The sequence below is a fragment of the Ochotona princeps genome, unplaced genomic scaffold (genome assembly GCF_030435755.1).
Source record: "Ochotona princeps isolate mOchPri1 unplaced genomic scaffold, mOchPri1.hap1 HAP1_SCAFFOLD_104, whole genome shotgun sequence".
Taxonomy (NCBI): Eukaryota; Metazoa; Chordata; class Mammalia; order Lagomorpha; family Ochotonidae; genus Ochotona; species Ochotona princeps.
Window position 1 is genome coordinate 479032 of NW_026700974.1, and position 71739 is coordinate 550770.

Below are 71739 nucleotides of genomic sequence, written 5' to 3' on the forward strand. Positions count from 1 at the left end.
ATTCGTTTGTGTGGGATGCTCTACCAGGTTCATTCCTAGATAATGCACTCAAAGGGCACTAAGCATAGAGTGTGAAAACTGAGTTTCCTTGAGAGCTGCTTGGAAGCCTGATGGTGTGTGAAGTTAGTGAGCCAAATGCTGTTGCTCTCCCACAAAAATCACTCGACTGATCCTTCTTCAATATGCCCTTCACCAACATGCAGTGTTTCCTTGATTGAATTAGCTCTCACACCAATATTTGCGTCTAGAGCCTTTGCATTGAGGGATATCTGAAAACGGCTGTGGCACTGAAGTTGCCTGTGAATGTGGAGTTGGTGGCATGTGAAAACCGCATGTGGAGCATTCGTTCGTGTGGGATGCTCACCAAGCTTCATTTCAGTCCTAGGCACTCAAAGGGCACTAAGCATAGAGTGTGAAAACTGAGTTTGCTTGAGAACTGCTTGGAAGCCTGATGGTGTGTGAAGTTAGTGAGCCAAATGGAGTTGTTCTCCCACAAGAACCACTCGACTGATCCTTCTTCAATAGGCCCTTCACCAACATGCAGTGTTTCCTTGATTGAATTAGCTCTCACACCAATATTTGCGTCTAGAGCCTTTGCATTGAGGGCTATATGAAAAAGGCTGTGGCGCTGAAGTTGTCTGTGAATGTGGAGTTGGTGGCATGTGAAACCCGCATGTGGAGCATTCGTTTGTGTGGGATGTTCTACCAGGTTCATTCCTAGATAATGCACTCAAAGGGCACTAAGCATAGAGTGTGAAAACTGAGTTTCCTTGAGAGCTGCTTGGAAGCCTGATGGTGTGTGAAGTTAGTGAGCCAAATGGAGTTGTTCTCCCACAAGAACCACTCGGCTGATCCTTCTTCAATATACCCTTCACCAACATGCAGTGTTTCCTTGATTGAATTAGCTCTCACACCAATATTTGCGTCTAGAGCCTTTGCATTGAGGGCTATGTGAAAACGGCTGTGGCGCTGAAGTTGCCTGAGAATGTGGAGTTGGTGGCATGTGAAACCCGCATGTGGAGCATTCGTTTGTGTGGGATGCTCTACCAGGTTCATTCCTAGATAATGCACTCAAAGGGCACTAAGCATAGAGTGTGAAAACTGAGTTTCCTTGAGAGCTGCTTGGAAGCCTGATGGTGTGTGAAGTTAGTGAGCCAAATGCTGTTGCTCTCCCACAAAAATCACTCGACTGATCCTTCTTCAATATGCCCTTCACCAACATGCAGTGTTTCCTTGATTGAATTAGCTCTCACACCAATATTTGCGTCTAGAGCCTTTGCATTGAGGGATATCTGAAAATGGCTTTGGCACTGAAGTTGCCTGTGAATGTGGAGTTGGTGGCATGTGAAAACCGCATGTGAAGCATTCGTTCGTGTGGGATGCTCACCAAGCTTCATTTCAGTCCTAGGCACTCAAAGGGCACTAAGCATAGAGTGTGAAAACTGAGTTTCCTTGAGAGCTGCTTGGAAGCCTGATGGTGTGTGAATTTAGTGAGCCAAATGGAGTTGTTCTCCCACAAGAACCACTCGACTGATCCTTCTTCAATAGGCCCTTCACCAACATGCAGTGTTTCCTTGATTGAATTAGCTCTCACAACAATATTTGTGTCTAGAGCCTTTGCATTGAGGGCTATGTGAAAACGGCTGTGGCGCTGAAGTTGCCTGAGAATGTGGAGTTGGTGGCATGTGAAACCCGCATGTGGAGCATTCGTTTGTGTGGGATGCTCTACCAGGTTCATTCCTAGAAAATGCACTCAAAGGGCACTAAGCATAGAGTGTGAAAACTGAGTTTCCTTGAGAGCTGCTTGGAAGCCTGATGGTGTGTGAAGTTAGTGAGCCAAATGGAGTTGTTCTCCCACAAGAACCACTCGGCTGATCCTTCTTCAATAGGCCCTTCACCAACATGCAGTGTTTCCTTGATTGAAGTAGCTCTCACACCAATATTTGCGTCTAGAGCCTTTGCATTGAGGGCTATCTGAAAATGGCTGTGGCGCTGAAGTTGCCTGTGAATGTGGAGTTGGTGGCATGTGAAACCCGCATGTGGAGCATTCGTTTGTGTGGGATGCTCTACCAGGTTCATTCCTAGATAATGCACTCAAAGGGCACTAAGCATAGAGTGTGAAAACTGAGTTTCCTTGAGAGCTGCTTGGAAGCCTGATGGTGTGTGAAGTTAGTGAGCCAAATGCTGTTGCTCTCCCACAAAAATCACTCGACTGATCCTTCTTCAATATGCCCTTCACCAACATGCAGTGTTTCCTTGATTGAATTAGCTCTCACACCAATATTTGCGTCTAGAGCCTTTGCATTGAGGGCTATCTGAAAATGGCTTTGGCACTGAAGTTGCCTGAGAATGTGGAGTTGGTGGCATGTGAAAACCGCATGTGAAGCATTCGTTCGTGTGGGATGCTCACCAAGCTTCATTTCAGTCCTAGGCACTCAAAGGGCACTAAGCATAGAGTGTGAAAACTGAGTTTCCTTGAGAGCTGCTTGGAAGCCTGATGGTGTGTGAAGTTAGTGAGCCAAATGGAATTGTTCTCCCACAAGAACCACTCGACTGATCCTTCTTCAATAGGCCCTTCACCAACATGCAGTGTTTCCTTGATTGAATTAGCTCTCACAACAATATTTGCGTCTAGAGCCTTTGCATTGAGGGCTATGTGAAAACGGCTGTGGCGCTGAAGTTGCCTGAGAATGTGGAGTTGGTGGCATGTGAAACCCGCATGTGGAGCATTCGTTTGTGTGGGATGCTCTACCAGGTTCATTCCTAGAAAATGCACTCAAAGGGCACTAAGCATAGAGTGTGAAAACTGAGTTTCCTTGAGAGCTGCTTGGAAGCCTGATGGTGTGTGAAGTTAGTGAGCCAAATGGAGTTGTTCTCCCACAAGAACCACTCGGCTGATCCTTCTTCAATAGGCCCTTCACCAACATGCAGTGTTTCCTTGATTGAAGTAGCTCTCACACCAATATTTGCGTCTAGAGCCTTTGCATTGAGGGCTATGTGAAAACGGCTGTGGCGCTGAAGTTGCCTGTGAATGTGGAGTTGGTGGCATGTGAAAACCGCATGTGGAGCATTCGTTTGTGTGGGATGCTCTACCAGGTTCATTCCTAGATAATGCACTCAAAGGGCACTAAGCATAGAGTGTGAAAACTGAGTTTCCTTGAGAGCTGCTTGGAAGCCTGATGGTGTGTGAAGTTAGTGAGCCAAATGGAGTTGTTCTCCCACAAGAACCACTCGGCTGATCCTTCTTCAATAGGCCCTTCACCAACATGCAGTGTTTCATTGATTGAATTAGCTCTCACACCAATATTTGCGTCTAGAGCCTTTGCATTGAGGGCTATCTGAAAATGGCTGTGGCGCTGAAGTTGCCTGTGAATGTGGAGTTGGTGGCATGTGAAACCCGCATGTGGAGCATTCGTTTGTGTGGGATGCTCTACCAGGTTCATTCCTAGATAATGCACTCAAAGGGCACTAAGCATAGAGTGTGAAAACTGAGTTTCCTTGAGAGCTGCTTGGAAGCCTGATGGTGTGTGAAGTTAGTGAGCCAAATGGAGTTGTTCTCCCACAAGAACCACTCGACTGATCCTTCTTCAATAGGCCCTTCACCAACATGCAGTGTTTCCTTGATTGAATTAGCTCTCACACCAATATTTGCGTCTAGAGCCTTTGCATTGAGGGCTATCTGAAAATGGCTTTGGCACTGAGGTTGCCTGTGAATGTGGAGTTGGTGGCATGTGAAAACCGCATGTGGAGCATTCGTTTGTGTGGGATGCTCACCAAGCTTCATTTCAGTCCTAGGCACTCAAAGGGCACTAAGCATAGAGTGTGAAAACTGAGTTTCCTTGAGAGCTGCTTGGAAGCCTGATGGTGTGTGAAGTTAGTGAGCCAAATGGAGTTGTTCTCCCACAAGAACCACTCAGCTGATCCTTCTTCAATAGGCCTTTCACCAACATGCAGTGTTTCCTTGATTGAATTAGCTCTCACACCAATATTTGCGTCTAGAGCCTTTGCATTGAGGGCTATCTGAAAACGGCTGTGGCGCTGAAGTTGCCTGACAATGTGGAGTTGGTGGCATGTGAAAACCGCATGTGGAGCATTCGTTTGTGTGGGATGCTCTACCAGGTTCATTCCTAGAAAATGCACTCAAAGGGCACTAAGCATAGAGTGTGAAAACTGAGTTTCCTTGAGAGCTGCTTGGAAGCCTGATGGTGTGTGAAGTTAGTGAGCCAAATGGAGTTGTTCTCCCACAAGAACCACTCGGCTGATCCTTCTTCAATAGGCCCTTCACCAACATGCAGTGTTTCCTTGATTGAAGTAGCTCTCACACCAATATTTGCGTCTAGAGCCTTTGCATTGAGGGCTATGTGAAAATGGCTGTGGCGCTGAAGTTGCCTGAGAATGTGGAGTTGGTGGCATGTGAAACCCGCATGTGGAGCATTCGTTTGTGTGGGATGCTCTACCAGGTTCATTCCTAGATAATGCACTCAAAGGGCACTAAGCATAGAGTGTGAAAACTGAGTTTCCTTGAGAGCTGCTTGGAAGCCTGATGGTGTGTGAAGTTAGTGAGCCAAATGGAGTTGTTCTCCCACAAGAACCACTCGGCTGATCCTTCTTCAATAGGCCCTTCACCAACATGCAGTGTTTCGTTGATTGAATTAGCTCTCACACCAATATTTGCGTCTAGAGCCTTTGCATTGAGGGCTATCTGAAAATGGCTGTGGCGCTGAAGTTGCCTGTGAATGTGGAGTTGGCGGCATGTGAAACCCGCATGTGGAGCATTCGTTTGTGTGGGATGCTCTACCAGGTTCATTCCTAGATAATGCACTCAAAGGGCACTAAGCATAGAGTGTGAAAACTGAGTTTCCTGGAGAGCTGCTTGGAAGCCTGATGGTGTGTGAAGTTAGTGAGCCAAACGCTGTTGCTCTCCCACAAAAATCACTCGACTGATCCTTCTTCAATATGCACTTCACCAACATGCAGTGTTTCCTTGATTGAATTAGCTCTCACACCAATATTTGCGTCTAGAGCCTTTGCATTGAGGGCTATCTGAAAATGGCTTTGGCACTGAAGTTGCCTGAGAATGTGGAGTTGGTGGCATGTGAAAACCGCATGTGAAGCATTCGTTCGTGTGGGATGCTCACCAAGCTTCATTTCAGTCCTAGGCACTCAAAGGGCACTAAGCATAGAGTGTGAAAACTGAGTTTCCTTGAGAGCTGCTTGGAAGCCTGATGGTGTGTGAAGTTAGTGAGCCAAATGGAGTTGTTCTCCCACAAGAACCACTCGGCTGGTCCTTCTTCAATAGGCCCTTCACCAACATGCAGTGTTTCCTTGATTGAATTAGCTCTCACACCAATATTTGCGTCTAGAGCCTTTGCATTGAGGGCTATCTGAAAACGGCTGTGGCGCTGAAGTTGCCTGTGAATGTGGAGTTGGTGGCATGTGAAAACCGCATGTGGAGCATTCGTTTGTGTGGGATGCTTTACTAGGTTCATTCCTAGATAATGCACTCAAAGGGCACTAAGCATAGAGTGTGAAAACTGAGTTTCCTTGAGAGCTGCTTGGAAGCCTGATGGTGTGTGAAGTTAGTGAGCCAAATGGAGTTGTTCTCCCACAACAACCACTCGGCTGATCCTTCTTCAATAGGCCCTTCACCAACATGCAGTGTTTCCTTGATTGAAGTAGCTCTCACACCAATATTTGCGTCTAGAGCCTTTGCATTGAGGGCTATGTGAAAACGGCTTTGGCGCTGAAGTTGCCTGAGAATGTGGAGTTGGTGGCATGTGAAACCCGCATGTGGAGCATTCGTTTGTGTGGGATGCTCTACCAGGTTCATTCCTAGATAATGCACTCAAAGGGCACTAAGCATAGAGTGTGAAAACTGAGTTTCCTTGAGAGCTGCTTGGAAGCCTGATGGTGTGTGAAGTTAGTGAGCCAAATGGAGTTGTTCTCCCACAAGAACCACTCGACTGATCCTTCTTCAATAGGCCCTTCACCAACATGCAGTGTTTCCTTGATTGAATTAGCTCTCACACCAATATTTGCGTCTAAACCTTTGCATTGAGGGCTATCTGAAAATGGCTGTGGCTCTGAAGTAGCCTGTGAATGTGGAGTTGGTGGCATGTGAAACCCGCATTTGGAGCATTTGTTTGTGTTCGATGCTCACCAAGCTTCATTTCAATCCTAGGCACTCAAAGGGCACTAAGCATAGAGTGTGAAAACTGAGTTTCCTTGAGAGCTGCTTGGAAGCCTGATGGTGTGTGAAATTAGTGAACCAAATGGAGTTGTTCTCCCACAAGAACCACTCAGCTGATCCTTCTTCAATAGGCCCTTCACCAACATGCAGTGTTTCCTTGATTGAATTAGCTCTCACACCAATATTTGCGTCTAGAGCCTTTGCATTGAGGGCTATCTGAAAACGGCTGTGGCGCTGAAGTTGCCTGAGAATGTGGAGTTGGTGGCATGTGAAAACCGCATGTGGAGCATTCGTTTGTGTGGGATGCTCTACCAGGTTCATTCCTAGATAATGCACTCAAAGGGCACTAAGCATAGAGTGTGAAAACTGAGTTTCCTTGAGAGCTGCTTGGAAGCCTGATGGTGTGTGAAGTTAGTGAGCCAAATGGAGTTTTTCTCCCACAAGAACCACTCGGCTGATCCTTCTTCAATAGGCCCTTCACCAACATGTAATGTTTCCTTGATTGAATTAGCTCTCACACCAATATTTGCGTCTAGAGCCTTTGCATTGAGGGCTATCTGAAAACGGCTGTGGCGCTGAAGTTGCCTGTGAATGTGGAGTTGGTGGCATGTGAAACCCGCATGTGGAGCATTCGTTTGTGTGGGATGCTCTACCAGGTTCATTCCTAGATAATGCACTCAAAGGGCACTAAGCATAGAGTGTGAAAACTGAGTTTCCTTGAGAGCTGCTTGGAAGCCTGATGGTGTGTGAAATTAGTGAACCAAATGGAGTTGTTCTCCCACAAGAACCACTCGGCTGATCCTTCTTCAATAGGCCCTTCACCAACATGCAGTGTTTCCTTGATTGAATTAACTCTCACACCAATATTTGCGTCTAAACCTTTGCATTGAGGGCTATCTGAAAATGGCTGTGGCTCTGAAGTAGCCTGTGAATGTGGAGTTGGTGGCATGTGAAACCCGCATGTGGAGCATTCGTTTGTGTTCGATGCTCACCAAGCTTCATTTCAATCCTAGGCACTCAAAGGGCACTAAGCATAGAGTGTGAAAACTGAGTTTCCTTGAGAGCTGCTTGGAAGCCTGATGGTGTGTGAAATTAGTGAACCAAATGGAGTTGTTCTCCCACAAGAACCACTCGGCTGATCCTTCTTCAATAGGCCCTTCACCAACATGCAGTGTTTCCTTGATTGAATTAGCTCTCACACCAATATTTGCGTCTAGAGCCTTTGCATTGAGGGCTATCTGAAAACGGCTGTGGCGCTGAAGTTGCCTGAGAATGTGGAGTTGGTGGCATGTGAAAACCGCATGTGGAGCATTCGTTTGTGTGGGATGCTCTACCAGGTTCATTCCTAGATAATGCACTCAAAGGGCACTAAGCATAGAGTGTGAAAACTGAGTTTGCTTGAGAGCTGCTTGGAAGCCTGATGGTGTGTGAAGTTAGTGAGCCAAATGGAGTTGTTCTCCCACAACAACAACTCGGCTGATTCTTCTTCAATAGGCCCTTCACCAACATGCAGTGCTTCCTTGATTGAATTAGCTCTCACACCAATATTTGCGTCTAGAGCCTTTGCATTGAGGGCTATCTGAAAACGGCTGTGGCGCTGAAGTTGCCTGTGAATGTGGAGTTGGTGGCATGTGAAACCGCATGTGGAGCATTCGTTTGTGTGGGATGCTCTACCAGGTTCATTCCTAGATAATGCACTCAAAGGGCACTAAGCATAGAGTGTGAAAACTGAGTTTCCTTGAGAGCTGCTTGGAAGCCTGATGGTGTGTGAAGTTAGTGAGCCAAATGGAGTTGTTCTCCCACAAGAACCACTCGGCTGATCCTTCTTCAATAGGCCCTTCACCAACATGCAGTGTTTCCTTGATTGAAGTAGCTCTCACACCAATATTTGCGTCTAGAGCCTTTGCATTGAGGGCTATGTGAAAACGGCTTTGGCGCTGAAGTTGCCTGAGAATGTGGAGTTGGTGGCATGTGAAACCCGCATGTGGAGCATTCGTTTGTGTGGGATGCTCTACCAGGTTCATTCCTAGATAATGCACTCAAAGGGCACTAAGCATAGAGTGTGAAAACTGAGTTTCCTTGAGAGCTGCTTGGAAGCCTGATGGTGTGTGAAGTTAGTGAGCCAAATGCTGTTGCTCTCCCACAAATATCACTCGACTGATCCTTCTTCAATATGCCCTTCACCAACATGCAGTGCTTCCTTGATTGAATTAGCTCTCACACCAATATTTGCGTCTAAACCTTTGCATTGAGGGCTATGTGAAAACGGCTGTGGCGCTGAATTTGCCTGTGAATGTGGAGTTGGTGGCATGTGAAAACCGCATGTGGAGCATTCGTTTGTGTGGGATGCTCTACCAGGTTCATTCCTAGATAATGCACTCAAAGGGCACTAAGCATAGAGTGTGAAAACTGAGTTTCCTTGAGAGCTGCTTGGAAGCCTGATGGTGTGTGAAGTTAGTGAGCCAAATGGAGTTGTTCTCCCACAAGAACCACTCGGCTGATCCTTCTTCAATAGGCCCTTCACCAACATGCAGTGTTTCCTTGATTGAACTAGCTCTCACACCAATATTTGCGTCTAGAGCCTTTGCATTGAGGGCTATGTGAAAACGGCTGTGGCGCTGAAGTTGCCTGAGAATGTGGAGTTGGTGGCATGTGAAAACCGCATGTGGAGCATTCGTTTGTGTGGGATGCTCTATCAGGTTCATTCCTAGATAATGCACTCAAAGGGCACTAAGCATAGAGTGTGAAAACTGAGTTTCCTTGAGAGCTGCTTGGAAGCCTGATGGTGTGTGAAGTTAGTGAGCCAAATGGAGTTGTTCTCCCACAAGAACCACTCGGCTGATCCTTCTTCAATAGGCCCTTCACCAACATGCAGTGTTTCCTTGATTGAACTAGCTCTCACACCAATATTTGCGTCTAGAGCCTTTGCATTGAGGGCTATGTGAAAACGGCTGTGGCGCTGAATTTGCCTGTGAATGTGGAGTTGGTGGCATGTGAAACCGCATGTGGAGCATTCGTTTGTGTGGGATGCTCTACCAGGTTCATTCCTAGATAATGCACTCAAAGGGCACTAAGCATAGAGTGTGAAAACTGAGTTTCCTTGAGAGCTGCTTGGAAGCCTGATGGTGTGTGAAGTTAGTGAGCCAAATGGAGTTGTTCTCCCACAAGAACCACTCGGCTGATCCTTCTTCAATAGGCCCTTCACCAACATGCAGTGTTTCCTTGATTGAAGTAGCTCTCACACCAATATTTGCGTCTAGAGCCTTTGCATTGAGGGCTATGTGAAAACGGCTGTGGCGCTGAAGTTGCCTGAGAATGTGGAGTTGGTGGCATGTGAAACCCGCATGTGGAGCATTCGTTTGTGTGGGATGCTCTACCAGGTTCATTCCTAGATAATGCACTCAAAGGGCACTAAGCATAGAGTGTGAAAACTGAGTTTCCTTGAGAGCTGCTTGGAAGCCTGATGGTGTGTGAAGTTAGTGAGCCAAATGCTGTTGCTCTCCCACAAATATCACTCGACTGATCCTTCTTCAATATGCCCTTCACCAACATGCAGTGTTTCCTTGATTGAATTAGCTCTCACACCAATATTTGCGTCTAAACCTTTGCATTGAGGGCTATGTGAAAACGGCTGTGGCGCTGAATTTGCCTGTGAATGTGGAGTTGGTGGCATGTGAAAACCGCATGTGGAGCATTCGTTTGTGTGGGATGCTCTACCAGGTTCATTCCTAGATAATGCACTCAAAGGGCACTAAGCATAGAGTGTGAAAACTGAGTTTCCTTGAGAGCTGCTTGGAAGCCTGATGGTGTGTGAAGTTAGTGAGCCAAATGGAGTTGTTCTCCCACAAGAACCACTCGGCTGATCCTTCTTCAATAGGCCCTTCACCAACATGCAGTGTTTCCTTGATTGAATTAGCTCTCACACCAATATTTGCGTCTAGAGCCTTTGCATTGAGGGCTATGTGAAAACGGCTGTGGCGCTGAAGTTGCCTGAGAATGTGGAGTTGGTTGCATGTGAAAACCGCATGTGGAGCATTCGTTTGTGTGGGATGCTCTACCAGGTTCATTCCTAGATAATGCACTCAAAGGGCACTAAGCATAGAGTGTGAAAACTGAGTTTCCTTGAGAGCTGCTTGGAAGCCTGATGGTGTGTGAAGTTAGTGAGCCAAATGGAGTTTTTCTCCCACAAGAACCACTCGGCTGATCCTTCTTCAATAGGCCCTTCACCAACATGTAATGTTTCCTTGATTGAATTAGCTCTCACACCAATATTTGCGTCTAGAGCCTTTGCATTGAGGGCTATCTGAAAACGGCTGTGGCGCTGAAGTTGCCTGTGAATGTGGAGTTGGTGGCATGTGAAACCCGCATGTGGAGCATTCGTTTGTGTGGGATGCTCTACCAGGTTCATTCCTAGATAATGCACTCAAAGGGCACTAAGCATAGAGTGTGAAAACTGAGTTTCCTTGAGAGCTGCTTGGAAGCCTGATGGTGTGTGAAATTAGTGAACCAAATGGAGTTGTTCTCCCACAAGAACCACTCGGCTGATCCTTCTTCAATAGGCCCTTCACCAACATGCAGTGTTTCCTTGATTGAATTAGCTCTCACACCAATATTTGCGTCTAAACCTTTGCATTGAGGGCTATCTGAAAATGGCTGTGGCTCTGAAGTAGCCTGTGAATGTGGAGTTGGTGGCATGTGAAACCCGCATGTGGAGCATTCGTTTGTGTTCGATGCTCACCAAGCTTCATTTCAATCCTAGGCACTCAAAGGGCACTAAGCATAGAGTGTGAAAACTGAGTTTCCTTGAGAGCTGCTTGGAAGCCTGATGGTGTGTGAAATTAGTGAACCAAATGGAGTTGTTCTCCCACAAGAACCACTCGGCTGATCCTTCTTCAATAGGCCCTTCACCAACATGCAGTGTTTCCTTGATTGAATTAGCTCTCACACCAATATTTGCGTCTAGAGCCTTTGCATTGAGGGCTATCTGAAAACGGCTGTGGCGCTGAAGTTGCCTGAGAATGTGGAGTTGGTGGCATGTGAAAACCGCATGTGGAGCATTCGTTTGTGTGGGATGCTCTACCAGGTTCATTCCTAGATAATGCACTCAAAGGGCACTAAGCATAGAGTGTGAAAACTGAGTTTGCTTGAGAGCTGCTTGGAAGCCTGATGGTGTGTGAAGTTAGTGAGCCAAATGGAGTTTTTCTCCCACAAGAACCACTCGGCTGATCCTTCTTCAATAGGCCCTTCACCAACATGCAGTGTTTCCTTGATTGAAGTAGATCTCACACCAATATTTGCGTCTAGAGCCTTTGCATTGAGGGCTATGTGAAAACGGCTGTGGTGCTGAAGTTGCCTGTGAATGTGGAGTTGGTTGCATGTGAAACCCGCATGGGGAGCATTGGTTTGTGTGGGATGCTCTACCAGGTTCATTCCTAGATAATGCACTCAAATGGCACTAAGCATAGAGTGTGAAAACTGAGTTTCCTGGAGAGCTGCTTGGAAGCCTGATGGTGTGTGAAGTTAGTGAGCCAAATGGAGTTGTTCTCCCACAAGAACCACTCGGCTGATCCTTCTTCAATAGGCCCTTCACCAACATGCAGTGTTTCCTTGATTGAAGTAGCTCTCACACCAATATTTGCGTCTAGAGCCTTTGCATTGAGGGCTATCTGAAAACGGCTGTGGCGCTGAAGTTGCCTGTGAATGTGGAGTTGGTGGCATGTGAAAACCGCATGTGAAGCATTCGTTTGTGTGGAATGCTCACCAAGCTTCATTTCAGTCCTAGACACTCAAAGGGCACTAAGCACAGAGTATGAAAACTGAGTTTCCTTGAGAGCTGCTTGGAAGCCTGATGGTGTGTGAAATTAGTGAGCCAAATGGAGTTGTTCTCCCACAAGAACCACTCGGCTGGTCCTTCTTCAATAGGCCCTTCACCAACATGCAGTGTTTCCTTGATTGAAGTAGCTCTCACACCAATATTTGCGTCTAGAGCCTTTGCATTGAGGGCTATGTGAAAACGGCTGTGGCGTTGAAGTTGCCTGAGTATGTGGAGTTGGTGGCATGTGAAACCCGCATGTGGAGCATTCGTTTGTGTGGGATGCTCTACCAGGTTCATTCCTAGATAATGCACTCAAAGGGCACTAAGCATAGAGTGTGAAAACTGAGTTTCCTTGAGAGCTGCTTGGAAGCCTGATGGTGTGTGAAGTTAGTGAGCCAAATGGAGTTGTTCTCCCACAAGAACCACTCGGCTGATCCTTCTTCAATAGGCCCTTCACCAACATGCAGTGTTTCCTTGATTGAAGTAGCTCTCACACCAATATTTGCGTCTAGAGCCTTTGCATTGAGGGCTATATGAAAAAGGCTGTGGCGCTGAAGTTGTCTGTGAATGTGGAGTTGGTGGCATGTGAAACCCGCATGTGGAGCATTCGTTTGTGTGGGATGCTCTACCAGGTTCATTCCTAGATAATGCACTCAAAGGGCACTAAGCATAGAGTGTGAAAACTGAGTTTGCTTGAGAGCTGCTTGGAAGCCTGATGGTGTGTGAAGTTAGTGAGCCAAATGGTGTTGTTCTCCCACAAGAACCACTCGGCTGATCCTTCTTCAATAGGCCCTTCACCAACATGTAATGTTTCCTTGATTGAATTAGCTCTCACACCAATATTTGCGTCTAGAGCCTTTGCATTGAGGGCTATCTGAAAACGGCTGTGGCGCTGAAGTTGCCTGTGAATGTGGAGTTGGTGGCATGTGAAACCCGCATGTGGAGCATTCGTTTGTGTGGGATGCTCTACCAGGTTCATTCCTAGATAATGCACTCAAAGGGCACTAAGCATAGAGTGTGAAAACTGAGTTTCCTTGAGAGCTGCTTGGAAGCCTGATGGTGTGTGAAGTTAGTGAGCCAAATGGAGTTGTTCTCCCACAAGAACCACTCGGCTGATCCTTCTTCAATATGCCCTTCACCAACATGCAGTGTTTCCTTGATTGAATTAGCTCTCACACCAATATTTGCGTCTAGAGCCTTTGCATTGAGGGCTATCTGAAAACGGCTGTGGCGCTGAAGTTGCCTGTGAATGTGGAGTTGGTGGCATGTGAAACTCGCATGTGGAGCATTCGTTTGTGTGGGATGCTCTACCAGGTTCATTCCTAGATAATGCACTCAAAGGGCACTAAGCATAGAGTGTGAAAACTGAGTTTCCTTGAGAGCTGCTTGGAAACCTGATGGTGTGTGAAGTTAGTGAGCCAAATGGAGTTGTTCTCCCACAAGAACCACTCGGCTGATCCTTCTTCAATAGGCCCTTCACCAACATGCAGTGTTTCCTTGATTGAATTAGCTCTCACACCAATATTTGCGTCTAGAGCCTTTGCATTGAGGGCTATGTGAAAACGGCTTTGGCGCTGAAGTTGCCTGTGAATGTGGAGTTGGTGGCATGTGAAAACCGCATGTGAAGCATTCGTTTGTGTGGGATGCTCACCAAGCTTCATTTCAGTCCTAGGCACTCAAAGGGCACTAAGCACAGAGTGTGAAAACTGAGTTTCCTTGAGAGCTGCTTGGAAGCCTGATGGTGTGCAAAATTAGTGAGCCAAATGGAGTTGTTCTCCCACAAGAACCACTCGGCTGATCCTTCTTCAATAGGCCCTTCACCAACATGCAGTGTTTCCTTGATTGAAGTAGCTCTCACACCAATATTTGCGTCTAGAGCCTTTGCATTGAGGGCTATCTGAAAACGGCTGTGGCGCTGAAGTTGCCTGAGAATGTGGAGTTGTTGGCATGTGAAACCCGCATGTGGATCATTCGTTTGTGTGGGATGCTCTACCAGGTTCATTCCTAGATAATGCACTCAAATGGCACTAAGCATCAAGTGTGAAAACTGAGTTTGCTTGAGAGCTGCTTGGAAGCCTGATGGTGTGTGAAGTTAGTGAGCCAAATGGAGTTGTTCTCCCACAAGAACCACTCGGCTGATCCTTCTTCAATAGGCCCTTCACCAACATGTAGTGTTTCCTTGATTGAATTAGCTCTCACACCAATATTTGCGTCTAGAGCCTTTGCATTGAGGGCTATGTGAAAACGGCTGTGGCGCTGAAGTTGCCTGAGAATGTGGAGTTGGTGGCATGTGAAACCCGCATGTGGAGCATTCATTTGTGTGGGATGCTCTACCAGGTTCATTCCTAGATAATGCACTCAAAGGGCACTAAGCATAGAGTGTGAAAACTGAGTTTCCTTGAGAGCTGCTTGGAAGCCTGATGGTGTGTGAAGTTAGTGAGCCAAATGGAGTTGTTCTCCCACAAGAACCACTCGGCTGATCCTTCTTCAAATTGCCCTTCACCAACATGCAGTGTTTCCTTGATTGAATTAGCTCTCCAACCAATATTTGCGTCTAGAGCCTTTGCATTGAGGGCTATCTGAAAACGGCTGTGGCGCTGAAGTTGCCTGTGAATGTGGAGTTGGTGGCATGTGAAAACCGCATGTGAAGCATTCGTTTGTGTGGGATGCTCACCAAGCTTCATTTCAGTCCTAGGCACTCAAAGGGCACAAAGCACAGAGTGTGAAAACTGAGTTTCCTTGAGAGCTGCTTGGAAGCCTGATGGTGTGTGAAGTTAGTGAGCCAAATGGAGTTGTTCTCCCACAAGAACCACTCGGCTGATCCTTCTTCAATATGCCCTTCACCAACATGCAGTGTTTCCTTGATTGAATTAGCTCTCACACCATTATTTGCTTCTAAAGCCTTTTCAATGGGGGCTAACTGAAAACGGCTGTGGCGCTGAAGCTGCCTGTGAATGTGGAGTTGGTTGCATGTGAAACCCGCATGTGGAGCATTCGTTTGTGTGGATGCTCTACCAGGTTCATTCCTAGATAATGCACTCAAAGGGCACTAAGCATAGAGTGTGAAAACTGAGTTTCCTTGAGAGCTGCTTGGAAGCCTGATGGTGTGTGAAGTTAGTGAGCCAAATGGAGTTGTTCTCCCACAAGAACCACTCGGCTGATCCTTCTTCAATAGGCCCTTCACCAACATGCAGTGTTTCCTTGATTGAATTAGCTCTCACACCAATATTTGTGTCTAGAGCCTTTGCATTGAGGGCTATGTGAAAACGGCTGTGGCGTTGAAGTTGCCTGAGAATGTGGAGTTGGTGGCATGTGAAACCCGCATGTGGAGCATTGGTTTGTGTGGGATGCTCTACCAGGTTCATTCCTAGATAATGCACTCAAATGGCACTAAGCATAGAGTGTGAAAACTGAGTTTCCTTGAGAGCTGCTTGGAAGCCTGATGGTGTGTGAAGTTAGTGAGCCAAATGGAGTTGTTCTCCCACAAGAACCACTCGGCTGATCCTTCTTCAAATTGCCCTTCACCAACATGCAGTGTTTCCTTGATTGAATTAGCTCTCACACCAATATTTGCGTCTAAACCTTTGCATTGAGGGCTATCTGAAAATGGCTGTGGCTCTGAAGTAGCCTGTGAATGTGGAGTTGGTGGCATGTGAAACCCGCATGTGGAGCATTCGTTTGTGTGGGATGCTCACCAAGCTTCATTTCAATCCTAGGCACTCAAAGGGCACTAAGCATAGAGTGTGAAAACTGAGTTTCCTTGAGAGCTGCTTGGAAGCCTGATGGTGTGTGAAATTAGTGAACCAAATGGAGTTGTTCTCCCACAAGAACCACTCGGCTGATCCTTCTTCAATAGGCCCTTCACCAACATGCAGTGTTTCCTTGATTGAATTAGCTCTCACACCAATATTTGCGTCTAGAGCCTTTGCATTGAGGGCTATCTGAAAACGGCTGTGGCGCTGAAGTTGCCTGAGAATGTGGAGTTGGTGGCATGTGAAAACCGCATGTGGAGCATTCGTTTGTGTGGGATGCTCTACCAGGTTCATTCCTAGATAATGCACTCAAAGGGCACTAAGCATAGAGTGTGAAAACTGAGTTTGCTTGAGAGCTGCTTGGAAGCCTGATGGTGTGTGAAGTTAGTGAGCCAAATGGAGTTGTTCTCCCACAACAACAACTCGGCTGATTCTTCTTCAATAGGCCCTTCACCAACATGCAGTGCTTCCTTGATTGAATTAGCTCTCACACCAATATTTGCGTCTAAACCTTTGCATTGAGGGCTATCTGAAAACGGCTGTGGCGCTGAAGTTGCCTGTGAATGTGGAGTTGGTGGCATGTGAAACCGCATGTGGAGCATTCGTTTGTGTGGGATGCTCTACCAGGTTCATTCCTAGATAATGCACTCAAAGGGCACTAAGCATAGAGTGTGAAAACTGAGTTTCCTTGAGAGCTGCTTGGAAGCCTGATGGTGTGTGAAGTTAGTGAGCCAAATGGAGTTGTTCTCCCACAAGAACCACTCGGCTGATCCTTCTTCAATAGGCCCTTCACCAACATGCAGTGTTTCCTTGATTGAAGTAGCTCTCACACCAATATTTGCGTCTAGAGCCTTTGCATTGAGGGCTATGTGAAAACGGCTTTGGCGCTGAAGTTGCCTGAGAATGTGGAGTTGGTGGCATGTGAAACCCGCATGTGGAGCATTCGTTTGTGTGGGATGCTCTACCAGGTTCATTCCTAGATAATGCACTCAAAGGGCACTAAGCATAGAGTGTGAAAACTGAGTTTCCTTGAGAGCTGCTTGGAAGCCTGATGGTGTGTGAAGTTAGTGAGCCAAATGCTGTTGCTCTCCCACAAATATCACTCGACTGATCCTTCTTCAATATGCCCTTCACCAACATGCAGTGCTTCCTTGATTGAATTAGCTCTCACACCAATATTTGCGTCTAAACCTTTGCATTGAGGGCTATGTGAAAACGGCTGTGGCGCTGAATTTGCCTGTGAATGTGGAGTTGGTGGCATGTGAAAACCGCATGTGGAGCATTCGTTTGTGTGGGATGCTCTACCAGGTTCATTCCTAGATAATGCACTCAAAGGGCACTAAGCATAGAGTGTGAAAACTGAGTTTCCTTGAGAGCTGCTTGGAAGCCTGATGGTGTGTGAAGTTAGTGAGCCAAATGGAGTTGTTCTCCCACAAGAACCACTCGGCTGATCCTTCTTCAATAGGCCCTTCACCAACATGCAGTGTTTCCTTGATTGAACTAGCTCTCACACCAATATTTGCGTCTAGAGCCTTTGCATTGAGGGCTATGTGAAAACGGCTGTGGCGCTGAAGTTGCCTGAGAATGTGGAGTTGGTGGCATGTGAAAACCGCATGTGGAGCATTCGTTTGTGTGGGATGCTCTATCAGGTTCATTCCTAGATAATGCACTCAAAGGGCACTAAGCATAGAGTGTGAAAACTGAGTTTCCTTGAGAGCTGCTTGGAAGCCTGATGGTGTGTGAAGTTAGTGAGCCAAATGGAGTTGTTCTCCCACAAGAACCACTCGGCTGATCCTTCTTCAATAGGCCCTTCACCAACATGCAGTGTTTCCTTGATTGAACTAGCTCTCACACCAATATTTGCGTCTAGAGCCTTTGCATTGAGGGCTATGTGAAAACGGCTGTGGCGCTGAATTTGCCTGTGAATGTGGAGTTGGTGGCATGTGAAACCGCATGTGGAGCATTCGTTTGTGTGGGATGCTCTACCAGGTTCATTCCTAGATAATGCACTCAAATGGCACTAAGCATAGAGTGTGAAAACTGAGTTTCCTTGAGAGCTGCTTGGAAGCCTGATGGTGTGTGAAGTTAGTGAGCCAAATGGAGTTGTTCTCCCACAAGAACCACTCGGCTGATCCTTCTTCAAATTGCCCTTCACCAACATGCAGTGTTTCCTTGATTGAATTAGCTCTCACACCAATATTTGCGTCTAAACCTTTGCATTGAGGGCTATCTGAAAATGGCTGTGGCTCTGAAGTAGCCTGTGAATGTGGAGTTGGTGGCATGTGAAACCCGCATGTGGAGCATTCGTTTGTGTGGGATGCTCACCAAGCTTCATTTCAATCCTAGGCACTCAAAGGGCACTAAGCATAGAGTGTGAAAACTGAGTTTCCTTGAGAGCTGCTTGGAAGCCTGATGGTGTGTGAAATTAGTGAACCAAATGGAGTTGTTCTCCCACAAGAACCACTCGGCTGATCCTTCTTCAATAGGCCCTTCACCAACATGCAGTGTTTCCTTGATTGAATTAGCTCTCACACCAATATTTGCGTCTAGAGCCTTTGCATTGAGGGCTATCTGAAAACGGCTGTGGCGCTGAAGTTGCCTGAGAATGTGGAGTTGGTGGCATGTGAAAACCGCATGTGGAGCATTCGTTTGTGTGGGATGCTCTACCAGGTTCATTCCTAGATAATGCACTCAAAGGGCACTAAGCATAGAGTGTGAAAACTGAGTTTGCTTGAGAGCTGCTTGGAAGCCTGATGGTGTGTGAAGTTAGTGAGCCAAATGGAGTTGTTCTCCCACAACAACAACTCGGCTGATTCTTCTTCAATAGGCCCTTCACCAACATGCAGTGCTTCCTTGATTGAATTAGCTCTCACACCAATATTTGCGTCTAAACCTTTGCATTGAGGGCTATCTGAAAACGGCTGTGGCGCTGAAGTTGCCTGTGAATGTGGAGTTGGTGGCATGTGAAACCGCATGTGGAGCATTCGTTTGTGTGGGATGCTCTACCAGGTTCATTCCTAGATAATGCACTCAAAGGGCACTAAGCATAGAGTGTGAAAACTGAGTTTCCTTGAGAGCTGCTTGGAAGCCTGATGGTGTGTGAAGTTAGTGAGCCAAATGGAGTTGTTCTCCCACAAGAACCACTCGGCTGATCCTTCTTCAATAGGCCCTTCACCAACATGCAGTGTTTCCTTGATTGAAGTAGCTCTCACACCAATATTTGCGTCTAGAGCCTTTGCATTGAGGGCTATGTGAAAACGGCTTTGGCGCTGAAGTTGCCTGAGAATGTGGAGTTGGTGGCATGTGAAACCCGCATGTGGAGCATTCGTTTGTGTGGGATGCTCTACCAGGTTCATTCCTAGATAATGCACTCAAAGGGCACTAAGCATAGAGTGTGAAAACTGAGTTTCCTTGAGAGCTGCTTGGAAGCCTGATGGTGTGTGAAGTTAGTGAGCCAAATGCTGTTGCTCTCCCACAAATATCACTCGACTGATCCTTCTTCAATATGCCCTTCACCAACATGCAGTGCTTCCTTGATTGAATTAGCTCTCACACCAATATTTGCGTCTAAACCTTTGCATTGAGGGCTATGTGAAAACGGCTGTGGCGCTGAATTTGCCTGTGAATGTGGAGTTGGTGGCATGTGAAAACCGCATGTGGAGCATTCGTTTGTGTGGGATGCTCTACCAGGTTCATTCCTAGATAATGCACTCAAAGGGCACTAAGCATAGAGTGTGAAAACTGAGTTTCCTTGAGAGCTGCTTGGAAGCCTGATGGTGTGTGAAGTTAGTGAGCCAAATGGAGTTGTTCTCCCACAAGAACCACTCGGCTGATCCTTCTTCAATAGGCCCTTCACCAACATGCAGTGTTTCCTTGATTGAACTAGCTCTCACACCAATATTTGCGTCTAGAGCCTTTGCATTGAGGGCTATGTGAAAACGGCTGTGGCGCTGAAGTTGCCTGAGAATGTGGAGTTGGTGGCATGTGAAAACCGCATGTGGAGCATTCGTTTGTGTGGGATGCTCTATCAGGTTCATTCCTAGATAATGCACTCAAAGGGCACTAAGCATAGAGTGTGAAAACTGAGTTTCCTTGAGAGCTGCTTGGAAGCCTGATGGTGTGTGAAGTTAGTGAGCCAAATGGAGTTGTTCTCCCACAAGAACCACTCGGCTGATCCTTCTTCAATAGGCCCTTCACCAACATGCAGTGTTTCCTTGATTGAACTAGCTCTCACACCAATATTTGCGTCTAGAGCCTTTGCATTGAGGGCTATGTGAAAACGGCTGTGGCGCTGAATTTGCCTGTGAATGTGGAGTTGGTGGCATGTGAAACCGCATGTGGAGCATTCGTTTGTGTGGGATGCTCTACCAGGTTCATTCCTAGATAATGCACTCAAAGGGCACTAAGCATAGAGTGTGAAAACTGAGTTTCCTTGAGAGCTGCTTGGAAGCCTGATGGTGTGTGAAGTTAGTGAGCCAAATGGAGTTGTTCTCCCACAAGAACCACTCGGCTGATCCTTCTTCAATAGGCCCTTCACCAACATGCAGTGTTTCCTTGATTGAAGTAGCTCTCACACCAATATTTGCGTCTAGAGCCTTTGCATTGAGGGCTATGTGAAAACGGCTGTGGCGCTGAAGTTGCCTGAGAATGTGGAGTTGGTGGCATGTGAAACCCGCATGTGGAGCATTCGTTTGTGTGGGATGCTCTACCAGGTTCATTCCTAGATAATGCACTCAAAGGGCACTAAGCATAGAGTGTGAAAACTGAGTTTCCTTGAGAGCTGCTTGGAAGCCTGATGGTGTGTGAAGTTAGTGAGCCAAATGCTGTTGCTCTCCCACAAATATCACTCGACTGATCCTTCTTCAATATGCCCTTCACCAACATGCAGTGCTTCCTTGATTGAATTAGCTCTCACACCAATATTTGCGTCTAAACCTTTGCATTGAGGGCTATGTGAAAACGGCTGTGGCGCTGAATTTGCCTGTGAATGTGGAGTTGGTGGCATGTGAAAACCGCATGTGGAGCATTCGTTTGTGTGGGATGCTCTACCAGGTTCATTCCTAGATAATGCACTCAAAGGGCACTAAGCATAGAGTGTGAAAACTGAGTTTCCTTGAGAGCTGCTTGGAAGCCTGATGGTGTGTGAAGTTAGTGAACCAAATGGAGTTGTTCTCCCACAAGAACCACTCGGCTGATCCTTCTTCAATAGGCCCTTCACCAACATGCAGTGTTTCCTTGATTGAATTAGCTCTCACACCAATATTTGCGTCTAGAGCCTTTGCATTGAGGGCTATGTGAAAACGGCTGTGGCGCTGAAGTTGCCTGAGAATGTGGAGTTGGTTGCATGTGAAAACCGCATGTGGAGCATTCGTTTGTGTGGGATGCTCTACCAGGTTCATTCCTAGATAATGCACTCAAAGGGCACTAAGCATAGAGTGTGAAAACTGAGTTTCCTTGAGAGCTGCTTGGAAGCCTGATGGTGTGTGAAGTTAGTGAGCCAAATGGAGTTGTTCTCCCACAAGAACCACTCGGCTGATCCTTCTTCAATAGGCCCTTCACCAACATGCAGTGTTTCCTTGATTGAAGTAGCTCTCACACCAATATTTGCGTCTAGAGCCTTTGCATTGAGGGCTATGTGAAAACGGCTGTGGCGCTGAAGTTGCCTGTGAATGTGGAGTTGGTGGCATGTGAAACCCGCATGTGGAGCATTCGTTTGTGTGGGATGCTCTACCAGGTTCATTCCTAGATAATGCACTCAAAGGGCACTAAGCATAGAGTGTGAAAACTGAGTTTCCTTGAGAGCTGCTTGGAAGCCTGATGGTGTGTGAAGTTAGTGAGCCAAATGGAGTTGTTCTCCCACAAGAACCACTCGACTGATCCTTCTTCAATAGGCCCTTCACCAACATGCAGTGTTTCCTTGATTGAATTAGCTCTCACACCAATATTTGCGTCTAAACCTTTGCATTGAGGGCTATCTGAAAATGGCTGTGGCTCTGAAGTAGCCTGTGAATGTGGAGTTGGTGGCATGTGAAACCCGCATGTGGAGCATTTGTTTGTGTTCGATGCTCACCAAGCTTCATTTCAATCCTAGGCACTCAAAGGGCACTAAGCATAGAGTGTGAAAACTGAGTTTCCTTGAGAGCTGCTTGGAAGCCTGATGGTGTGTGAAATTAGTGAACCAAATGGAGTTGTTCTCCCACAAGAACCACTCGGCTGATCCTTCTTCAATAGGCCCTTCACCAACATGCAGTGTTTCCTTGATTGAATTAGCTCTCACACCAATATTTGCGTCTAGAGCCTTTGCATTGAGGGCTATCTGAAAACGGCTGTGGCGCTGAAGTTGCCTGAGAATGTGGAGTTGGTGGCATGTGAAAACCGCATGTGGAGCATTCGTTTGTGTGGGATGCTCTACCAGGTTCATTCCTAGATAATGCACTCAAAGGGCACTAAGCATAGAGTGTGAAAACTGAGTTTCCTTGAGAGCTGCTTGGAAGCCTGATGGTGTGTGAAGTTAGTGAGCCAAATGGAGTTTTTCTCCCACAAGAACCACTCGGCTGATCCTTCTTCAATAGGCCCTTCACCAACATGTAATGTTTCCTTGATTGAATTAGCTCTCACACCAATATTTGCGTCTAGAGCCTTTGCATTGAGGGCTATCTGAAAACGGCTGTGGCGCTGAAGTTGCCTGTGAATGTGGAGTTGGTGGCATGTGAAACCCGCATGTGGAGCATTCGTTTGTGTGGGATGCTCTACCAGGTTCATTCCTAGATAATGCACTCAAAGGGCACTAAGCATAGAGTGTGAAAACTGAGTTTCCTTGAGAGCTGCTTGGAAGCCTGATGGTGTGTGAAATTAGTGAACCAAATGGAGTTGTTCTCCCACAAGAACCACTCGGCTGATCCTTCTTCAATAGGCCCTTCACCAACATGCAGTGTTTCCTTGATTGAATTAGCTCTCACACCAATATTTGCGTCTAAACCTTTGCATTGAGGGCTATCTGAAAATGGCTGTGGCTCTGAAGTAGCCTGTGAATGTGGAGTTGGTGGCATGTGAAACCCGCATGTGGAGCATTCGTTTGTGTTCGATGCTCACCAAGCTTCATTTCAATCCTAGGCACTCAAAGGGCACTAAGCATAGAGTGTGAAAACTGAGTTTCCTTGAGAGCTGCTTGGAAGCCTGATGGTGTGTGAAGTTAGTGAGCCAAATGGAGTTTTTCTCCCACAAGAACCACTCGGCTGATCCTTCTTCAATATGCCCTTCACCAACATGCAGTGTTTCCTTGATTGAAGTAGATCTCACACCAATATTTGCGTCTAGAGCCTTTGCATTGAGCGCTATGTGAAAACGGCTGTGGTGCTGAAGTTGCCTGTGAATGTGGAGTTGGTTGCATGTGAAACCCGCATGGGGAGCATTGGTTTGTGTGGGATGCTCTACCAGGTTCATTCCTAGATAATGCACTCAAATGGCACTAAGCATAGAGTGTGAAACTGAGTTTCCTGGAGAGCTGCTTGGAAGCCTGATGGTGTGTGAAGTTAGTGAGCCAAATGGAGTTGTTCTCCCACAAGAACCACTCGGCTGATCCTTCTTCAATAGGCCCTTCACCAACATGCAGTGGTTCCTTGATTGAAGTAGCTCTCACACCAATATTTGCGTCTAGAGCCTTTGCATTGAGGGCTATGTGAAAACGGCTGTGGCGCTGAAGTTGCCTGTGAATGTGGAGTTGGTGGCATGTGAAAACCGCATGTGAAGCATTCGTTTGTGTGGAATGCTCACCAAGCTTCATTTCAGTCCTAGGCACTCAAAGGGCACTAAGCACAGAGTGTGAAAACTGAGTTTCCTTGAGAGCTGCTTGGAAGCCTGATGGTGTGTGAAATTAGTGAGCCAAATGGAGTTGTTCTCCCACAAGAACCACTCGGCTGGTCCTTCTTCAATAGGCCCTTCACCAACATGCAGTGTTTCCTTGATTGAAGTAGCTCTCACACCAATATTTGCGTCTAGAGCCTTTGCATTGAGGGCTATGTGAAAACGGCTGTGGCGTTGAAGTTGCCTGAGTATGTGGAGTTGGTGGCATGTGAAACCCGCATGTGGAGCATTCGTTTGTGTGGGATGCTCTACCAGGTTCATTCCTAGATAATGCACTCAAAGGGCACTAAGCATAGAGTGTGAAAACTGAGTTTCCTTGAGAGCTGCTTGGAAGCCTGATGGTGTGTGAAGTTAGTGAGCCAAATGGAGTTGTTCTCCCACAAGAACCACTCGGCTGATCCTTCTTCAATAGGCCCTTCACCAACATGCAGTGTTTCCTTGATTGAAGTAGCTCTCACACCAATATTTGCGTCTAGAGCCTTTGCATTGAGGGCTATATGAAAAAGGCTGTGGCGCTGAAGTTGTCTGTGAATGTGGAGTTGGTGGCATGTGAAACCCGCATGTGGAGCATTCGTTTGTGTGGGATGCTCTACCAGGTTCATTCCTAGATAATGCACTCAAAGGGCACTAAGCATAGAGTGTGAAAACTGAGTTTGCTTGAGAGCTGCTTGGAAGCCTGATGGTGTGTGAAGTTAGTGAGCCAAATGGTGTTGTTCTCCCACAAGAACCACTCGGCTGATCCTTCTTCAATAGGCCCTTCACCAACATGTAATGTTTCCTTGATTGAATTAGCTCTCACACCAATATTTGCGTCTAGAGCCTTTGCATTGAGGGCTATCTGAAAACGGCTGTGGCGCTGAAGTTGCCTGTGAATGTGGAGTTGGTGGCATGTGAAACCCGCATGTGGAGCATTCGTTTGTGTGGGATGCTCTACCAGGTTCATTCCTAGATAATGCACTCAAAGGGCACTAAGCATAGAGTGTGAAAACTGAGTTTCCTTGAGAGCTGCTTGGAAGCCTGATGGTGTGTGAAGTTAGTGAGCCAAATGGAGTTGTTCTCCCACAAGAACCACTCGGCTGATCCTTCTTCAATATGCCCTTCACCAACATGCAGTGTTTCCTTGATTGAATTAGCTCTCACACCAATATTTGCGTCTAGAGCCTTTGCATTGAGGGCTATGTGAAAACGGCTTTGGCGCTGAAGTTGCCTGTGAATGTGGAGTTGGTGGCATGTGAAAACCGCATGTGAAGCATTCGTTTGTGTGGGATGCTCACCAAGCTTCATTTCAGTCCTAGGCACTCAAAGGGCACTAAGCACAAAGTGTGAAAACTGAGTTTCCTTGAGAGCTGCTTGGAAGCCTGATGGTGTGCAAAATTAGTGAGCCAAATGGAGTTGTTCTCCCACAAGAACAACTCGGCTGATCCTTCTTCAATAGGCCCTTCACCAACATGCAGTGTTTCCTTGATTGAAGTAGCTCTCACACCAATATTTGCGTCTAGAGCCTTTGCATTGAGGGCTATCTGAAAACGGCTGTGGCGCTGAAGTTGCCTGAGAATGTGGAGTTGTTGGCATGTGAAACCCGCATGTGGATCATTCGTTTGTGTGGGATGCTCTACCAGGTTCATTCCTAGATAATGCACTCAAATGGCACTAAGCATCAAGTGTGAAAACTGAGTTTGCTTGAGAGCTGCTTGGAAGCCTGATGGTGTGTGAAGTTAGTGAGCCAAATGGAGTTGTTCTCCCACAAGAACCACTCGGCTGATCCTTCTTCAATAGGCCCTTCACCAACATGTAGTGTTTCCTTGATTGAATTAGCTCTCACACCAATATTTGCGTCTAGAGCCTTTGCATTGAGGGCTATGTGAAAACGGCTGTGGCGCTGAAGTTGCCTGAGAATGTGGAGTTGGTGGCATGTGAAACCCGCATGTGGAGCATTCATTTGTGTGGGATGCTCTACCAGGTTCATTCCTAGATAATGCACTCAAAGGGCACTAAGCATAGAGTGTGAAAACTGAGTTTCCTTGAGAGCTGCTTGGAAGCCTGATGGTGTGTGAAGTTAGTGAGCCAAATGGAGTTGTTCTCCCACAAGAACCACTCGCTGATCCTTCTTCAAATTGCCCTTCACCAACATGCAGTGTTTCCTTGATTGAATTAGCTCTCCAACCAATATTTGCGTCTAGAGCCTTTGCATTGAGGGCTATCTGAAAACGGCTGTGGCGCTGAAGTTGCCTGTGAATGTGGAGTTGGTGGCATGTGAAAACCGCATGTGAAGCATTCGTTTGTGTGGGATGCTCACCAAGCTTCATTTCAGTCCTAGGCACTCAAAGGGCACAAAGCACAGAGTGTGAAAACTGAGTTTCCTTGAGAGCTGCTTGGAAGCCTGATGGTGTGTGAAGTTAGTGAGCCAAATGGAGTTGTTCTCCCACAAGAACCACTCGGCTGATCCTTCTTCAATAGGCCCTTCACCAACATGCAGTGTTTCCTTGATTGAATTAGCTCTCACACCATTATTTGCTTCTAAAGCCTTTTCAATGGGGCTAACTGAAAACGGCTGTGGCGCTGAAGCTGCCTGTGAATGTGGAGTTGGTTGCATGTGAAACCCGCATGTGGAGCATTCGTTTGTGTGGATGCTCTACCAGGTTCATTCCTAGATAATGCACTCAAAGGGCACTAAGCATAGAGTGTGAAACTGAGTTTCCTTGAGAGCTGCTTGGAAGCCTGATGGTGTGTGAAGTTAGTGAGCCAAATGGAGTTGTTCTCCCACAAGAACCACTCGGCTGATCCTTCTTCAATAGGCCCTTCACCAACATGCAGTGTTTCCTTGATTGAATTAGCTCTCACACCAATATTTGTGTCTAGAGCCTTTGCATTGAGGGCTATGTGAAAACGGCTGTGGCGTTGAAGTTGCCTGAGAATGTGGAGTTGGTGGCATGTGAAACCCGCATGTGGAGCATTCGTTTGTGTGGGATGCTCTACCAGGTTCATTCCTAGATAATGCACTCAAAGGGCACTAAGCATAGAGTGTGAAAACTGAGTTTCCTTGAGAGCTGCTTGGAAGCCTGATGGTGTGTGAAGTTAGTGAGCCAAATGGAGTTGTTCTCCCACAAGAACCACTCGGCTGATCCTTCTTCAATAGGCCCTTCACCAACATGCAGTGTTTCCTTGATTGAATTAGCTCTCACACCAATATTTGCGTCTAGAGCCTTTGCATTGAGGGCTATATGAAAAAGGCTGTGGCGCTGAAGTTGCCTGTGAATGTGGAGTTGGTGGCATGTGAAAACCGCATGTGAAGCATTCGTTTGTGTGGGATGCTCACCAGCTTCATTTTAGTCCTAGGCACTCAAAGGGCACTAAGCATAGAGTGTGAAAACTGAGTTTCCTTGAGAGCTGCTTGGAAGCCTGATGGTGTGTGAAGTTAGTGAGCCAAATGGAGTTGTTCTCCCACAAGAACCACTCAGCTCATCCTTCTTCAATATGCCCTTCACCAACATGCAGTGTTTCCTTGATTGAATTAGCTCTCACACCAATATTTGCGTCTAAAGCCTTTGCATTGAGGGCTATGTGAAAACGGCTTTGGCGCTGAAGTTGCTTGAGAATGTGGAGTTGGTGGCATGTGAAACCCGCATGTGGAGCATTCGTTTGTGTGGGATGCTCTACCAGGTTCATTCCTAGATAATGCACTCAAAGGGCACTAAGCATAGAGTGTGAAAACTGAGTTTCCTTGAGAGCTGCTTGGAAGCCTGATGGTGTGTGAAGTTAGTGAGCCAAATGGAGTTGTTCTCCCACAAGAACCACTCGGCTGATCCTTCTTCAATAGGCCCTTCACCAACATGCAGTGTTTCCTTGATTGAATTAGCTCTCACACCAATATTTGCGTCTAGAACCTTTGCATTGAGGTCTATGTGAAAACGACTGTGGCGCTGAAGTTGCCTGAGAATGTGGAGTTGGTGGCATGTGAAACCCGCATGTGGAGCATTCGTTTGTGTGGGATGCTCTACCAGGTTCATTCCTAGATAATGCACTCAAAGGGCACTAAGCATAGAGTGTGAAAACTGAGTTTCCTTGAGAGCTGCTTGGAAGCCTGATGGTGTGTGAAGTTAGTGAGCGAAATGCAGTTTTTCTCCCACAAGAACCACTCGGCTGATCCTTCTTCAAATTGCCCTTCACCAACATGCAGTGTTTCCTTGATTGAATTAGCTCTCACACCAATATTTGCGTCTAAAGCCTTTGCATTGAGAGCTATCTGAAAACGGCTGTGGCGCTGAAGTTGCCTGTGAATGTGGAGTTGGTGGCATGTGAAAACCGCATGTGGAGCATTCGTTTGTGTGGGATGCTCTACCAGGTTCATTCCTAGATAATGCACTCAAAGGGCACTAAGCATAGAGTGTGAAAACTGAGTTTGCTTGAGAGGTGCTTGGAAGCCTGATGGTGTGTGAAGTTAGTGAGCCAAATGGAGTTGTTCTCCCACAAGAACCACTCGGCTGGTCCTTCTTCAATAGGCCCTTCACCAACATGCAGTGTTTCCTTGATTGAATTAGCTCTCACACCAATATTTGCGTCTAGAGCCTTTGCATTGAGGGCTACTTGAAAACCGCTGTGGCGCTGAAGTTGCCTGTGAATGTAGAGTTGGTGGCATGTGAAAACCGCATGTGGAGCATTCGTTTGTGTGGGATGCTCTACCAGATTCATTCCTAGATAATGCACTCAAAGGGCACTAAGCATAGAGTGTGAAAACTGAGTTTCCTTGAGAGCTGCTTGGAAGCCTGATGGTGTGTGAAGTTAGTGAGCCAAATGGAGTTGTTCTCCCACAAGAACCACTCGGCTGATCCTTCTTCAATAGGCCCTTCACCAACATGCAGTGTTTCCTTGATTGAATTAGCTCTCACACCAATATTTGCGTCTAGAGCCTTTGCATTGAGGGCTATATGAAAAAGGCTGTGGCGCTGAAGTTGTCTGTGAATGTGGAGTTGGTGGCATGTGAAACTGCATGTGGAGCATTCGTTTGTGTGGGATGCTCTACCAGGTTCATTCCTAGATAATGCACTCAAAGGGCACTAAGCATAGAGTGTGAAAACTGAGTTTCCTTGAGAGCTGCTTGGAAGCCTGATGGTGTGTGAAGTTAGTGAGCCAAATGGAGTTGTTCTCCCACAAGAACCACTCGGCGGATCCTTCTTCAATATGCCCTTCACCAACATGCAGTGTTTCCTTGATTGAATTAGCTCTCACACCAATATTTGCGTCTAAAGCCTTTGCATTGAGGGCTATGTGAAAAAGGCTTTGGCGCTGAAGTTGCCTGAGAATGTGGAGTTGGTGGCATGTGAAACCCGCATGTGGAGCATTCGTTTGTGTGGGATGCTCTACCAGGTTCATTCCTAGATAATGCACTCAAAGGGCACTAAGCATAGAGTGTGAAAACTGAGTTTCCTTGAGAGCTGCTTGGAAGCCTGATGGTGTGTGAAGTTAGTGAGCCAAATGGAGTTGTTCTCCCACAAGAACCACTCGGCTGATCCTTCTTCAATAGGCCCTTCACCAACATGCAGTGTTTGCTTGATTGAATTAGCTCTCACACCAATATTTGCGTCTAGAACCTTTGCATTGAGGGCTATCTGAAAACGGCTGTGGCGCTGAAGTTGCCTGAGAATGTGGAGTTGGTGGCATGAGAAACCCGCATGTGTAGCATTCGTTTGTGTGGGATGCTCTACCAGGTTCATTCCTAGATAATGCACTCAAAGGGCACTAAGCATAGAGTGTGAAAACTGAGTTTGCTTGAGAGCTGCTTGGAAGCCTGATGGTGTGTGAAGTTAGTGAGCCAAATGGTGTTGTTCTCCCACAAGAACCACTCGGCTGATCCTTCTTCTAATTGCCCTTCACCAACATGCAGTGTTTCCTTGGTTGAATTAGCTCTCACACCAATATTTGCGTCTAGAGCCTTTGCATTGAGGGCTATCTGAAAACGGCTGTGGCGCTGAAGTTGCCTGTGAATGTGGAGTTGGTGGCATGTGAAACCCGCATGTGGAGCATTCGTTTGTGTGGGATGCTCTACCAGGTTCATTCCTAGATAATGCACTCAAAGGGCACTAAGCATAGAGTGTGAAAACTGAGTTTCCTTGAGAGCTGCTTGGAAGCCTGATGGTGTGTGAACTTAGTGAGCCAAATGGAGTTGTTCTCCCACAAGAACCACTCGGCTGATCCTTCTTCTAATTGCCCTTCACCAACATGCAGTATTTCCTTAATTGAATTAGCTCTCACACCAATATTTGCATCTAGAGACTTGCATTGAGGGCTATGTGAAAATGGCTGTGGCGCTGAAGTTGCCTGTGAATGTGGAGTTGGTGGCATGTGAAACACGCATGTGGAGCATTCGTTTGTGTGGGATGCTCTACCAGGTTCATTCCTAGATAATGCACTCAAAGGGCACTAAGCATAGAGTGTGAAAACTGAGTTTGCTTGAGAGCTGCTTGGAAGCCTGATGGTGTGTGAAGTTAGTGAGCCAAATGGAGTTGTTCTCCCTCAAGAACCACTCGGCTGATCCTTCTTCAATAGGCCCTTCACCAACATGCAGTGTTTCCTTGATTGAAGTAGCTCTCACACCAATATTTGCGTCTAGAGCCTTTGCATTGAGGGCTATGTGAAAACGGCTGTGGCGCTGAAGTTGCCTGTGAATGTGGAGTTGGTGGCATGTGAAAACCGCATGTGAAGCATTCGTTTGTGTGGGATGCTCACCAAGCTTCATTTCAGTCCTAGGCACTCAAAGGGCACTAAGCACAGAGTGTGAAAACTGAGTTTCCTTGAGAGCTGCTTGGAAGCCTGATGGTGTGTGAAATTAGTGAGCCAAATGGAGTTGTTCTCCCACAAGAACCACTCGGCTGATCCTTCTTCAATAGGCCCTTCACCAACATGCAGTGTTTCCTTGATTGAAGTAGCTCTCACACCAATATTTGCGTCTAGAGCCTTTGCATTGAGGGCTATCTGAAAACGGCTGTGGCGCTGAAGTTGCCTGTGAATGTGGAGTTGGTGGCATGTGAAAACCGCATGTGGAGCATTCGTTTGTGTGGGATGCTCTACCAGGTTCATTCCTAGATAATGCACTCAAATGGCACTAAGCATAGAGTGTGAAAACTGAGTTTCCTTGAGAGCTGCTTGGAAGCCTGATGGTGTGTGAAGTTAGTGAGCCAAATGGAGTTGTTCTCCCACAAGAACCACTCGGCTGATCCTTCTTCAATAGGCCCTTCACCAACATGCAGTGTTTCCTTGATTGAATTAGCTCTCACACCAATATTTGCGTCTAGAGCCTTTGCATTGAGGGCTATCTGAAAACGGCTGTGGCGTTGAAGTTGCCTGTGAATGTGGAGTTGGTGGCATGTGAAAGCCGCATGTGGAGCATTCGTTTGTGTGGAATCTCGCCAAGTTTCATTTCAGTCCTAGGCACACAAAGGGCACTAAGCATAGAGTGTGAAAACTGAGTTTCCTTGAGAGCTGCTTGGAAGCCTGATGGTGTGTGAAGTTAGTGAGCCAAATGGAGTTGTTCTCCCACAGGATCCACTCTGCTGATCCTTCTTCAATATGCCCTTCACCAACATGCAGTGTTTCCTTGATTGAATTAGCTCTCACACCAATATTTGCGTCTAGAGCCTTTGCATTGAGGGCTATATGAAAAAGGCTGTGGGATGGCCGACTGCAGAGAGCTGGTGTAGGGTGGAGTAAGGAAGGAGGGGAGCCGATCCAGCAGAGAAACAGGCCAGGAGGTGCGAAACTGTAGGGAGAAGAGCGAGAAGGTCACTGGAGTTCACTAAAGCAAGAAGATCTACACAGCGTGAAGGAACAGCCGCAAAAAGTAGGAAAGAAAATACAGCACGCCGCGAGAAACCTGGTGAGTCACGATCCCAGGCAGAGGGAAGGCGGCAGTGGCTCAATCGCCCCAGGGAAAACAGAGGCGGCTGGAAGGATAGGCGCCCACACCGACAGGGGCACCAGTCCCCTGGAAGGCAGGAGCCCCCAGAGGAGGCTCCTGGACTGATCATTGGGTGCATTATCCCTGCAGAAGTGGAGGAAAAGCTGGGGAGATTTCCCAGAGGCTTGCCTACCCGCTGCTCAGCGGCTCTGGGAGAGTGCAGAGGGAACAGGAGCAGCACTGTGGGACTGGGGCTCAGAGATCCCCATATCGGCTCCGAGCTGTGGACTGGCTGCGGGAGAGTCAGTGGATCCTGTTGCTGGACTCGCCCTGAGCCCCAGAGGCTGGGCAACGCTCGACAGGGCCTCACGTCCTGGGCAGAGGAGCGGACTAGTGGGGGCACGTCTCACCTAAAGGGCTCTGTGCCTCTCAGAGATCCGCTTCCCACCTTGAGAGAGTGCAGCTGAGGAAGTGGCTTCTTCAGGGCGGAGTCCCCAGCTGGGCTCAGCTAGAGAGGCCAGACCAGAGCGGGCTCAGCTGAACTGGCCGGACAGGTTTTCCCAGCAGGAGCCCGCTCGGAAAGACCTGCCTGTGGTGTTGCAGCCCTCGGAGGAGCAGCGCTTCCGAGTTTGGCACTGGGGCCGCGGAGATCTCCAGCCCAGCACAGGCCGGGGTTGGGGATTTTAGGCTCCGAGCAGCAGGAGCCCTTGCTGTGCTAACCTCAAGCCCTGAAGGAGAGTCTCGGCTCAGCACTGAGGCAGAGACCCCCGCTGTATTAGCCTTGTGACCCAAAGCCCAGGCGCGGCTCGGCAGAGTGAATCTGTAGGGAACTGCCTTTGAGAGGGAGCCACAGGGGAAGGGGCCTGGCACTAGGGCTGGCCCACAAAGCCTCCTGACCCAACTCGGGGCTGTGATCTACAGACCCTGAAAGCAGCTGGTGACTCAGGCAGTAAGCCCTGCTGGGCTCAGCCGGAGACCCCAAACCAGAGCCGGCTCAGCTGAATCACCGCTAAAATCTCAAAACAACAAGAAGTAAAAACACAATGAGGAGAAGTATCAGAAAAAGCAATGACCCAGAGGAAAGATCAAGCACTCCCTCCCAATACAACCAAAAACTAATCCCAATATCTGAGATGCAAGATGAAGACATAGAGGAACTATCAGATAAGGACTTTAAGAAGCTAATGATGAAATTCGTCAGAGAGAGTGAAAAGCGCTGGGAAGAGTCTAAGGCATTCGAAAACCATATCACTGCAGAAATAAATCAAGTAAAAAAGGGAATCCTTGATATAGAGAACAAAATTGAAAGCCTAACCAACAGAATGAACACAGCAGAAGACAGAATATCAGAATTGGAAGACAATCAGAATGAAAGGCAGCAGCTCATCAAACAGTTGGAGACAAATCTAGAGAAAGCCAATAGGTCCATACAGGAAATGAAAGACAACCTCAAAAAATCAAATATTAGAATAATAGGCCTTCCCGAAGGAGTGGAAAAGGAGACAGGCTTGCAACGAGTGCTCAATGAGATAATACAGGAGAACTTCCAGAATACTGGAAATATAAATCTAGCACAAATCCAGGAAGGACAAAGAACCCCCAGTAGATACGACCCAAACAAATCGTCTCCCAGACATGTGGTCCTCAAGCTACCTTCAAGTGAATACAAGGAAACCATCCTAAGACAAGTAAGAAAAAAGGATAAGATTACTTTCAGGGGAAGGGAAATTAGGATCACAGCCGACCTATCAGAAGAAACGCTCCAAGCAAGGAGAGAATGGGGTAAAACCTATCAAATCCTGAAACAAAACAACTGCCAACCAAGAATAATGTACCCAGCAAAGCTCTCATTTATATTTGAGAATGAAATCAAATACTTCAACAGTAAAGAGAAACTCGAAGAATACATCAACACGAAACCAGCTCTGGAAAATCTCCTCAGGAAGGTGCTAAACCCAGAAAGAAAAAATACAAACCAAAATCAAAGATGGCAAATGGGAAGACCTCCCCACTAAAATCCATACAAGAAAAGTCAACCAATCAAAAACTCTAATAGTCGCAAATACACACTTGCACACTTACACTCATGGCAGCCCAAAACCAATTCCTCTCAATATTATCTCTAAACACAAATGGCTTAAACTCACCAATCAAAAGGCATAGATTAACGGAATGGATCATCAAACAGCACCCAACTATATGTTGCCTACAAGAGACACATCTAACCAGAAAATCCTGTAAGAAATTTAAAGTGAAGGGATGGAAAAAGACATTTCATGCCAATGGACGAGAAAAAAAGGCTGGTGTAGCTGTTCTAATCTCAGATGACCTAGACTTCAAGCTGACAGACATAAAAAAGGACAGAGAAGGACATTATATATTGGTGAAGGGACTGATCCATCAAGAAGTAATTACAATCGTGAACATATATGCACCTAATTCCAATGCGCCTAGCTTCGTGAAGCAACTACTTACAGACTTAAGGGGAGACATAGATACACACACAATAATAGTGGGCGATCTTAACACCCCGCTAACAACTATAGACAGATCAACAAAACAAAAACTCAACAAAGAAACAACAGAGCTCGTACAAACATTAGAACAACTGGACTTGGTAGACATTTATAGAATTTTTTATCCTAAGACCACAGATTATACATTTTTTTCAGCAGTACATGGCACCTTCTCCAGGATCGACCACATGATAGGACACAAAGCAAATCTAAATAACTTCAAAAAGATAGAAATCATACCATGTACCCTCTCAGACCACCACGGAATGAAACTGGAAATCAGCAATTCAAAATGCCCAAGGAAATATAGAAACTCTTGGAGGTTGAACAATATGCTATTGAACGAACAATGGGTCAGGGAAGAAATTAAAGATGAGATCAAAAAATTTATGGAAACCAAAGAAAACTCTGATACAACATTCCAAAACTTGTGGGACACTGCCAAAGCAGTGCTACGGGGTAAACTCATCGCAATTGGAGCTCATGTCAAGGCCCAAGAGAGGCGCCAAATACAGGAACTAACCACACACCTCCAGGAATTGGAAAAGCAGCAGCAGATGAGCCCCACACACAACAGGAAACAAGAAATCATCAAAACAAGGGAGGAAATCAACCAGATAGAAATAAAAAAAACCATACACAAAATCAACAAATCAAAAAGCTGGTTTTTTGAAAAGATAAACAAAATAGACACCCCGCTGGCCCGACTGACAAAGAAAAAACAAGAGAAAGCAAGAATTAACAGCATCAAAGATGAAAAAGGCAACATAACAACAGACATTACAACCATTAAGAACATAATCAGAAATTACTACAAAGCACTGTACTCCAACAAATCAGAAGACCACCAAGAAATGGAAAAGTTCTTAGACTCACACAACCTGCCAAAACTTAGCCCAGAGGCAACAATCAACCTGAACAAACCCATAACTGAAGCAGAGATTGAATCAGTGATTAAAGACCTCCCAACAAAGAAAAGCCCAGGCCCAGACGGCTTCACTCCAGAATTCTACAAAACATTCCGAACAGAACTAACCCCAATCCTCTACAAACTCTTCAAAACAATAGAAAAGGAAGCAACCCTTCCAAACTCATTCTATGAAGCCAACATTACCTTAATCCCAAAACCGGGCAGAGATCCTACAGAGAAGGAAAACTACAGACCTATCTCTTTGATGAACATTGATGCTAAGATTCTCAACAAAATCCTAGCCAACAGAATTCAAAAACACATCAGACAGATCATTCATCCAGATCAAGTAGGATTCATCCCTGGAATGCAGGGATGGTTCAACATTCGCAAATCCATAAATGTGATACACCACATCCAAAAACTGAAAAACAAGAATCACATGATAGTATCAATAGATGCAGAAAAAGCTTTCGACAAAATCCAGCACAACTTCCTGCTAAAGACCCTAACCAAGGTAGGCATAGATGGAAAAATCCACAACATAATCAAAGCAATATATGAAAAACCCAATGCCAGCATCATACTGAATGGAGAAAAATTGGAACCCTTCCCACTGAGATCTGGAACAAGACAGGGATGTCCGCTTTCTCCGCTGCTATTCAACATAGTTCTAGAGGTACTCGCTGAGGCCATAAGACAAGAAAAAGAAATCAAAGGAATCCAAATGGGAAATGAAGAAGTCAAGCTTTCACTATATGCAGATGACATGATTCTTTATATGGAAGAGCCAAAAGGCTCAACACAGAGACTACTAGAACTTATACGAGAGTTCGGTAGAGTGGCAGGGTACAAAATTAATGAACAAAAATCAACAGCCATAGTGTATGCTAACAGCCCCAAGTTGGAAAAAGATCTAACCAGCAAGATACCATTCAAAGTAACAAAGGAAAGCATGAAGTATCTGGGAATTAACCTAACCAAAAATGTTGGAGACCTATTTGAGGAAAACTACAAACTACTTAAAAAAGAAATTGAACAAGATCTAGAAAGATGGAGTAACATCCCATGCTCCTGGATAGGTAAAATCAATATCATTAAAATGTCTGTACTGCCAAAGGCAATATATACATTCAACGCAATCCCAATCAAATTGCCCAAAACATTCTTCACAGATCTGGAAACAATGATTCAAAGGTTCATCTGGAAACACAAAAAACCACGAATAGCTAGAACCATTCTCAAGAACAGGAAGTTAGCAGGGGGAATCACAGTCCCAGACCTCTGGACATACTATAGGGCAGTGGTTATCAAAACAGCCTGGTACTGGCAAAAAAATAGAGAAGAAGATCAATGGAGCAGAATAGAAACACCAGATGGGAACCCACACAAATACAGCCAAATAATCTTTGACAAAAAGACAAACGACAACCCAGGCAAATGGGAAGGTCTGTTCAATAAATGCTGTTGGGACAACTGGTTGATAGCCTGCAGAAACAAAAAGATAGACCCACATCTCTCACCATATACTAAGATCAAATCCAAATGGATAAAAGATTTAAACCTACATCCAGAAACCTTCAAACTGTTGGAAGAAAATGTTGGAAACACACTGGAACACTTAGGGGTAGGCCCTCACTTCCTAAAAAAGACTCCAAATGCAGTAGAAATCAAGACCAAAATAAACAAGTGGGACCTCATCAAACTAAGAAGCTTCTGTACAGCTAGAGAAACAATCAACAAAGTAAAAAGGCAACCCACAGAATGGGAGAAGATCTTCGCACACGACTTAGGTGATAGAGGGCTGATCTCCAGAATATACAAAGAGCTACAAAACAACCAAAATGTCAAACAAACAAGCCACTCAAGAAATGGGTATGGGAAATGGGCAAACACTTCACAAAGGAACAAACCCAAATGGCAAATAAACATATGAAAAAATGCTCAAGTTCCCTGGCAATAAGGGAAATCCAAATTAAAACATCAATGAGGTACCACCTAACGCCAGTAAGACTGGCCCCACATGAATAAAAGCACCAACAACACTTGTTGGCCGAGGTTGCGGGGAAAAGGGAACCCTACTCCACTGCTGGTGGGGCTGCAGGCTGGTACAGCCTCTATGGAAATCAGTATGGAGAACATTCAAACAACTCAAATACAACATACCGTATGACCCAGCAATAGCACTCCTAGGAATATATCCAGAACACTTGTTTTATGAGAAACCAACATGCACTCCTATGTTCATAGCAGCACAATCAGTAATTGCAAAAACATGGAAGCAGCCAAAATGCCCATCAACAGAGGATTGGATAAGAAAGCTATGGTTCATCTACTCCATGGAATACTACTCAGCTATTAAAAAAAACAAAATGCAGTTCTTTGTGGCCAAATGGGCCAAACTGGAAACCATAATGCTAAGGGAAATGAGCCAATCCCAAAAGGTTAAATACCACATGTTTGCCTTAATTTGATATGATGTTATGTATAACAAGTTATGTTATGAATGTTATATGTTGTGTATAAACCAAAATTGAAATGTCAATGAGGTGGTCACAGAAGGTGGATAAGAAATCGCATTTACTTTTACCATATTGGTTACTCATTACTATGTCAATTAATTCCATAATGATGTAAATTTTTGCTGATGGTATGTTGGAGCTTTTAATTGATTGGGATGATACTCTGCTGGCTCTGTCTTCAGACCAGAGAGGGTATACCTAAGAAGCCGTTGAACTTGACTAGACAATAAGATGCTGGACTCTATGTTTGGTATATGCTTGCAATGGGGGAATCTCAACTGAACTTGAACTGTGGTTATGCAACAAGGTGGAGGAATCCACCATGGTGGGAGGGTTTGGGGAGGGGTGGGGAGAATCCCAGTACCTATGAAACTGTGTCACATAATACAATGTAATTAATGAATTTAAAATAAAATTAAAAAAAAAAAAAAAACACATGCAAGGAAAAAAAAAAAAAGAAAAAAAAAAAAAAAGGCTGTGGTGGCGCTGAAGTTGTCTGTGAATGTGGAGTTGGTGGCATGTGAAACCCGCATGTGGAGCATTCGTTTGTGTGGGATGCTCTACCAGGTTCATTCCTAGATAATGCACTCAAAGGGCACTAAGCATAGAGTGTGAAAACTGAGTTTGCTTGAGAGCTGCTTGGAAGCCTGATGGTGTGTGAAGTTAGTGAGCCAAATGAAGTTGTTCTCCCACAAGAACCACTCGGCTGATCCTTCTTCAATAGGCCCTTCACCAACATGCAGTGTTTCCTTGATTGAATTAGCTCTCACACCAATATTTGCGTCTAGAGCCTTTGCATTGAGGGCTATGTGAAAACGGCTGTGGCGCTGAAGTTGCCTGAGAATGTGGAGTTGGTGGCATGAGAAACCCGCATGTGTAGCATTCGTTTGTGTGGGATGCTCTACCAGGTTCATTCCTAGATAATGCACTCAAAGGGCACTAAGCATAGAGTGTGAAAACTGAGTTTCCTTGAGAGCTGCTTGGAAGCCTGATGGTGTGTGAAGTTAGTGAGCCAAATGGAGTTGTTCTCCCACAAGAACCACTCGGCTGATTTTCTTCAATAGGCCCTTCACCAACATGCAGTGTTTCCTTGATTGAATTAGCTCTCACACCAATATTTGCGTCTAAAGCCTTTGCATTCAGAGCTATCTGAAAACGGCTGTGGCGCTGAAGTTGCCTGTGAATGTGGAGTTGGTGGCATGTGAAAACCGCATGTGGAGCATTCGTTTGTGTGGGATGCTCTACCAGGTTCATTCCTAGATAATGCACTCAAAGGGCACTAAGCATAGAGTGTGAAAACTGAGTTTCCTTGAGAGCTGCTTGGAAGCCTGATGGTGTGTGAAGTTAGTGAGCCAAATGGAGTTGTTCTCCCACAAGAACCACTCGGCTGGTCCTTCTTCAATAGGCCCTTCACCAACATGCAGTGTTTCCTTGATTGAATTAGCTCTCACACAAATATTTGCGTCTAGAGCCTTTGCATTGAGGGCTACCTGAAAACGGCTGTGGCGCTGAAGTTGCCTGTGAATGTGGAGTTGGTGGCATGTGAAACCCGCATGTGGAGCATTCGTTTGTGTGGGAAGCTCACCAAGCTTCATTTCTGTCCTAGGCACTCAAAGGGCACTAAGCATAGAGTGTGAAAACTGAGTTTCCTTGAGAGCTGCTTGGAAGCATGATGGTGTGTGAAGTTAGTGAGCCAAATGGAGTTGTTCTCCCACAAGAACCACTCGGCTGATCCTTCTTCAATAGGCCCTTCACCAACATGCAGTGTTTCCTTGATTGAATTAGCTCTCACACCAATATTTGCGTCTAGAGCCTTTGCATTGAGGGCTATGTGAAAACGGCTGTGGCGTTGAAGTTGCCTGAGAATGTGGAGTTGGTGGCATGGGAAAACCGCATGTGGAGCATTCGTTTGTGTGGGATGCTCTACCAGGTTCATTCCTAGATAATGCACTCAAAGGGCACTAAGCATAGAGTGTGAAAACTGAGTTTCCTTGAGAGCTGCTTGGAAGCCTGATGGTGTGTGAAGTTAGTGAGCCAAATGGAGTTGTTCTCCCACAAGAACCACTCGGCTGATCCTTCTTCAATAGGCCCTTCACCAACATGCAGTGTTTCCTTGATTGAATTAGCTCTCACACCAATATTTGCGTCTAAAGCCTTTGCATTGAGGGCTATCTGACAACGGCTGTGGCGCTGAAGTTGTCTGTGAATGTGGAGTTGGTGGCATGTGAAACCCGCATGTGGAGCATTCGTTTGTGTGGGATGCTCTACCAGGTTCATTCCTAGATAATGCACTCAAAGGGCACTAAGCATAGAGTGTGAAAACTGAGTTTGCTTGAGAGCTGCTTGGAAGCCTGATGGTGTGTGAAGTTAGTGAGCCAAATGGTGTTGTTCTCCCACAAGAACCACTCGGCTGATCCTTCTTCAATAGGCCCTTCACCAACATGCAGTGTTTCCTTGATTGAATTAGCTCTCACACCAATATTTGTGTCTAGAGCCTTTGCATTGAGGGCTATCTGAAAACGGCTGTGGCGCTGAAGTTGCCTGTGAATGTGGAGTTGGTGGCATGTGAAACCCGCATGTGGAGCATTCGTTTGTGTGGGATGCTCTACCAGGTTCATTCCTAGATAATGCACTCAAAGGGCACTAAGCATAGAGTGTGAAAACTGAGTTTCCTTGAGAGCTGCTTGGAAGCCTGATGGTGTGTGAAGTTAGTGAGCCAAATGGAGTTGTTCTCCCACAAGAACCACTCGGCTGATCCTTCTTCAATAGGCCCTTCACCAACATGCAGTGTTTCCTTGATTGAAGTAGCTCTCACACCAATATTTGCGTCTAGAGCCTTTGCATTGAGGGCTATGTGAAAACGGCTGTGGCGCTGAAGTTGCCTGTGAATGTGGAGTTGGTGGCATGTGAAAACCGCATGTGAAGCATTCGTTTGTGTGGGATGCTCACCAAGCTTCATTTCAGTCCTAGGCACTCAAAGTGCACTAAGCACAGAGTGTGAAAACTGAGTTTCCTTGAGAGCTGCTTGGAAGCCTGATGGTGTGTGAAATTAGTGAGCCAAATGGAGTTGTTCTCCCACAAGAACCACTCGGCTGATCCTTCTTCAATAGGCCCTTCACCAACATGCAGTGTTTCCTTGATTGAAGTAGCTCTCACACCAATATTTGCGTCTAGAGCCTTTGCATTGAGGGCTATGTGAAGACGGCTGTGGCGTTGAAGTTGCCTGAGAATGTGGAGTTGGTGGCATGTGAAACCCGCATGTGGAGCATTCGTTTGTGTGGGATGCTCTACCAGGTTCATTCCTAGATAATGCACTCAAAGGGCACTAAGCATAGAGTGTGAAAACTGAGTTTCCTTGAGAGCTGCTTGGAAGCCTGATGGTGTGTGAAGTTAGTGAGCCAAATGGAGTTGTTCTCCCACAAGAACCACTCGGCTGATCCTTCTTCAATAGGCCCTTCACCAACATGCAGTGTTTCCTTGATTGAATTAGCTCTCACACCAATATTTGCGTCTAGAGCCTTTGCATTGAGGGCTATATGAAAAAGGCTGTGGCGCTGAAGTTGCCTGAGAATGTGGAGTTGGTGGCATGTGAAACCCGCATGTGGAGCATTCGTTTGTGTGGGATGCTCTACCAGGTTCATTCCTAGATAATGCACTCAAAGGGCACTAAGCATAGAGTGTGAAAACTGAGTTTCCTTGAGAGCTGCTTGGAAGCATGATGGTGTGTGAAGTTAGTGAGCCAAATGGAGTTTTTCTCCCACAAGAACCACTCGGCTGATCCTTCTTCTATATGCCCTTCACCAACATGCAGTGTTTCCTTGATTGAATTAGCTCTCACACCAATATTTGCGTCTAGAGCCTTTGCATTGAGGGCTCTCTGAAAACGGCTGTGGCGCTGAAGTTGTCTGTGAATGTGGAGTTGGTGGCATGTGAAACCCGCATGTGGAGCATTCGTTTGTGTGGGATGCTCTACCAGGTTCATTCCTAGATAATGCACTCAAAGGGCACTAAGCATAGAGTGTGAAAACTGAGTTTCCTTGAGAGCTGCTTGGAAGCCTGATGGTGTGTGAAGTTAGTGAGCCAAATGGAGTTGTTCTCCCACAAGAACCACTCGGCTGATCCTTCTTCAATAGGCCCTTCACCAACATGCAGTGTTTCCTTGATTGAAGTAGCTCTCACACCAATATTTGCGTCTAGAGCCTTTGCATTGAGGGCTATGTGAAAACGGCTGTGGCGCTGAAGTTGCCTGTGAATGTGGAGTTGGTGGCATGTGAAAACCGCATGTGAAGCATTCGTTTGTGTGGGATGCTCACCAAGCTTCATTTCAGTCCTAGGCACTCAAAGTGCACTAAGCACAGAGTGTGAAAACTGAGTTTCCTTGAGAGCTGCTTGGAAGCCTGATGGTGTGTGAAATTAGTGAGCCAAATGGAGTTGTTCTCCCACAAGAACCACTCGGCTGATCCTTCTTCAATAGGCCCTTCACCAACATGCAGTGTTTCCTTGATTGAAGTAGCTCTCACACCAATATTTGCATCTAGAGCCTTTGCATTGAGGGCTATGTGAAGACGGCTGTGGCGTTGAAGTTGCCTGAGAATGTGGAGTTGGTGGCATGTGAAACCCGCATGTGGAGCATTCGTTTGTGTGGGATGCTCTACCAGGTTCATTCCTAGATAATGCACTCAAAGGGCACTAAGCATAGAGTGTGAAAACTGAGTTTCCTTGAGAGCTGCTTGGAAGCCTGATGGTGTGTGAAGTTAGTGAGCCAAATGGAGTTGTTCTCCCACAAGAACCACTCGGCTGATCCTTCTTCAATATGCCCTTCACCAACATGCAGTGTTTCCTTGATTGAATTAGCTCTCACACCAATATTTGCGTCTAGAGCCTTTGCATTGAGGGCTATCTGAAAACGGCTTTGGCGCTGAAGTTGCCTGAGAATGTGGAGTTGGTGGCATGTGAAACCCGCATGTGGAGCATTCGTTTGTGTGGGATGCTCTACCAGGTTCATTCCTAGATAATGCACTCAAAGGGCACTAAGCATAGAGTGTGAAAACTGAGTTTCCTTGAGAGCTGCTTGGAAGCCTGATGGTGTGTGAAGTTAGTGAGCCAAATGGTGTTGTTCTCCCACAAGAACCACTCGGCTGATCCTTCTTCAATAGGCCCTTCACCAACATGTAGTGTTTCCTTGATTGAATTAGCTCTCACACCAATATTTGCGTCTAGAGCCTTTGCATTGAGGGCTATCTGAAAACGGCTGTGGCGCTGAAGTTGCCTGTGAATGTGGAGTTGGTGGCATGTGAAACCCGCATGTGGAGCATTCGTTTGTATGGGATGCTCTACCAGGTTCATTCCTAGATAATGCACTCAAAGGGCACTAAGCATAGAGTGTGAAAACTGAGTTTCCTTGAGAGCTGCTTGGAAGCATGATGGTGTGTGAAGTTAGTGAGCCAAATGGAGTTTTTCTCCCACAAGAACCACTCGGCTGATCCTTCTTCAATATGCCCTTCACCAACATGCAGTGTTTCCTTGATTGAATTAGCTCTCACACCAATATTTGCGTCTAGAGCCTTTGCATTGAGGGCTCTCTGAAAACGGCTGTGGCGCTGAAGTTGTCTGTGAATGTGGAGTTGGTGGCATGTGAAACCCGCATGTGGAGCATTCGTTTGTGTGGGATGCTCTACCAGGTTCATTCCTAGATAATGCACTCAAAGGGCACTAAGCATAGAGTGTGAAAACTGAGTTTCCTTGAGAGCTGCTTGGAAGCCTGATGGTGTGTGAAGTTAGTGAGCCAAATGGAGTTGTTCTCCCACAAGAACCACTCGGCTGTTCCTTCTTCAATAGGCCCTTCACCAACATGCAGTGTTTCCTTGATTGAAGTAGCTCTCACACCAATATTTGCATCTAGAGCCTTTGCATTGAGGGCTATGTGAAAACGGCTGTGGCGCTGAAGTTGCCTGTGAATGTGGAGTTTGTGGCATGTGAAAACCGCATGTGAAGCATTCGTTTGTGTGGGATGCTCACCAAGCTTCATTTCAGTCCTAGGCACTCAAAGGGCACTAAGCACAGAGTGTGAAAACTGAGTTTCCTTGAGAGCTGCTTGGAAGCCTGATGGTGTGTGAAATTAGTGAGCCAAATGGAGTTGTTCCACAAGAACCACTCGGCTGATCCTTCTTCAATAGGCCCTTCACCAACATGCAGTGTTTCCTTGATTGAATTAGCTCTCACACCAATATTTGCGTCTAGAGCCTTTGCATTGAGCGCTATGTGAAAACGGCTGTGGCGTTGAAGTTGCCTGAGAATGTGGAGTTGGTGGCATGTGAAACCCGCATGTGGAGCATTCGTTTGTGTGGGATGCTCTACCAGGTTCATTTCCTAGATAATGCACTCAAAGGGCACTAAGCATAGAGTGTGAAAACTGAGTTTCCTTGAGAGCTGCTTGGAAGCCTGATGGTGTGTGAAATTAGTGAGCCAAATGGAGTTGTTCTCCCACAAGAACCACTCGGCTGATCCTTCTTCAATAGGCCCTTCACCAACATGCAGTGTTTCCTTGATTGAATTAGCTCTCACACCAATATTTGCGTCTAGAGCCTTTGCATTGAGGGCTATGTGAAAACGGCTGTGGCGCTGAAGTTGCCTGTGAATGTGGAGTTGGTGGCATGAGAAACCCGCATGTGGAGCATTCGTTTGTGTGGGAAGCTCACCAAGCTTCATTTCAGTCCTAGGCACTCAAAGGGCACTACGCATAGAGTGTGAAAACTGAGTTTCCTTGAGAGCTGCTTGGAAGCCTGATGGTGTGTGAAGTTAGTGAGCCAAATGGAGTTGTTCTCCCACAAGAACCACTCGGCTGATCCTTCTTCAATAGGCCCTTCACCAACATGCAGTGTTTCCTTGATTGAAGTAGCTCTCACACCAATATTTGCGTCTAGAGCCTTTGCATTGAGGGCTATGTGAAAACGGCTGTGGCGTTGAAGTTGCCTGAGAATGTGGAGTTGGTGGCATGTGAAACCCGCATGTGGAGCATTCGTTTGTGTGGGATGCTCTACCAGGTTCATTCCTAGATAATGCACTCAAAGGGCACTAAGCATAGAGTGTGAAAACTGAGTTTCCTTGAGAGCTGCTTGGAAGCCTGATGGTGTGTGGAGTTAGTGAGCCAAATGGTGTTGTTCTCCCACAAGGACCACTCGGCTGATCCTTCTTCAATAGGCCCTTCACCAACATGTAGTGTTTCCTTGATTGAATTAGCTCTCACACCAATATTTGCGTCTAGAGCCTTTGCATTGAGGGCTATGTGAAAACGGCTGTGGCGCTGAAATTGCCTGTGAATGTGGAGTTGGTGGCATGTGAAACCCGCATGTGGAGCATTCGTTTGTGTGGGATGCTCTACCAGGTTCATTCCTAGATAATGCACTCAAAGGGCACTAAGCATAGAGTGTGAAAACTGAGTTTCCTTGAGAGCTGCTTGGAAGCCTGATGGTGTGTGAAGTTAGTGAGATAAATGGAGTTGTTCTCCCACAAGGACCACTCGGCTGATCCTTCTTCAAATTGCCCTTCAAAAACATGCAGTGTTTCCTTGATTGAATTAGCTCTCACACCAATATTTGCGTCTAGAGCCTTTGCATTGAGGGCTATGTGAAAACGGCTGTGGCGCTGAAGTTGCCTGTGAATGTGGAGTTGGTGGCATGTGAAACCCGCATGTGGAGCATTCGTTTGTGTGGGATGCTCACCAAGCTTCATTTCAGTCCTAGGCACTCAAAGGGCACTAAGCATAGAGTGTGAAAACTGAGTTTCCTTGAGAGCTGCTTGGAAGCCTGATGGTGTGTGAAGTTAGTGAGCCAAATGGAGTTGTTCTCCCACAAGAACCACTCGGCTGATCTTTCTTCAATAGGCCCTTCACCAACATGCAGTGTTTCCTTGATTGAATTAGCTCTCACACCAATATTTGCGTCTAGAGCCTTTGCATTGAGGGCTATGTGAAAACGGCTGTGGCGCTGAAGTTGCCTGTGAATGTGGAGTTGGTGGCATGTGAAAACCGCATGTGGAGCATTCGTTTGTGTGGGATGCTCTACCAGGTTCATTCCTAGATAATGCACTCAAAGGGCACTAAGCATAGAGTGTGAAAACTGAGTTTCCTTGAGAGCTGCTTGGAAGCCTGATGGTGTGTGAAGTTAGTGAGCCAAATGGAGTTTTTCTCCCACAAGAACCACTCGGCTGATCCTTCTTCAATATGCCCTTCACCAACATGCAGTGTTTCCTTGATTGAATTAGCTTTCCAACCAATATTTGCGTCTAGAGCCTTTGCATTGAGGGCTATCTGAAAACGGCTGTGGCGCTGAAGTTGCCTGTGAATGTGGAGTTGGTGGCATGTGAAACCCGCATGTGGAGCATTCGTTTGTGTGGGATGCTCTACCAGGTTCATTCCTAGATAATGCACTCAAAGGGTACTAAGCATAGAGTGTGAAAACTGAGTTTCCTTGAGAGCTGCTTGGAAGCCTGATGGTGTGTGAAGTTAGTGAGCCAAATGGAGTTGTTCTCCCACAAGAACCACTCGGCTGATCCTTCTTCAATATGCCCTTCACCAACATGCAGTGTTTCCTTGATTGAATTAGCTCTCACACCAATATTTGCGTCTAGAGCCTTTGCATTGAGGGCTATGTGAAAACGGCTGTGGCGCTGAAGTTGCCTGTGAATGTGGAGTTGGTGGCATGTGAAACCCGCATGTGGAGCATTCGTTTGTGTGGGATGCTCTACCAGGTTCATTCCTAGATAATGCACTCAAAGGGCACTAAGCATAGAGTGTGAAAACTGAGTTTCCTTGAGAGCTGCTTGGAAGCCTGATGGTGTGTGAAGTTAGTGAGCCAAATGGAGTTGCTCTCCCACAAAAATCACTCGACTGATCCTTCTTCAATATGCCCTTCACCAACATGCAGTGTTTCCTTGATTGAATTAGCTCTCACACCAATATTTGCGTCTAGAGCCTTTGCATTGAGCGCTATGTGAAAACGGCTTTGGCGCTGAAGTTGCCTGTGAATGTGGAGTTGGTGGCATGTGAAACCCGCATGTGAAGCATTCGTTTGTGTGGGATGCTCACCAAGCTTCATTTCAGTCCTAGGCACTCAAAGGGCACTAAGCATAGAGTGTGAAAACTGAGTTTCCTTGAGAACTGCCTGGAAGCCTGATGGTGTGTGAAGTTAGTGAGCCAAATGGAGTTGTTCTCCCACAAGAACCACTCGGCTGATCCTTCTTCAATATGCCCTTCACCAACATGCAGTGTTTCCTTGATTGAAGTAGCTCTCACAAAAATATTTGCGTCTAGAGCCTTTGCATTGAGGGCTATCTGAAAACGGCTTTGGCGCTGAAGTTGCCTGAGAATGTGGAGTTGGTGGTATGTGAAAACCGCATGTGAAGCATTCGTTTGTGTGGGATGCTCACCAAGCTTCATTTCAGTCCTAGGCACTCAAAGGGCACTAAGCTCAGAGTGTGAAAACTGAGTTTGCTTGAGAGCTGCTTGGAAGCCTGATGGTGTGTGAAGTTAGTGAGCCAAATGGAGTTGTTCTCCCACAAGAACCACTCGGCTGATCCTTCTTCAATAGGCCCTTCACCAACATGCAGTGTTTCCTTGATTGAATTAGCTCTCACACCAATATTTGCGTCTAGAGCCTTTGCATTGAGGGCTATGTGAAAACGGCTGTGGCGCTGAAGTTGCCTAAGAATGTGGAGTTGGTGGCATGTGAAACCCGCATGTGGAGCATTCGTTTGTGTGGGATGCTCACCAAGCTTCATTTCAGTCCTAGGCACTCAAAGGGCACTAAGCATAGAGTGTGAAAACTGAGTTTCCTTGAGAGCTGCTTGGAAGCCTGATGGTGTGTGAAGTTAGTGAGCCAAATGGAGTTGTTCTCCCACAAGAACCACTCGGCTGATCTTTCTTCAATAGGCCCTTCACCAACATGCAGTGTTTCCTTGATTGAATTAGCTCTCACACCAATATTTGCGTCTAGAGCCTTTGCATTGAGGGCTATGTGAAAACGGCTGTGGCGCTGAAGTTGCCTGAGAATGTGGAGTTGGTGGCATGTGAAAACCGCATGTGGAGCATTCGTTTGTGTGGGATGCTCTACCAGGTTCATTCCTAGATAATGCACTCAAAGGGCACTAAGCATAGAGTGTGAAAACTGAGTTTCCTTGAGAGCTGCTTGGAAGCCTGATGGTGTGTGAAGTTAGTGAGCCAAATGGTTTTTTTCTCCCACAAGAACCACTCGGCTGATCCTTCTTCAATATGCCCTTCACCAACATGCAGTGTTTCCTTGATTGAATTAGCTTTCCAACCAATATTTGCGTCTAGAGCCTTTGCATTGAGGGCTATCTGAAAACGGCTGTGGCGCTGAAGTTGCCTGTGAATGTGGAGTTGGTGGCATGTGAAACCCGCATGTGGAGCATTCGTTTGTGTGGGATGCTCTACCAGGTTCATTCCTAGATAATGCACTCAAAGGGTACTAAGCATAGAGTGTGAAAACTGAGTTTCCTTGAGAGCTGCTTGGAAGCCTGATGGTGTGTGAAGTTAGTGAGCCAAATGGAGTTGTTCTCCCACAAGAACCACTCGGCTGATCCTTCTTCAATATGCCCTTCACCAACATGCAGTGTTTCCTTGATTGAATTAGCTCTCACACCAATATTTGCGTCTAGAGCCTTTGCATTGAGGGCTATGTGAAAACGGCTGCGGCGCTGAAGTTGCCTGTGAATGTGGAGTTGGTGGCATGTGAAACCCGCATGTGGAGCATTCGTTTGTGTGGGATGCTCTACCAGGTTCATTCCTAGATAATGCACTCAAAGGGCACTAAGCATAGAGTGTGAAAACTGAGTTTCCTTGAGAGCTGCTTGGAAGCCTGATGGTGTGTGAAGTTAGTGAGCCAAATGGAGTTGTTCTCCCACAAGAACCACTCGGCTGATCCTTCTTCAATAGGCCCTTCACCAACATGCAGTGTTTCCTTGATTGAAGTAGCTCTCACACCAATATTTGCGTCTAGAGCCTTTGCATTGAGGGCTATGTGAAAACGGCTGTGGCGCTGAAGTTGCCTGAGAATGTGGAGTTGGTGGCATGTGAAACCCGCATGTGGAGCATTCGTTTGTGTGGGATGCTCTACCAGGTTCATTCCTAGATAATGCACTCAAAGGGCACTAAGCATAGAGTGTGAAAACTGAGTTTCCTTGAGAGCTGCTTGGAAGCCTGATGGTGTGTGAAGTTAGTGAGCCAAATGGAGTTGTTCTCCCACAAGAACCACTCGGCTGATCCTTCTTCAATAGGCCCTTCACCAACATGCAGTGTTTCCTTGATTGAATTAGCTCTCACACCAATATTTGCGTCTAGAGCCTTTGCATTGAGCGCTATGTGAAAACGGCTTTGGCGCTGAAGTTGCCTGTGAATGTGGAGTTGGTGGCATGTGAAACCCGCATGTGGAGCATTCGTTTGTGTGGGATGCTCACCAAGCTTCATTTCAGTCCTAGGCACTCAAAGGGCACTAAGCATAGAGTGTGAAAACTGAGTTTCCTTGAGAACTGCTTGGAAGCCTGATGGTGTGTGAAGTTAGTGAGCCAAATGGAGTTGTTCTCCCACAAGAACCACTCGGCTGATCCTTCTTCAATATGCCCTTCACCAACATGCAGTGTTTCCTTGATTGAATTAGCTCTCACACCAATATTTGCGTCTAGAGCCTTTGCATTGAGGGCTATCTGAAAACGGCTGTGGCGCTGAAGTTGCCTGTGAATGTGGAGTTGGTGGCATGTGATACCCGCATGTGGAGCATTCGTTTGTGTGGGATGCTCTACCAGGTTCATTCCTAGATAATGCACTCAAAGGGCACTAAGCATAGAGTGTGAAAACTGAGTTTCCTTGAGAGCTGTTTGGAAGCCTGATGGTGTGTGAAGTTAGTGAGCCAAATGGAGTTGTTCTCCCACAAGAACCACTCGGCTGATCCTTCTTCAATAGGCCCTTCACCAACATGCAGTGTTTCCTTGATTGAATTAGCTCTCACACCAATATTTGCGTCTAGAGCCTTTGCATTGAGGGCTATCTGAAAACGGCTGTGGCGCTGAAGTTGCCTGAGAATGTGGAGTTGGTGGCATGTGAAACCCGCATGTGGAGCATTCGTTTGTGTGGGATGCTCTACCAGGTTCATTCCTAGATAATGCACTCAAAGGGCACTAAGCATAGAGTGTGAAAACTGAGTTTCCTTGAGAGCTGCTTGGAAGCCTGGTGGTGTGTGAAGTTAGTGAGCCAAATGGAGTTGTTCTCCCACAAGAACCACTCGGCTGATCCTTCTTCTATAGGCCCTTCACCAACATGCAGTGTCTCCTTGATTGAATTAGCTCTCACACCAATATTTGCGTCTAGAGCCTTTGCATTGAGGGCTATATGAAAACGGCTGTGGCGCTGAAGTTGCCTGAGAATGTGGAGTTGGTGGCATGTGAAAACCGCATGTGGAGCATTCGTTTGTGTGGGATGCTCTACCAGGTTCATTCCTAGATAATGCACTCAAAGGGCACGAAGCATAGAGTGTGAAAACTGAGTTTCCTTGAGAGCTGCTTGGAAGCCTGATGGTGTGTGAAGTTAATGAGCCAAATGGAGTTGCTCTCCCACAAAAATCACTCGACTGATCCTTCTTCAATATGCCCTTCACCAACATGCAGTGTTTCCTTGATTGAATTAGCTCTCACACCAATATTTGCGTCTAGAGCCTTTGCATTGAGCGCTATGTGAAAACGGCTTTGGCGCTGAAGTTGCCTGTGAATGTGGAGTTGGTGGCATGTGAAAACCGCATGTGAAGCATTCGTTTGTGTGGGATGCTCACCAAGCTTCATTTCAGTCCTAGGCACTCAAAGGGCACTAAGCACAGAGTGTGAAAACTGAGTTTCCTTGAGAGCTGCTTGGAAGCCTGATGGTGTGTGAAGTTAGTGAACCAAATGGAGTTGTTCTCCCACAAGAACCACTCGGCTGATCCTTCTTCAATAGGCCCTTCACCAACATGCAGTGTTTCCTTGATTGAATTAGCTCTCACACCAATATTTGCGTCTAGAGCCTTTGCATTGAGGGCTATCTGAAAACGGCTGTGGCGCTGAAGTTGCCTGAGAATGTGGAGTTGGTGGCATGTGAAACCCGCATGTGGAGCATTCGTTTGTGTGGGATGCTCTACCAGGTTCATTCCTAGATAATGCACTCAAAGGGCACTAAGCATAGAGTGTGAAAACTGAGTTTCCTTGAGAGCTGCTTGGAAGCCTGATGGTGTGTGAAGTTAGTGAGCCAAATGGAGTTGCTCTCCCACAAAAATCACTCGACTGATCCTTCTTCAATATGCCCTTCACCAACATGCAGTGTTTCCTTGATTGAATTAGCTCTCACACCAATATTTGCGTCTAGAGCCTTTGCATTGAGCGCTATGTGAAAACGGCCGTGGCGCTGAAGTTGCCTTTGAATGTGGAGTTGGTGGCATGTGAAACCCGCATGTGGAGCATTCGTTTGTGTGGGATGCTCACCAAGCTTCATTTCAGTCCTAGGCACTCAAAGGGCACTAAGCATAGAGTGTGAAAACTGAGTTTCCTTGAGAACTGCTTGGAAGCCTGATGTTGTGTGAAGTTAGTGAGCCAAATGGAGTTGTTCTCCCACAAGAACCACTCGGCTGATCCTTCTTCAATATGCCCTTCACCAACATGCAGTGTTTCCTTGATTGAAGTAGCTCTCACAAAAATATTTGCGTCTAGAGCCTTTGCATTGAGGGCTATGTGAAAACGGCTTTGGCGCTGAAGTTGCCTGAGAATGTGGAGTTGGTGGCATGTGAAAACCGCATGTGAAGCATTCGTTTGTGTGGGATGCTCACCAAGCTTTATTACAGTCCTACGCACTCAAAGGGCACTAAGCTCAGAGTGTGAAAACTGAGTTTGCTTGAGAGCTGCTTGGAAGCCTGATGGTGTGTGAAGTTAGTGAGCCAAATGGAGTTGTTCTCCCACAAGAACCACTCGGCTGATCCTTCTTCAATAGGCCCTTCACCAACATGCGGTGTTTCCTTGATTGAATTAGCTCTCACACCAATATTTGCGTCTAGAGCCTTTGCATTGAGGGCTATGTGAAAACGGCTGTGTCGCTGAAGTTGCCTGAGAATGTGGAGTTGGTGGCATGTGAAAACCGCATGTGGAGCATTCGTTTGTGTGGGATGCTCACCAAGCTTCATTTCATCCTAGGCACTCAAAGGGCACTAAGCATAGAGTGTGAAAACTGAGTTTCCTGGAGAGCTGCTTGGAAGCCTGATGGTGTGTGAAGTTAGTGAGCCAAATGGAGTTGCTCTCCCAGAAAAATCACTCGACTGATCCTTCTTCAATAAGCCCTTCACCAACATGCAGTGTTTCCTTGATTGAATTAGCTCTCACACCAATATTTGCGTCTAGAGCCTTTGCATTGAGGGCTATGTGAAAACGGCTGTGGCGCTGAAGTTGCCTGTGAATGTGGAGTTGGTGGCATGTGAAACCCGCATGTGGAGCATTCGTTTGTGTGGGATGCTCACCAAGCTTCATTTCAGTCCTAGGCACTCAAAGGGCACTAAGCATAGAGTGTGAAAACTGAGTTTCCTTGAGAGCTGCTTGGAAGCCTGATGGTGTGTGAAGTTAGTGAGCCAAATGGAGTTGTTCTCCCACAAGAACCACTCGGCTGATCTTTCTTCAATAGGCCCTTCACCAACATGCAGTGTTTCCTTGATTGAATTAGCTCTCACACCAATATTTGCGTCTAGAGCCTTTGCATTGAGGGCTATGTGAAAACGGCTGTGTCGCTGAAGTTGCCTGTGAATGTGGAGTTGGTGGCATGTGAAAACCGCATGTGGAGCATTCGTTTGTGTGGGATGCTCTACCAGGTTCATTCCTAGATAATGCACTCAAAGGGCACTAAGCATAGAGTGTGAAAACTGAGTTTCCTTGAGAGCTGCTTGGAAGCCTGATGGTGTGTGAAGTTAGTGAGCCAAATGGAGTTTTTCTCCCACAAGAACCACTCGGCTGATCCTTCTTCAATATGCCCTTCACCAACATGCAGTGTTTCCTTGATTGAATTAGCTTTCCAACCAATATTTGCGTCTAGAGCCTTTGCATTGAGGGCTATCTGAAAACGGCTGTGGCGCTGAAGTTGCCTGTGAATGTGGAGTTGGTGGCATGTGAAACCCGCATGTGGAGCATTCGTTTGTGTGGGATGCTCTACCAGGTTCATTCCTAGATAATGCACTCAAAGGGCACTAAGCATAGAGTGTGAAAACTGAGTTTCCTTGAGAGCTGCTTGGAAGCCTGATGGTGTGTGAAGTTAGTGAGCCAAATGGAGTTGCTCTCCCAGAAAAATCACTCGACTGATCCTTCTTCAATATGCCCTTCACCAACATGCAGTGTTTCCTTGATTGAATTAGCTCTCACACCAATATTTGCGTCTAGAGCCTTTGCATTGAGCGCTATGTGAAAACGGCTTTGGCGCTGAAGTTGCCTGTGAATGTGGAGTTGGTGGCATGTGAAACCCGCATGTGAAACATTCGTTTGTGTGGGATGCTCACCAAGCTTCATTTCAGTCCTAGGCACTCAAAGGGCACTAAGCATAGAGTGTGAAAACTGAGTTTCCTTGAGAACTGCCTGGAAGCCTGATGGTGTGTGAAGTTAGTGAGCCAAATGGAGTTGTTCTCCCACAAGAACCACTCGGCTGATCCTTCTTCAATATGCCCTTCACCAACATGCAGTGTTTCCTTGATTGAAGTAGCTCTCACAAAAATATTTGCGTCTAGAGCCTTTGCATTGAGGGCTATGTGAAAACGGCTTTGGCGCTGAAGTTGCCTGAGAATGTGGAGTTGGTGGTATGTGAAAACCGCATGTGAAGCATTCGTTTGTGTGGGATGCTCACCAAGCTTCATTTCAGTCCTACACACTCTAAGGGCACTAAGCTCAGAGTGTGAAAACTGAGTTTGCTTGAGAGCTGCTTGGAAGCCTGATGGTGTGTGAAGTTAGTGAGCCAAATGGAGTTGTTCTCCCACAAGAACCACTCGGCTGATCCTTCTTCAATAGGCCCTTCACCAACATGCAGTGTTTCCTTGATTGAATTAGCTCTCACACCAATATTTGCGTCTAGAGCCTTTGCATTGAGGGCTATGTGAAAACGGCTGTGGCGCTGAAGTTGCCTGAGAATGTGGAGTTGGTGGCATGTGAAACCCGCATGTGGAGCATTCGTTTGTGTGGGATGCTCACCAAGCTTCATTTCAGTCCTAGGCACTCAAAGGGCACTAAGCATAGAGTGTGAAAACTGAGTTTCCTTGAGAGCTGCTTGGAAGCCTGATGGTGTGTGAAGTTAGTGAGCCAAATGGAGTTGTTCTCCCACAAGAACCACTCGGCTGATCCTTCTTCAATATGCCCTTCACCAACATGCAGTGTTTCCTTGATTGAATTAGCTCTCACACCAATATTTGCGTCTAGAGCCTTTGCATTGAGGGCTATCTGAAAACGGCTGCGGCGCTGAAGTTGCCTGTGAATGTGGAGTTGGTGGCATGTGAAACCCGCATGTGGAGCATTCGTTTGTGTGGGATGCTCTACCAGGTTCATTCCTAGATAATGCACTCAAAGGGCACTAAGCATAGAGTGTGAAAACTGAGTTTCCTTGAGAGCTGCTTGGAAGCCTGATGGTGTGTGAAGTTAGTGAGCCAAATGGAGTTGTTCTCCCACAAGAACCACTCGGCTGATCCTTCTTCAATAGGCCCTTCACCAACATGCAGTGTTTCCTTGATTGAAGTAGCTCTCACACCAATATTTGCGTCTAGAGCCTTTGCATTGAGGGCTATGTGAAAACGGCTGTGGCGCTGAAGTTGCCTGAGAATGTGGAGTTGGTGGCATGTGAAACCCGCATGTGGAGCATTCGTTTGTGTGGGATGCTCTACCAGGTTCATTCCTAGATAATGCACTCAAAGGGCACTAAGCATAGAGTGTGAAAACTGAGTTTCCTTGAGAGCTGCTTGGAAGCCTGATGGTGTGTAAAGTTAGTGAGCCAAATGGAGTTGTTCTCCCACAAGAACCACTCGGCTGATCCTTCTTCAATAGGCCCTTCACCAACATGCAGTGTTTCCTTGATTGAATTAGCTCTCACACCAATATTTGCGTCTAGAGCCTTTGCATTGAGCGCTATGTGAAAACGGCTTTGGCGCTGAAGTTGCCTGTGAATGTGGAGTTGGTGGCATGTGAAACCCGCATGTGAAACATTCGTTTGTGTGGGATGCTCACCAAGCTTCATTTCAGTCCTAGGCACTCAAAGGGCACTAAGCATAGAGTGTGAAAACTGAGTTTCCTTGAGAACTGCCTGGAAGCCTGATGGTGTGTGAAGTTAGTGAGCCAAATGGAGTTGTTCTCCCACAAGAACCACTCGGCTGATCCTTCTTCAATATGCCCTTCACCAACATGCAGTGTTTCCTTGATTGAAGTAGCTCTCACAAAAATATTTGCGTCTAGAGCCTTTGCATTGAGGGCTATGTGAAAACGGCTTTGGCGCTGAAGTTGCCTGAGAATGTGGAGTTGGTGGTATGTGAAAACCGCATGTGAAGCATTCGTTTGTGTGGGATGCTCACCAAGCTTCATTTCAGTCCTACGCACTCTAAGGGCACTAAGCTCAGAGTGTGAAAACTGAGTTTGCTTGAGAGCTGCTTGGAAGCCTGATGGTGTGTGAAGTTAGTGAGCCAAATGGAGTTGTTCTCCCACAAGAACCACTCGGCTGATCCTTCTTCAATAGGCCCTTCACCAACATGCAGTGTTTCCTTGATTGAATTAGCTCTCACACCAATATTTGCGTCTAGAGCCTTTGCATTGAGGGCTATGTGAAAACGGCTGTGGCGCTGAAGTTGCCTGAGAATGTGGAGTTGGTGGCATGTGAAACCCGCATGTGGAGCATTCGTTTGTGTGGGATGCTCACCAAGCTTCATTTCAGTCCTAGGCACTCAAAGGGCACTAAGCATAGAGTGTGAAAACTGAGTTTCCTTGAGAGCTGCTTGGAAGCCTGATGGTGTGTGAAGTTAGTGAGCCAAATGGAGTTGTTCTCCCACAAGAACCACTCGGCTGATCCTTCTTCAATATGCCCTTCACCAACATGCAGTGTTTCCTTGATTGAATTAGCTCTCACACCAATATTTGCGTCTAGAGCCTTTGCATTGAGGGCTATCTGAAAACGGCTGCGGCGCTGAAGTTGCCTGTGAATGTGGAGTTGGTGGCATGTGAAACCCGCATGTGGAGCATTCGTTTGTGTGGGATGCTCTACCAGGTTCATTCCTAGATAATGCACTCAAAGGGCACTAAGCATAGAGTGTGAAAACTGAGTTTCCTTGAGAGCTGCTTGGAAGCCTGATGGTGTGTGAAGTTAGTGAGCCAAATGGAGTTGTTCTCCCACAAGAACCACTCGGCTGATCCTTCTTCAATAGGCCCTTCACCAACATGCAGTGTTTCCTTGATTGAAGTAGCTCTCACACCAATATTTGCGTCTAGAGCCTTTGCATTGAGGGCTATGTGAAAACGGCTGTGGCGCTGAAGTTGCCTGAGAATGTGGAGTTGGTGGCATGTGAAACCCGCATGTGGAGCATTCGTTTGTGTGGGATGCTCTACCAGGTTCATTCCTAGATAATGCACTCAAAGGGCACTAAGCATAGAGTGTGAAAACTGAGTTTCCTTGAGAGCTGCTTGGAAGCCTGATGGTGTGTAAAGTTAGTGAGCCAAATGGAGTTGTTCTCCCACAAGAACCACTCGGCTGATCCTTCTTCAATAGGCCCTTCACCAACATGCAGTGTTTCCTTGATTGAATTAGCTCTCACACCAATATTTGCGTCTAGAGCCTTTGCATTGAGCGCTATGTGAAAACGGCTTTGGCGCTGAAGTTGCCTGTGAATGTGGAGTTGGTGGCATGTGAAACCCGCATGTGGAGCATTCGTTTGTGTGGGATGCTCACCAAGCTTCATTTCAGTCCTAGGCACTCAAAGGGCACTAAGCATAGAGTGTGAAAACTGAGTTTCCTTGAGAACTGCTTGGAAGCCTGATGGTGTGTGAAGTTAGTGAGCCAAATGGAGTTGTTCTCCCACAAGAACCACTCGGCTGATCCTTCTTCAATATGCCCTTCACCAACATGCAGTGTTTCCTTGATTGAATTAGCTCTCACACCAATATTTGCGTCTAGAGCCTTTGCATTGAGGGCTATCTGAAAACGGCTGTGGCGCTGAAGTTGCCTGTGAATGTGGAGTTGGTGGCATGTGATACCCGCATGTGGAGCATTCGTTTGTGTGGGATGCTCTACCAGGTTCATTCCTAGATAATGCACTCAAAGGGCACTAAGCATAGAGTGTGAAAACTGAGTTTCCTTGAGAGCTGTTTGGAAGCCTGATGGTGTGTGAAGTTAGTGAGCCAAATGGAGTTGTTCTCCCACAAGAACCACTCGGCTGATCCTTCTTCAATAGGCCCTTCACCAACATGCAGTGTTTCCTTGATTGAATTAGCTCTCACACCAATATTTGCGTCTAGAGCCTTTGCATTGAGGGCTATCTGAAAACGGCTGTGGCGCTGAAGTTGCCTGTGAATGTGGAGTTGGTGGCATGTGAAACCCGCATGTGGAGCATTCGTTTGTGTGGGATGCTCTACCAGGTTCATTCCTAGATAATGCACTCAAAGGGCACTAAGCATAGAGTGTGAAAACTGAGTTTCCTTGAGAGCTGCTTGGAAGCCTGATGGTGTGTGAAGTTAGTGAGCCAAATGGAGTTGTTCTCCCACAAGAACCACTCGGCTGATCCTTCTTCAATAGGCCCTTCACCAACATGCAGTGTTTCCTTGATTGAAGTAGCTCTCACACCAATATTTGCGTCTAGAGCCTTTGCATTGAGGGCTATGTGAAAACGGCTGTGGCGCTGAAGTTGCCTGAGAATGTGGAGTTGGTGGCATGTGAAAACCGCATGTGGAGCATTCGTTTGTCTGGGATGCTCTACCAGGTTCATTCCTAGATAATGCACTCAAAGGGCACTAAGCATAGAGTGTGAAAACTGAGTTTCCTTGAGAGCTGCTTGGAAGCCTGATGGTGTGTGAAGTTAGTGAGCCAAATGGAGTTGTTCTCCCACAAGAACCACTCGGCTGATCCTTCTTCAATAGGCCCTTCACCAACATGCAGTGTCTCCTTGATTGAATTAGCTCTCACACCAATATTTGCGTCTAGAGCCTTTGCATTGAGCGCTATATGAAAACGGCTGTGGCGCTGAAGTAGCCTGAGAATGTGGAGTTGGTGGCATGTGAAAACCGCATGTGGAGCATTCGTTTGTGTGGGATGCTCTACCAGGTTCATTCCTAGATAATGCACTCAAAGGGCACTAAGCATAGAGTGTGAAAACTGAGTTTCCTTGAGAGCTGCTTGGAAGCCTGATGGTGTGTGAAGTTAATGAGCCAAATGGAGTTGCTCTCCCACAAAAATCACTCGACTGATCCTTCTTCAATATGCCCTTCACCAACATGCAGTGTTTCCTTGATTGAATTAGCTCTCACACCAATATTTGCGTCTAGAGCCTTTGCATTGAGGGCTATGTGAAAATGGCTGTGGCGCTGAAGTTGCCTGTGAATGTGGAGTTGGTGGCATGTGAAAACCGCATGTGAAGCATTCGTTTGTGTGGGATGCTCACCAAGCTTCATTTCAGTCCTAGGCACTCAAAGGGCACTAAGCACAGAGTGTGAAAACTGAGTTTCCTTGAGAGCTGCTTGGAAGCCTGATGGTGTGTGAAATTAGTGAGCCAAATGGAGTTGTTCTCCCACAAGAACCACTCGGCTGATCCTTCTTCAATAGGCCCTTCACCAACATGCAGTGTTTCCTTGATTGAAGTAGCTCTCACACCAATATTTGCGTCTAGATCCTTTGCATTGAGGGCTATGTGAAAACGGCTTTGGCGCTGAAGTTGCCTGAGAATGTGGAGTTGGTGGCATGTGAAAACCGCATGTGAAGCATTCGTTTGTGTGGGATGCTCACCAAGCTTCATTTCAGTCCTACGCACTCAAAGGGCACTAAGCTCAGAGTGTGAAAACTGAGTTTGCTTGAGAGCTGCTTGGAAGCCTGATGGTGTGTGAAGTTAGTGAGCCAAATGGAGTTGTTCTCCCACAAGAACCACTCGGCTGATCCTTCTTCAATATGCCCTTCACCAACATGCAGTGTTTCCTTGATTGAATTAGCTCTCACACCAATATTTGCGTCTAGAGCCTTTGCATTGAGGGCTATCTGAAAACGGCTGTGGCGCTGAAGTTGCCTGTGAATGTGGAGTTGGTGGCATGTGAAACCCGCATGTGGAGCATTCGTTTGTGTGGGATGCTCTACCAGGTTCATTCCTAGATAATGCACTCAAAGGGCACTAAGCATAGAGTGTGAAAACTGAGTTTCCTTGAGAGCTGCTTGGAAGCCTGATGGTGTGTGAAGTTAGTGAGCCAAATGGAGTTGTTCTCCCACAAGAACCACTCGGCTGATCCTTCTTCAATAGGCCCTTCACCAACATGCAGTGTTTCCTTGATTGAATTAGCTCTCACACCAATATTTGCGTCTAGAGCCTTTGCATTGAGGGCTATGTGAAAAAGGCTGTGGCGCTGAAGTTGCCTGAGAATGTGGAGTTGGTGGCATGTGAAACCCGCATGTGGAGCATTCGTTTGTGTGGGATGCTCTACCAGGTTCATTCCTAGATAATGCACTCAAAGGGCACTAAGCATAGAGTGTGAAAACTGAGTTTCCTTGAGAGCTGCTTGGAAGCCTGGTGGTGTGTGAAGTTAGTGAGCCAAATGGAGTTGTTCTCCCACAAGAACCACTCGGCTGATCCTTCTTCAATAGGCCCTTCACCAACATGCAGTGTCTCCTTGATTGAATTAGCTCTCACACCAATATTTGTGTCTAGAGCCTTTGCATTGAGGGCTATATGAAAACGGCTGTGGCGCTGAAGTTGCCTGAGAATGTGGAGTTGGTGGCATGTGAAAACCGCATGTGGAGCATTCGTTTGTGTGGGATGCTCTACCAGGTTCATTCCTAGATAATGCACTCAAAGGGCACGAAGCATAGAGTGTGAAAACTGAGTTTCCTTGAGAGCTGCTTGGAAGCCTGATGGTGTGTGAAGTTAATGAGCCAAATGGAGCTGCTCTCCCACAAAAATCACTCGACTGATCCTTCTTCAATATGCCCTTCACCAACATGCAGTGTTTCCTTGATTGAATTAGCTCTCACACCAATATTTGCATCTAGAGCCTTTGCATTGAGCGCTATGTGAAAACGGCTTTGGCGCTGAAGTTGCCTGTGAATGTGGAGTTGGTGGCATGTGAAAACCGCATGTGAAGCATTCGTTTGTGTGGGATGCTCTACCAGGTTCATTCCTTGATAATGCACTCAAAGGGCACTAAGCACAGAGTGTGAAAACTGAGTTTCCTTGAGAGCTGCTTGGAAGCCTGATGGTGTGTGAAATTAGTGAGCCAAATGGAGTTGTTCTCCCACAAGAACCACTCGGCCGATCCTTCTTCAATATGCCCTTCACCAACATGCAGTGTTTCCTTGATTGAATTAGCTCTCACACCAATATTTGCGTCTAGAGCCTTTGCATTGAGGGCTATCTGAAAACGGCTGTGGCGCTGAAGTTGCCTGTGAATGTGGAGTTGGTGGCATGTGAAACCCGCATGTGGAGCATTCGTTTGTGTGGGATGCTCTATCAGGTTCATTCCTAGATAATGCACTCAAAGGGCACTAAGCATAGAGTGTGAAAACTGAGTTTCCTTGAGAGCTGCTTGGAAGCCTGATGGTGTGTGAAGTTAGTGAGCCACATGGAGCTGGTCTCCCACAAGAACCACTCGGCTGATCCTTCTTCAATAGGCCCTTCACCAACATGCAGTGTTTCCTTGATTGAAGTAGCTCTCACACCAATATTTGCGTCTAGAGCCTTTGCATTGAGGGCTATGTGAAAATGGCTGTGGCGCTGAAGTTGCCTGTGAATGTGGAGTTGGTGGCATGTGAAACCCGCATGTGAAGCATTCGTTTGTGTGGGATGCTCTACCAGGTTCATTCCTGGATAATGCACTCAAAGGGCACTAAGCATAGAGTGTGAAAACTGAGTTTCCTTGAGAGCTGCTTGGAAGCCTGATGGTGTGTGAAGTTAGTGAGCCAAATGGAGTTGTTCTCCCACAAGAACCACTCGGCTGATCCTTCTTCAATAGGCCCTTCACCAACATGCAGTGTTTCCTTGATTGAATTACCTCTCACACCAATATTTGCGTCTAGAGCCTTTGCATTGAGGGCTATGTGAAAATGGCTGTGGCGCTGAAGTTGCCTGTGAATGTGGAGTTGGTGGCATGTGAAACCCGCATGTGGAGCATTCGTTTGTGTGGGATGCTCTACCAGGTTCATTCCTAGATAATGCACTCAAAGGGCACTAAGCATAGAGTGTGAAAACTGAGTTTCCTTGAGAGCTGCTTGGAAGCCTGATGGTGTGTGTAGTTAGTGAGCCAAATGGAGTTGTTCTCCCACAAGAACCACTCGGCTGATCCTTCTTCAATAGGCCCTTCACCAACATGCAGTGTTTCCTTGATTGAATTAGCTCTCACACCAATATTTGCGTCTAGAGCCTTTGCATTGAGGGCTATCAGAAAAAGGCTGTGGCGCTGAAGTTGCCTGAGAATGTGGAGTTGGTGGCATGTGAAACCCGCATGTGGAGCATTCGTTTGTGTGGGATGCTCTACCAGGTTCATTCCTAGATAATGCACTCAAAGGGCACTAAGCATAGAGTGTGAAAACTGAGTTTCCTTGAGAGCTGCTTGGAAGCCTGATGGTGTGTGAAGTTAGTGAGCCAAATGGAGTTGTTCTCCCACAAGAACCACTCGGCTGATCCTTCTTCAATAGGCCCTTCACCAACATGCAGTGTTTCCTTGATTGAAGTAGCTCTCACACCAATATTTGCGTCTAGAGCTTTTGCATTGAGCGCTATGTGAAAACGGCTTTGGCGCTGAAGTTGTCTGTGAATGTGGAGTTGGTGGCATGTGAAACCCGCATGTGGAGCATTCGTTTGTGTGGGATGCTCTACCAGGTTCATTCCTAGATAATGCACTCAAAGGGCACTAAGCATAGAGTGTGAAAACTGAATTTCCTTGAGACCTGCTTGGAAGCCTGATGGTGTGTGAAGTTAGTGAGCCAAATGGAGTTGTTCTCCCACAAGAACCACTCGGCTGATCCTTCTTCAATAGGCCCTTCACCAACATGCAGTGTTTCCTTGATTGAATTAGCTCTCACACCAATATTTGCGTCTAGAGCCTTTGCATTGAGGGCTATGTGAAAATGGCTTTGGCACTGAAGTTGCTTGAGAATGTGGAGTTGGTGGCATGTGAAACCCGCATGTGGAGCATTCGTTTGTGTGGGATGCTCTACCAGGTTCATTCCTAGATAATGCACTCAAAGGGCACTAAGCATAGAGTGTGAAAACTGAGTTTGCTTGAGAGCTGCTTGGAAGCCTGATGGTGGGTGAAGTTAGTGAGCCAAATGGAGTTGCTCTCCCACAAAAATCACTCGACTGATCCTTCTTCAATATGCCCTTCACCAACATGCAGTGTTTCCTTGATTGAATTAGCTCTCACACCAATATTTGCGTCTAGAGCCTTTGCATTGAGCGCTATGTGAAAACGGCTTTGGCGCTGAAGTTGCCTGTGAATGTGGAGTTGGTGGCATGTGAAACCCGCATGTGGAGCATTCGTTTGTGTGGGATGCTCACCAAGCTTCATTTCAGTCCTAGGCACTCAAAGGGCACTAAGCACAGAGTGTGAAAACTGAGTTTCCTTGAGAACTGCTTGGAAGCCTGATGGTGTGTGAAGTTAGTGAGCCAAATGGAGTTGTTCTCCCACAAGAACCACTCGGCTGATCCTTCTTCAATAGGCCCTTCACCAACATGCAGTGTTTCCTTGATTGAATTAGCTCTCACACCAATATTTGCGTCTAGAGCCTTTGCATTGAGGGCTATCTGAAAACGGCTGTGGCGCAGAAGTTGCCTGAGAATGTGGAGTTGTTGGCATGTGAAACCCGCATGTGGAGCATTCGTTTGTGTGGGATGCTCTACCAGGTTCATTCCTAGATAATGCACTCAAAGGGCACTAAGCATAGAGTGTGAAAACTGAGTTTCCTTGAGAGCTGCTTGGAAGCCTGATGGTGTTTGAAATTAGTGAACCAAATGGAGTTGTTCTCCCACAAGAACCACTCGGCTGATCCTTCTTCAATATGCCCTTCACCAACATGCAGTGTTTCCTTGATTGAATTAGCTCTCACACCAATATTTGCGTCTAGAGCCTTTGCATTGAGGGCTATGTGAAAACGGCTGTGGCGCTGAAGTTGCCTGTGAATGTGGAGTTGGTGGCATGTGAAAACCGCATGTGGAGCATTCGTTTGTGTGGGATGCTCTACCAGGTTCATTCCTAGATAATGCACTCAAAGGGCACTAAGCATAGAGTGTGAAAACTGAGTTTCCTTGAGAGCTGCTTGGAAGCCTGATGGTGTGTGAAGTTAGTGAGCCAAATGGAGTTGTTCTCCCACAAGAACCACTCGGCTGATCCTTCTTCAATAGGCCCTTCACCAACATGCAGTGTTTCCTTGATTGAAGTAGCTCTCACACCAATATTTGCGTCTAGAGCCTTTGCATTGAGGGCTATCTGAAAACGGCTGTGGCACTGAAGTTGCCTGTGAATGTGGAGTTGGTGGCATGTGAAACCCGCATGTGGAGCATTCGTTTGTGTGGGATGCTCTACCAGGTTCATTCCTAGATAATGCACTCAAAGGGCACTAAGCATAGAGTGTGAAAACTGAGTTTCCTTGAGAGCTGCTTGGAAGCCTGATGGTGTGTGAAGTTAGTGAGCCAAATGGAGTTGTTCTCCCACAAGAACCACTCGGCTGATCCTTCTTCAATATGCCCTTCACCAACATGCAGTGTTTCCTTGATTGAATTAGCTCTCACACCAATATTTGCGTCTAGAGCCTTTGCATTGAGCGCTATATGAAAACGGCTGTGGCGCTGAAGTTGCCTGTGAATGTGGAGTTGTTGGCATGTGAAACCCGCATGTGGAGCATTCGTTTGTGTGGGATGCTCTACCAGGTTCATTCCTAGATAATGCACTCAAAGGGCACTAAGCACAGAGTGTGAAAACTGAGTTTCCTTGAGAGCTGCTTGGAAGCCTGATGGTGTGTGAAGTTAGTGAGCCAAATGGAGTTTTTCTCCCACAAGAACGACTCAGCTGATCCTTCTTCAATAGGCCCTTCACCAACATGCAGTGTTTCCTTGATTGAATTAGCTCTCACACCAATATTTGGGTCTAGAGCCTTTGCATTGAGGGCTATGTGAAAACGGCCTTGGCGCTGAAGTTGCCTGAGAATGTGGAGTTGGTGGCATGTGAAAACCGCATGTGGAGCATTCGTTTGTGTGGGATGCTCTACCAGGTTTATTCCTAGATAATGCACTCAAAGGGCACTAAGCATAGAGTGTGAAAACTGAGTTTCCTTGAGAGCTGCTTGGAAGCCTGATGGTGTGTGAAGTTAGTGAGCCAAATGGAGTTGTTCTCCCACAAGAACCACTCGGCTGATCCTTCTTCAATATGCGCTTCACCAACATGCAGTGTTTCCTTGATTGAATTAGCTCTCACACCAATATTTGCGTCTAGAGCCTTTGCATTGAGGGCTATGTGAAAACGGCTGTGGAACTGAAGTTGCCTGTGAATGTGGAGTTGGTGGCATGTGAAAACCGCATGTGGAGCATTCGTTTGTGTGGGATGCTCACCAAGATTCATTTCAGTCCTAGGCACTCAAAGGGCACTAAGCACAGAGTGTGAAAACTGAGTTTCCTTGAGAGCTGCTTGGAAGCCTGATGGTGTGTGAAGTTAGTGACCCAAATGGAGTTGTTCTCCCACAAGAATCACTCGGCTGATCCTTCTTCAATAGGCCCTTCACCAACATGCAGTGTTTCCTTGATTGAAGTAGCTCTCACACCAATATTTGCGTCTAGAGCCTTTGCATTGAGGGTTATGTGAAAACGGCTGTGGCGCTGAAGTTGCCTGTGAATGTGGAGTTGGTGGCATGTGAAACCCGCATGTGGAGCATTCGTTTGTGTGGGATGCTCTACCAGGTTCATTCCTAGATAATGCACTCAAAGGGCACTAAGCATAGAGTATGAAAACTGAGTTTCCTTGAGAGCTGCTTGGAAGCCTGATGGTGTGTGAAGTTAGTGAGCCAAATGGAGTTGTTCTCTCACAAGAACCACTCGGCTGATCCTTCTTCAATAGGCCCTTCACCAACATGCAGTGTTTCCTTGATTGAAGTAGCTCTCACACAAATATTTGCGTCTAGAGCCTTTGCATTGAGGGCTATGTGAAAACGGCTGTGGCGCTGAAGTTGCCTGTGAATGTGGAGTTGGTGGCATGTGAAACCCGCATGTGGAGCATTCGTTTGTGTGGGATGCTCTACCAGGTTCATTCCTAGATAATGCACTCAAAGGGCACTAAGCATAGAGTGTGAAAACTGAGTTTCCTTGAGAGCTGCTTGGAAGCCTGATGGTGTGTGAAGTTAGTGAGCCAAATGGAGTTGTTCTCCCACAAGAACCACTCGGCTGATCCTTCTTCAATATGCCCTTCACCAACATGCAGTGTTTCCTTGATTGAATTAGCTCTCACACCAATATTTGCGTCTAGAGCCTTTGCATTGAGGGCTATGTGAAAACGGCTGTGGCGCTGAAGTTGCCTGTGAATGTGGAGTTGGTGGCATGTGAAACCCGCATGTGAAGCATTCGTTTGTGTGGGATGCTCACCAAGCTTCATTTCAGTCCTAGGCACTCAAAGGGCACTAAGCATAGAGTGTGAAAACTGAGTTTCCTTGAGAGCTGCTTGGAAGCCTGATGGTGCGTGAAGTTAGTGAGTCAAATGGAGTTGTTCTCCCACAAGAACCACTCAGCTGATCCTTCTTCAATATGCCCTTCACCAACATGCAGTGTTTCCTTGATTGAATTAGCTCTCACACCAATATTTGCGTCTAGAGCCTTTGCATTGAGGGCTATCTGAAAACGGCTGTGGCGCTGAAGTTGCCTGTGAATGTGGAGTTGGTGGCATGTGAAACCCGCATGTGGAGCATTCGTTTGTGTGGGATGCTCTACCAGGTTCATTCCTAGATAATGCACTCAAAGGGCACTAAGCATAGAGTGTGAAAACTGAGTTTCCTTGAGAGCTGCTTTGAAGCCTGATGGTGTGTGAAGTTAGTGAGCCAAATGGAGTTGTTCTCCCACAAGAACCACTCGGCTGATCCTTCTTCAATAGGCCCTTCACCAACATGCAGTGTTTCCTTGATTGAAGTAGCTCTCACACCAATATTTGCGTCTAGAGCCTTTGCATTGAGGGTTATCTGAAAACGGCTGTGGCGCTGAAGTTGCCTGTGAATGTGGAGTTGGTGGCATGTGAAAACCGCATGTGAAGCATTCGTTTGTGTGGGATGCTCACCAAGCTTCATTTCAGTCCTAGGCACTCAAAGGGCACTAAGCACAGAGTGTGAAAACTGAGTTTCCTTGAGAGCTGCTTGGAAGCCTGATGGTGTGTGAAGTTAGTGAGCCAAATGGAGTTGTTCTCCCACAAGAACCACTCGGCTGATCCTTCTTCAATAGGCCCTTCACCAACATGCAGTGTTTCCTTGATTGAATTACCTCTCACACCAATATTTGCGTCTAGAGCCTTTGCATTGAGGGCTATCTGAAAACGGCTGTGGCCCTGAAGTTGCCTGTGAATGTGGAGTTGGTGGCATGTGAAAACCGCATGTGGAGCATTCGTTTGTGTGGGATGCTCTACCAGGTTCATTCCTAGATAATGCACTCAAAGGGCACTAAGCATAGAGTGTGAAAACTGAGTTTCCTTGAGAGCTGCTTGGAAGCCTGATGGTGTGTGAAGTTAGTGAGCCAAATGGAGTTGTTCTCCCACAAGAACCACTCAGCTGATCCTTCTTCAATATGCCCTTCACCAACATGCAGTGTTTCCTTGATTGAATTAGCTCTCACACCAATATTTGCGTCTAGAGCCTTTGCATTGAGGGCTATCTGAAAACGGCTGTGGCGCTGAAGTTGCCTGTGAATGTGGAGTTGGTGGCATGTGAAACCCGCATGTGGAGCATTCGTTTGTGTGGGATGCTCTACCAGGTTCATTCCTAGATAATGCACTCAAAGGGCACTAAGCATAGAGTGTGAAAACTGAGTTTCCTTGAGAGCTGCTTTGAAGCCTGATGGTGTGTGAAGTTAGTGAGCCAAATGGAGTTGTTCTCCCACAAGAACCACTCGGCTGATCCTTCTTCAATAGGCCCTTCACCAACATGCAGTGTTTCCTTGATTGAAGTAGCTCTCACACCAATATTTGCGTCTAGAGCCTTTGCATTGAGGGTTATGTGAAAACGGCTGTGGCGCTGAAGTTGCCTGTGAATGTGGAGTTGGTGGCATGTGAAAACCGCATGTGAAGCATTCGTTTGTGTGGGATGCTCACCAAGCTTCATATCAGTCCTAGGCACTCAAAGGGCACTAAGCACAGAGTGTGAAAACTGAGTTTCCTTGAGAGCTGCTTGGAAGCCTGATGGTGTGTGAAGTTAGTGAGCCAAATGGAGTTGTTCTCCCACAAGAACCACTCGGCTGATCCTTCTTCAATAGGCCCTTCACCAACATGCAGTGTTTCCTTGATTGAAGTAGCTCTCACACAAATATTTGCGTCTAGAGCCTTTGCATTGAGGGCTATGTGAAAACGGCTGTGGTGCTGAAGTTGCCTGTGAATGTGGAGTTGGTGGCATGTGAAACCCGCATGTGGAGCATTCGTTTGTGTGGGATGCTCTACCAGGTTCATTCCTAGATAATGCACTCAAAAGGCACTAAGCATAGAGTGTGAAAACTGAGTTTCCTTGAGAGCTGCTTGGAAGCCTGATGGTGTGTGAAGTTAGTGAGCCAAATGGAGTTGTTCTCCCACAAGAACCACTCGGCTGATCCTTCTTCAATATGCCCTTCACCAACATGCAGTGTTTCCTTGATTGAATTAGCTCTCACACCAATATTTGCGTCTAGAGCCTTTGCATTGAGGGCTATGTGAAAACGGCTGTGGCGCTGAAGTTGCCTGTGAATGTGGAGTTGGTGGCATGTGAAACCCGCATGTGAAGCATTCGTTTGTGTGGGATGCTCACCAAGCTTCATTTCAGTCCTAGGCACTCAAAGGGCACTAAGCATAGAGTGTGAAAACTGAGTTTCCTTGAGAGCTGCTTGGAAGCCTGATGGTGCGTGAAGTTAGTGAGTCAAATGGAGTTGTTCTCCCACAAGAACCACTCAGCTGATCCTTCTTCAATATGCCCTTCACCAACATGCAGTGTTTCCTTGATTGAATTAGCTCTCACACCAATATTTGCGTCTAGAGCCTTTGCATTGAGGGCTATCTGAAAACGGCTGTGGCGCTGAAGTTGCCTGTGAATGTGGAGTTGGTGGCATGTGAAACCCGCATGTGGAGCATTCGTTTGTGTGGGATGCTCTACCAGGTTCATTCCTAGATAATGCACTCAAAGGGCACTAAGCATAGAGTGTGAAAACTGAGTTTCCTTGAGAGCTGCTTGGAAGCCTGATGGTGTGTGAAGTTAGTGAGCCAAATGGAGTTGTTCTCCCACAAGAACCACTCAGCTGATCCTTCTTCAATATGCCCTTCACCAACATGCAGTGTTTCCTTGATTGAATTAGCTCTCACACCAATATTTGCGTCTAGAGCCTTTGCATTGAGGGCTATCTGAAAACGGCTGTGGTGCTGAAGTTGCCTGTGAATGTGGAGTTGGTGGCATGTGAAACCCGCATGTGGAGCATTCGTTTGTGTGGGATGCTCTACCAGGTTCATTCCTAGATAATGCACTCAAAGGGCACTAAGCATAGAGTGTGAAAACTGAGTTTCCTTGAGAGCTGCTTTGAAGCCTGATGGTGTGTGAAGTTAGTGAGCCAAATGGAGTTGTTCTCCCACAAGAACCACTCGGCTGATCCTTCTTCAATAGGCCCTTCACCAACATGCAGTGTTTCCTTGATTGAAGTAGCTCTCACACCAATATTTGCGTCTAGAGCCTTTGCATTGAGGGTTATGTGAAAACGGCTGTGGCGCTGAAGTTGCCTGTGAATGTGGAGTTGGTGGCATGTGAAAACCGCATGTGAAGCATTCGTTTGTGTGGGATGCTCACCAAGCTTCATTTCAGTCCTAGGAACTCAAAGGGCACTAAGCACAGAGTGTGAAAACTGAGTTTCCTTGAGAGCTGCTTGGAAGCCTGATGGTGTGTGAAGTTAGTGAGCCAAATGGAGTTGTTCTCCCACAAGAACCACTCGGCTGATCCTTCTTCAATAGGCCCTTCACCAACATGCAGTGTTTCCTTGATTGAATTACCTCTCACACCAATATTTGCGTCTAGAGCCTTTGCATTGAGGGCTATCTGAAAACGGCTGTGGCCCTGAAGTTGCCTGTGAATGTGGAGTTGGTGGCATGTGAAAACCGCATGTGGAGCATTCGTTTGTGTGGGATGCTTTACCAGGTTCATTCCTAGATAATGCACTCAAAGGGCACTAAGCATAGAGTGTGAAAACTGAGTTTCCTTGAGAGCTGCTTGGAAGCCTGATGGTGTGTGAAGTTAGTGAGCCAAATGGAGTTGTTCTCCCACAAGAACCACTCAGCTGATCCTTCTTCAATATGCCCTTCACCAACATGCAGTGTTTCCTTGATTGAATTAGCTCTCACACCAATATTTGCGTCTAGAGCCTTTGCATTGAGGGCTATCTGAAAACGGCTGTGGCGCTGAAGTTGCCTGCGAATGTGGAGTTGGTGGCATGTGAAACCCGCATGTGGAGCATTCGTTTGTGTGGGATGCTCTACCAGGTTCATTCCTAGATAATGCACTCAAAGGGCACTAAGCATAGAGTGTGAAAACTGAGTTTCCTTGAGAGCTGCTTTGAAGCCTGATGGTGTGTGAAGTTAGTGAGCCAAATGGAGTTGTTCTCCCACAAGAACCACTCGGCTGATCCTTCTTCAATAGGCCCTTCACCAACATGCAGTGTTTCCTTGATTGAAGTAGCTCTCACACCAATATTTGCGTCTAGAGCCTTTGCATTGAGGGTTATCTGAAAACGGCTGTGGCGCTGAAGTTGCCTGTGAATGTGGAGTTGGTGGCATGTGAAAACCGCATGTGAAGCATTCGTTTGTGTGGATGCTCACCAAGCTTCATATCAGTCCTAGGCACTCAAAGGGCACTAAGCACAGAGTGTGAAAACTGAGTTTCCTTGAGAGCTGCTTGGAAGCCTGATGGTGTGTGAAGTTAGTGAGCCAAATGGAGTTGTTCTCCCACAAGAACCACTCGGCTGATCCTTCTTCAATAAGCCCTTCACCAACATGCAGTGTTTCCTTGATTGAATTAGCTCTCACACCAATATTTGCGTCTAGAGCCTTTGCATTGTGGGCTATCTGAAAACGGCTGTGGCCCTGAAGTTGCCTGAGAATGTGGAGTTGGTGGCATGTGAAAACCGCATGTGGAGCATTCGTTTGTGTGGGATGCTCTACCAGGTTCATTCCTAGATAATGCACTCAAAGGGCACTAAGCATAGAGTGTGAAAACTGAGTTTCCTTGAGAGCTGCTTGGAAGCCTGATGGTGTGTGAAGTTAGTGAGCCAAATGGAGTTGTTCTCCCACAAGAACCACTCGGCTGATCCTTCTTCAATAGGCCCTTCACCAACATGCAGTGTTTCCTTGATTGAAGTAGCTCTCACACCAATATTTGCGTCTAGAGCCTTTGCATTGAGGGCTATGTGAAAAGGGCGGTGGCGCTGAAGTTGCCTGAGAATGTGGAGTTGGTGGCATGTGAAACCCGCATGTGGAGCATTCGTTTGTGTGGGATGCTTTACCAGGTTCATTCCTAGATAATGCACTCAAAGGGCACTAAGCATAGAGTGTGAAAACTGAGTTTCCTTGAGAGCTGCTTGGAAGCCTGATGGTGTGTGAAGTTAGTGAGCCAAATGGAGTTGTTCTCCACAAGAACCACTTGGCTGATCCTTCTTCAATAGGCCCTTCACCAACATGCAGTGTTTCCTTGATTGAATTAGCTCTCACACCAATATTTGCGTCTAGAGCCTTTGCATTGAGGGCTATGTGAAAACGGCTGTGGCGCTGAAGTTGCCTGAGAATGTGGAGTTTGTGGCATGTGAAACCCGCATGTGAAGCATTCGTTTGTGTGGGATGCTCACCAAGCTTCATTTCAGTCCTATGCACTCAAAGGGCACTAAGCACAGAGTGTGAAAACTGAGTTTCCTTGAGAGCTGCTTGGAAGCCTGATGGTGTGTGAAATTAGTGAGCCAAATGGAGTTGTTCTCCCACAAGAACCACTCGGCTGATCCTTCTTCAATAGGCCCTTCACCAACATGCAGTGTTTCCTTGATTGAAGTAGCTCTCACACCAATATTTGCTTCTAGAGCCTTTGCATTGAGGGCTATCTGAAAACGGCTGTGGCGCTGAAGTTGCCTGCGAATGTGGAGTTGGTGGCATGTGAAACCCGCATGTGGAGCATTCGTTTGTGTGGGATGCTCTACTAGGTTCATTCCTAGATAATGCACTCAAAGGGCACTAAGCATAGAGTGTGAAAACTGAGTTTCCTTGAGAGCTGCTTGGAAGCCTGATGGTGTGTGAAGTTAGTGAGCCAAATGGAGTTGTTCTCCCACAAGAACCACTCGGCTGATCCTTCTTCAATAGGCCCTTCACCAACATGCAGTGTTTCCTTGATTGAATTAGCTCTCCAACCAATATTTGCGTCTAGAGCCTTTGCATTGTGATCTATCTGAAAACGGCTGTGGCGCTGAAGTTGCCTGAGAATGTGGAGTTGGTGGCATGTGAAAACCGCATGTGGAGCATTCGTTTGTATGGGATGCTCTACCAGGTTCATTCCTAGATAATGCACTCAAAGGGCACTAAGCATAGAGTGTGAAAACTGAGTTTCCTTGAGAGCTGCTTGGAAGCCTGATGGTGTGTGAAGTTAGTGAGCCAAATGGAGTTGTTCTCCCACAAGAACCACTCGGCTGATCCTTCTTCAATATGCCCTTCACCAACATGCAGTGTTTCCTTGATTGAATTAGCTCTCACACCAATATTTGCGTCTAGAGCCTTTGCATTGAGGGCTATCTGAAAACGGCTGTGGCGCTGAAGTTGTCTGAGAATGTGGAGTTGGTGGCATGTGAAAA